This window comes from Rosa chinensis, chromosome 2, assembly GCF_002994745.2.
Source record: "Rosa chinensis cultivar Old Blush chromosome 2, RchiOBHm-V2, whole genome shotgun sequence".
Lineage (NCBI taxonomy): Eukaryota > Viridiplantae > Streptophyta > Magnoliopsida > Rosales > Rosaceae > Rosa > Rosa chinensis.
Window position 1 is genome coordinate 21,923,517 of NC_037089.1, and position 72,089 is coordinate 21,995,605.

At 39.4% G+C, this 72,089-nt stretch overlaps 2 protein-coding genes and 1 pseudogene across 5 annotated transcripts; all 3 read left to right on the plus strand.

The window, feature by feature from the left end:
- Positions 1 to 14,895: 14,895 nt before the first annotated feature.
- On the plus strand, positions 14,896 to 22,031 carry LOC112183905 (probable rhamnogalacturonate lyase B). Of its 4 annotated transcripts, none has more exons than XM_040515234.1 (18): positions 14,896 to 15,066; positions 15,170 to 15,344; positions 15,499 to 15,685; positions 15,908 to 16,029; positions 16,420 to 16,473; positions 16,555 to 16,680; positions 16,767 to 16,886; positions 16,973 to 17,108; positions 17,272 to 17,442; positions 17,556 to 17,714; positions 19,689 to 19,795; positions 19,903 to 19,993; positions 20,124 to 20,265; positions 20,419 to 20,578; positions 20,689 to 20,808; positions 21,270 to 21,396; positions 21,517 to 21,767; positions 21,819 to 22,030. In XM_040515234.1, coding segments are annotated over exons 2-18 (2,214 nt in total). In that variant the 5' UTR covers positions 14,896 to 15,066; positions 15,170 to 15,204; the 3' UTR covers positions 21,820 to 22,030. The 4 variants fall into 4 exon arrangements, with proteins under 4 accessions (XP_040371168.1, XP_024177990.2, XP_040371169.1 ...); XM_024322222.2 differs by having other exon boundaries at positions 20,692 to 20,808; XM_040515235.1 differs by having other exon boundaries at positions 21,517 to 22,031.
- Positions 22,032 to 26,671: 4,640 nt separating this feature from the next.
- On the plus strand, positions 26,672 to 31,740 carry LOC112187219 (annotated as a pseudogene).
- Positions 31,741 to 44,559: 12,819 nt separating this feature from the next.
- On the plus strand, positions 44,560 to 47,135 carry LOC112187218 (probable mannitol dehydrogenase). The gene is made up of 5 exons (XM_024325915.1): positions 44,560 to 44,720; positions 44,824 to 44,937; positions 45,815 to 46,328; positions 46,418 to 46,571; positions 46,721 to 47,135. The coding sequence occupies exons 1-5, from the start codon at positions 44,623 to 44,625 to the stop codon at positions 46,924 to 46,926; spliced, it is 1,086 nt and encodes a 361-aa protein (XP_024181683.1). The 5' UTR covers positions 44,560 to 44,622; the 3' UTR covers positions 46,927 to 47,135.
- Positions 47,136 to 72,089: the final 24,954 nt, after the last annotated feature.

Here is a 72,089-nt window from a genome sequence, read left to right on the forward strand (position 1 = left end):
TCCTGATAACTTCGTCTTCGATGAATATGGTGCAGGATACAACTGAGCGAAACATCACTACATTGAATTTGGTGTGCATGAGGGCAGAGAACGGCCATTGCCAATAGGGGTTGTCAAGTGCCAATTCTGCCCTACCTTTGCCACTAGAATGAAAATTGAATGGTTGATCTAATCATTAGATCATAGGGTTGGGAAGTAATAGTATTAGAGTGGAAGGATTTGGTGATGAGGAAGAAGCGAGAAATAAAGGAACATAAAACCCAAAATGGTCTTTTGACAAATAGCTGAAATAATTCAAGTTTAGCAAATCCACATGTCAATATTAAATTGCAACGTCAAAGCATGTCAGATTGCCATTTAGACTTACGAAACATGCCATTTAGACTTAGAAAACACTAAAAAATTTATCAGCAGCACCTAGCGCCTATAACATAATATAATAAAAAGTTATATTTGAAGGAAACCAAAATATAATTAAAAAATTTATCAGCGGCACCTAGCGCCTTTAACTTTTTCTTTACTTTTTTTTTTTTTATATTATGTCCCAAAATATAACATAATATATTTCTTTTCAATTTTAAACTTATTTTAGGGAATCAGAAATTGAGAGAAAATCACTGCTGTTCTCATTGATAATAGGGGCCTCTTTATATAGAGGATTACAATGCATAGAATCTAAATCATACAAGGAAAGTAATTGTACATTGAATAGGAATCTAGATCCTTCTAATGTAACCCTATTACCACTAGGTCAAGTAATCTAGAGTTTGGGCCAAACACAAATTAGAGATTTACTTGAACACTCCCCCTTGTGTTGCCCAAACGCGGTGCTTCTCTCGTTACCTCACTAAAAACCTTGCCGAGTAACAAAAACCCAGTGGGACAAAAAATAACCTCGGTCGAATGGGAAAAAGAGCATAACACACCCTTCACGCTTTGAGACAAACATGTAGACATCTCCCCCTGATGTCTGCGCCTCCCCCTGATGACTATGATCATGGGAGTTCAGATAATTTCTGCAAGCCAATTCTTGCCATATGTTCTGCCATATGTTTCTCGAACGTGGATTTGGGCAATGACTTAGTAAACAAATCTGCCACATTGTTCTCTAATCGAACCTGGTTTACTTTGATCTTGAGGAGCTTCTGTTGTTGCTGATTGTAAAAGAATTTAGGCAATATGTGCTTGGTTTTGTTGCCTTTAATGTAGCCTTGCTTCAATTATTCAATGCAAGCAGCATTATCCTCATAGATGCTCGTTGGCTCATCTGTGGTAGACTATTGACCACAATTGCTTCGAACATGCGTAACTATGGATCGAAGCCATATACATTCACAAACTGCTTCGTGAAGAGCAATAATCTCTGCATGATTCGAAGAGGTAGCGACTAAGGTCTGCTTTATAGACCTCCAAGATATCGCGGTCTTTCCCATGGTGAATACATAACCAGTTTGGGAGCGACCTTTATGTGGGTCAGAGAGGTACCCAACATCAGCAAAACCTGTCAAAACACTTATATTGTTTTGGGATGGGGATAGAGGACGCATGCCAGTGTTGGCGGCGTTCTTGGTGTGTGATGGGTACGAATCCATCATCTCTCTGTAGGGATAGAACAAGCCCATGTCAATCGTACCACTTAGGTATCGAAAGATATCTTTCTCACCAGTCCAATGGCGTCGTGTTGGCGTAAAGCTATATCTAGCTAACAAGTTCACAGCGAATGAGATGTCCAGTCTTGTGCATTGTGCTAAGTACAATAATGCATCTATTGTACTTAGGTAGGGCACTTTTGCCTCTAACACTTCTTCATCGTCATCTTTTGGATGAAATGGATCCTTCTTTGGATCAAAACTACGGACGACCATTGGGGTCCTTGAAGGCTTAATCTTGTCAGTGTTGAAACGCCTAAGCATCTTTTGGGTATAAGCTGATTGATGAATCAGGATACCATCTCTACGGTGCACAAGTTCTAAACAGAGGCAAAACCATGTTTTCCCTTAACTCTTTAAGGGTGCCAGTTATGTTCACGTCATAGACATAAACCGCTACTATTGCAATTCCAGAACTTGTCCTTTTTATGAACACACATGGGCATAATTCATTGTTGATATATCCCCTACCAATCAAGTAGTCACTTAGACGGTTATACCACATCCGTCCGGATTGTTTCAATCCATATAGTGAGCGTTTCAATCTTATAGCAAATGCGCTCCGTGGTTTAGAGCCACTTGATTTGGGTAACCGAAGTCCAACTAGGACCTTTATGTATATTTCTGTATCTAGATCCCCATATAGATACGCAGTAACCACATCCATAAGCTGCATATTCAGTTTTTCGGAAACTACCAAACTGACAAGGTAGCGGAATGATATGACGTCCATTACGGTATAATAGGTCTCCTCGTAGTCGATTCCAGGGCGTTGTGAGAAGCATTGCGCCACAAGGCTAGTGATTCGGTGCCTATACTAGCACCTCACGCGTAATACAACATGGTCATCAAGTTTAGGGCAAATAAATTAAGCTCCAAGTATCGTACCCAAGGGAATAGGAAACCCCCACTTAGTTACGGACAACTAAGCACAAATACAAATTATCCTAGCAACAAGTATCCGAAATTGTGATTTTTAATTGTGAAGACTTAAACTAAATTTAAGAACCGAAAATAGAAAATTGCTAAAAATGAAAAATGTGATGCTAAAGTAGTTTGCGAAGAAATTCAAGACAAGAGAGTGTTGGGTGCTAGGGAGGTTCCTTCACCCAAATCCTATGTGTCGGAAGCTATCTAATGTAGATGCAAAATTCTTGATTAGGCGGTAGTCGTATCCAAGGAAGTTCAAGGATCAAGGATCATATATTCTCAATTACGGTATTAATGTGCCGTTTCAAGGGTCACACAAACTCAATTAGAGAGAGGTAGAGCCGGTTCAAGGGTCTCTAAGTCGCTCTAATTGGCATAAAGCTCAAGAATTAGACCACTAAGCGATTCACCCTCGAAATCACTAGGCGAATGTAAATCACCATGCTTATAACCCCTCCAATACCAAATTGAGGGTTCTAGCTTAGGAATTAAAGAGGGTCAGGCCTCTAACTCCATCCTAGACATGCTCAAAATACATACCCTAGAGTTGACTAGGCTCCTAGACATGCATTTCAACCCAACAAAAATTGATATAAGCATCCAACAAATTAAATTGCATCATGACATTATAATAGGCATCCTTTACATAAAATTTAGGCTAGGGCACACAACCCTAACCCCCAACATAATTTCTACTCACTACCCATAAATATATACAATCATCAATTCCATCAATTTCACACAAACAAAAGAGGAAAAGGTATAGAAGAGGGAGAACAACCAAGACAAGTTACAAATGCTAAAAAGCAAACATAACAAGCCTTGGAATTAGAATTTCTCCCTTTTACCCAAGTGGTGATTAAACCCCTTATGCTTGAAGTGCTTCGCCTTTGAATCTTATGAAATTAATGAGAAGATAGAATTTTGGTGAGGTGGATCTTAGTGAGGAAGTGTGGATCTTGGTGAGGAGAAGAAAATGGAGAGAATGGGATTTTGGTAAAGAGAGGAAATCTTGGTGAGGAGGTGTGAATCTTGGTAAGGTGGGTTGGATTTTGGTGAGGAGAAGGGGAAAATGGAGAATTGGAATTATGGGTGGTCTAGGCGTGTTCTGCTGGGAGAAGAGAAAGAAGGGGATCTGGGCATGATAGATGAAAAAGAGAGGAAAATGGAGTTTATTATATGTGGTCTCCGTGAGAGAGGAAGAAGAGAGAGATAAGGGCTAGCTGGCCAACAATGAGAGGAAGAAAGGGAAAAGAAAAAGAAAAAGAAAAGAAAGGAAAGGCTGCACGGGTGAGGAAGAAGGGAAAAGGAAAAGGAAATGGTGTGCTGACGTCATCATGACGTTAGCATAGTGCAGATATATATATATATATATATATATATATATCTATTTTCTTTTCCTTTTCTCTTTTATTTTGTTTTGCTTTCTCTCTTCTTCTTTTTTTCTTCTTCTTCTTCTTCTCTCTTCTCAATGCACTTCTACAAATACTACCGGAGGTAATTGAATTCCGCTTCCTTGATGGCATTGACCACGGTTGACCCGCATTGACAATTTTGTCCTTTTGTCGGAAACTCCAATTTGCTCCAATTTCACACAATTTTCTCTCGTTTCCGCAACTCTGCTTATTTTCTACAAAATAAACAAAAGTAAATTAATCACATATTAATTGACATGAGGATTGGTTTATTTCTAGTGCTTTAGATATAATTACACGCATATAAATGCGTATAATCAGCGAGCTTTGTACCTTACAATCTCGTTTCTCATTACCCTTTCTAACGAATACCCATTGTGATCAACTGGTTTGGTGTTGGGCGGTATTGGTACAATTTTGCCAAATACCTTTCTTTTCGCTAGAGAATCAAATTCTGCCTGGATCGCATCTTTCCATTTTGGTCAATCAGCTCTACGTTGGCATTCATCAACGGAGCATGGTTCGATGTCATCGATCTCAATAATCTCATGTGCCACTGAATGCGCGAATACATCATTAATGATGATGGAGCTTCTTTCCCACGTCCCATGTACACTAGTGTAATTTACAGAGATCTCTACGTTCTCAGGGATAGGCTCTGACATTGAAGCGTCCCTCAATGATGTCTCTTGGACATAACCATAATCCAGAACATTCTCATGTGACGGATTTTGAGTATCGATGATTAAAGGATTTGTTTGTGCCTAATTCACTCTCTTTCTAGGGCAAGAATCTTTCTAACCGATCAGTCTACCGCGCATCCTTGCTTGACCTGCGGCCATAGATGCCACATCATTGCCATTTAGGTGCAATGGCGCCATCTCCTGGTGTCACAGCTATGGCATTATGTCTAGTATTCGGGACGTATCCTTGCAGGCACGTTTGCAGTAGGTATGTGTGATCTCATCACTTTGGCAACATCATAAAACACGATGAGACATAGTGGGGACAGACCAAGACAATTTCTGTCGTTCCTGTTGAACATTTGTGTTCTTATCTCCCCCTAACGATGGGAAGACTGTCTCATCAAAGTGAAAATCCGCAAATCTAGCGATAAAGAGATCGCCTGTCAAGGGTTTAGGATAGTAGTTAGAGATTCATAGTCAACATAGATGCTCATTCGTCATTGTGGACTCATCTTAGTATGCTGTGGCGGCGTAACAGGCACATAAATGGCACACCCAAATATGGGAAAGTGCGAGATATCAGGCTCGTACCCAGTCACTAGCTATAACGCAGAGTAAGATTTGGTTGCAGCAGGTCGTAGACGAATTAATGTCACTGCATGCAATATTGCATATCCCAAAGTAGAAACAGGGAGATTGGTGCGCATAACCAATGTCCGTGCTATCATTTGTAGTATTTGATAGCGGCTTCTGCGAGACCATTTTGGGTATGAACATGGGGAACTGGATGCTCTACATTAATTCCCAGTGACATGCAATAGTCATCGAACATTTTCGATGTAAACTCTCCCGCATTATCAAGTCGAATTGACTTAATAGGATGGTCAGGGTAGTGAGCCCATAGACGGATAATCTGGGCAAGAGTTTAGCATAAGCAGCATTTCGAGTGGACAACAGCGTGACATGTGACCAGCATGTCGACGCATAAACCAATACCATAAAATATTTAAAAGGTCCGCATGATGGTTGAATTGGTCCACAGATATCCCCTTGAATTCTCTGTAAGAACGGAATGAGTATTTTAGGATCATTTGCATAGGACGGTCTTGGTCCTAATTTCCTGGAGGAACAGGCTTTGCAAAATGAGCGAGTGGCCTTAGAAGCAACCAATGAGGATTTTGGTTGGGCCTGAGCGTCTGTAGCGCTATTAGAAGCAAAATGTGTGACTACATCACCCATCATGGTATTGGAACCATGGAAAGTAGCATCCATGGCGTCTTGGCCATGGGGAGAAACATACATGGCGTCATGGCCAGGATTGGCGCCATTGATATCGTTGTCACATGGGACTTGGGTGGCCCTATGGCGCCCCAAGACGGTTGCAGCGCCAGATGCTGCAATTGTTGCAGTCTTGCTAAGTCCAGGAATCAATTTTCTATTCTTGCTTCTTCTCACTCTGAAGAATGGATGTCCGTGTGAAGTCTTTAGTATACAGATCATTATATCACGACCAGGATGTCCTAGTTGGTCATGTCAAAGCCAGTATGTGTCGGAATCTAAGAGATCTTTTCTTTTGACATTATTGGATTCAATTGGTCGAATTGCAGTGACATAAAGTCTACTAAATTGATACATAAGCTTCTCTAAGATGCGCTTTCATCTGCAATCATTAGAGGTAAGGCAAAGGAACTCTTTTCCGTTCTCATTATGCGTTTCCGCATGGAATCCGTTGGCTCTTATATCTTTAAAGCTCAATAAGGTTCGATTTACCTTAGGAGCGTAGAGAGCTTCAGTGAATTTAATCAAGGTGCCATTTGGCAATAGGAATTGGGCCATTCCATGTCCTTGAACCAAACCTGATTGCCCAGCCATCTTAGTCACAGAGGAATGTGTTAGCAACATCTCTAAGAATAATTGCCTATGGCGTAGAATGGTGTGTGTAGTCGTACTATCCGCAAGACATTGTAGGTTGCTAGAATCCATTCCTAAAAGAAAAGCTAGTAATTAAAAAGGAGTCATAAAGAAAAGAACTCAAATTTTATTAATAAGCCAAACGGAATTACATCATTGTTTCTTTGACCAAAGAAAATCTAATCCAATAAACTAGCTAATGAAAAATAATGGTAGTTGTCTAACTCCTTTAGGTAATTCCAATGCAAATGTGACTAGGTGAGTAGAGAGATGTCGGTGGAGCAAGGCTCGCTTAAGTACCACTTATCTCAAAACCTTCCTAGACATCACACTTACATTGAGTACGCCTACTTTGAAGAAAGACTAATGCCGTTGGCATCTACTACAAAAATAATATGGCAATTACCTACATCTCTTGGAAAATAAAAAGACTTAATCAAAATCACCAGTTTCTGGGTCTTGATCCTTGTAGTCTTCCACCCTTAGATCCAGATCGCCATCTTGATCTTCTTGTTCCATGTAGTTTGCCTCCCTTGATTCACGATACCTCTTCTATGCATTTGCAACATTCTGGGATGCTTTACACGCTTTGGCCCAATGTCCAATTGATCCACATCGAAGACAAATATCATTATGGTCAGGCTCCCTTGATCGAGGAGCCTTTGGGGCGCGATTTGGATGACCATTGCTCTTGGTGGCGTTACCACCATGGTCGGAGGCTCCGCCTCTTTCTCTCTTCACACGTTGACCTCCACGGTTCCCTGCACGCCTCTCTTGGTGATTTCCTTCCTCTTTAGGGCTAGAATATGGACCAGAATGTCCGGAATTGTCCCTACTCTTAGGGTTTCGCTCCTTGAGTCCTCCCTTGGGGGCGCGACTATAGTTAGACTCCGGAATAGACTTAGTTCCCACGGGTCTAGCATTATAGTTCTTCACAAGAATATTGTTGTGCTTCTCAGCTGTGTTCATGGCGCCAATGAGCTCATGAAACCTTGTGATACGTCCTGCATTCACATAAATCCGATAATTCTTTGAAATCATCAGGGTAGAGATGGGGAAGGTAGAGATAGTCTTCTCAATCAACATCGTATCAGTTATGGTTTTTCCATAAAACTCCATCAAAGACTTGATACGAAGAGCTTCCGAGTCATAAGCAAGCACAGATTTGAAATCACAAAAGCGGAGGCTATGCCATCTCACTTCTAAATCAGGAAGCAGGGAGTCACGAACGTTGCCAAATCACTGCTTAAATTCCACCCATAGTTTTCTGGGGTCTTCCTCATTGAGGTATTCACTTTGGAGCGCGTCATTCATGTGCCTTGTCATGAGAATTATGGCTTTAGCTTGATTTGCTTCAAAAGCAGTAGCTTGCTCAATGGAGAGCACATTCTGACTAGGCTCTTGGATGGTTTCTAGAAGTCCATCAGACTTAAGATATTGGCGCACATCTCTGACCCACCTATGGTATCCTGCGCCAGTTGTCTCCACTAGAACAAAGTTCAACTTATTCAGGTTACTCATCCTGAAAAACAACACAAGATTAGGGTTAGTTTCGGAGCAAAAAGGCTACCACGAAGAACTATAAAATTTCTGAGTGTATTCGCTTCCAAGAAATTAGGGATTTTTTTAGCGTAGTCGCTTCTAAGAAAATCCGATTCCAAGAGGGGTTTTGGATTAGATCGAAACAACGATGTATGTGGTCGATCATTTTCTTCTCAACAAACTTTAAGTTTGGAGGATTCTACAAGCTCCAAGCTTGGAATGAGCACGAACCCCCACAGTTCGGCTTTAGGTCTCCCCTATGAAGAAGAAAGGGGGGTAGAAGAAGAGATGTTGCAAGTCCCCGAGAAAAGAAGAAAAAGAATGAAAAGCTTCAAAAACTGGAACTTTTAGAAAAGTTTACCTTGAAAAGTTGCAGGAATCTGGTGGCCAAAGTTGGTTGCTGGGTTGTGCAGGGAAACTGCTGGGTCACTGCAGGGGCCGCTGCGGGGATGTCGTGAGGGCCCGAGGATGCTACGGAGATGTCGCGAGGGCGCGAGGATGCTGCGGAGATGCCGCGAGGGCACGAGGATGCTGCGGGGAAGGTGGTAGTACCAGCGAGGCTAATCCGGTGAAGTATTTTTTCGGCCTTTAGGGTTTTTAAGGCTAGGGTTAGGGCTTTGTGCTGATAACGTGTTTTACGGAACAGAAATTGAGAGAAAATCGCTGCTGTTCTCAATGATAGTAGAGACATCTTTAAATAGAGAATTATAATGCATAGAATCTAAATCGTACAAGGCAAATAATCGTACATTGAATAGGAATCTAGATCCTTCTAATTTAACCCTATTACCACTAGGTCAAGTAACTTAGAGTTTGGGCCAAACACAAATTAGAGATTTACTTAAACAAAACTAACATTATCTCCACTACTCCACTTATTGCTAGTTTGCTACTTATCCATCATCAATAGGATCTCTATAGTACTGTAGCTACTTGATTTCACCAAGAAAATCAAACTGTTTGATTGAAGAAATAGAAGTCATTACGCTCTCGCACTCAACACCAGAAACTAGTAGTACTATCCTTTTCTTCTCTATTTATGTTATTCACTTTGTTTTCTCTCTCTCTGATCGAGTTGGTTTGTTGATTGCCGGAACCACCGCCATCTCAAAATATTGAATTGCTGATATTCTGAGAGAGAGACGAAGAAAAATCATGAAGCAAAATTGTTTGCTTCAGATCTTTGTCGTGTTGGCAGAGGTCAACCTTCGCTTAGTGTAGATACCTCTACTAGCAAGGTTATTTTCTACATCACCAAGCATAAGTAACACCCTCTTAGAGGGGCCCACAAGCCATGGTGGGGCCCAACCGAGACATGCATCCCGTAGCCCTATGTTCAAGCTACGCTATCGTATCCTTAAGTGGCAAATACGTCACCGGGAAGCCACCTTTCCGTCCTTGCCAAGTTGCCTTCACAAACATGCTTTCTAGACTAGAATAGTAATATTTGAGTCCCACATCAGAAACCATGTAAAGGAAGAGCATTCCTTCACCTATAAAAGGAATGCCTCCTCCCACTCAACACACTCCATTACACACTTTGTAATCTCCTTGGGCCACAAGGCCCAAACACACATAGTACAATATTCAAGTGGACGTAGTCTCCAGCAAAGGCGGAGACAAACCACTATACATCGTGTCTCTAAGGGACACGGGGACTTGTCAACAGTCTACGACGACCCTGATCAGGTACGTTGACCCCCGTCACTTAGGTACTAAGATTGGGTTCGCTACCCAACACCCTCTGCTCCGCGCAGCTTGCCCTCAACAAACAATTTGCCGACCATCCGGAGGTCCGTCTTGGCTAGGGAGTGGGGGACTCCCTGGCGGGCCTAGTAGGGGCCCACCCGAAAGGGTATAAAGCATTTGCTTAGTAAATCTGTGGTTGACAACGCACTGACACTAATTATGCTCTTGCAAGTCTAGGCAGAGATAACGCTTCACACCGCCGATCAACTCCCCAACCAAGATTGCCCTCCTTGACTTGGGGGACTTGTACCTACATGTACGTTTGCAAGCATAATTAGCTATAATGAGCCACGCTCATTGTACCGCCAGAGGTACCGACTCTCACCAAGGGGGTGACCTGCGGATACACAGCCAGGCGGGCTACTGCCTGAGCCCGGGATCACCCCCAGATCACAGCTGACGCGCCGCCACGCGCCGCGCCAAGACAGCATCAGAAGCTCCAGAAGCTGGGGACTGAAGCATATCAGTCCCACATCAAAAACATGAAGAAGATCAACTCCTTCCTCACCTATAAAAGGGTCTCTCTTCTCTCCTCATTAATTACACATTTACTACTCATTTATTGTTATGCTGCCTACATGCATTGACTGACTTAGGCATCGAAGAAGTGAAGGCCGCCCAACGTGGTCTCCCTCTGACGCCTTGTCTCTTGTGTGACAGCTAGCGGAGGCCGTCAGATCCTCAGAGTAGCGGTCCGCCCACCGGACCTGCGTTAAACGAAAGATCGGCTACCGCCGAACTTTGAGCATTAACATCAGCCAAAACGGACAACCAATTAAGTACATGCATAGACACAATCTCATATACAAAAGTTGTTTCTAATATTCTCAATTAAATACTGGCAAAGATCGTAACTCGATTGTAAGCTCTAAGCGTCCAACTAAATACTCAAGTTTCAAACATAAAACTATATCAAAAACTTAAATTCTGTCTATCTCCTTACTCAATATGATCCAAAACTTCAAAAGGATCAATTATAAGTCAATGTATCTAAAATCAATTTCTTCCAATCCGAACAAAACGAAAACCAGATATCATGGTTAGGTCAAAGGCCCAAGATAACCAGTCATGATTTCCAAGTATTCTTCAACAACTATCAATGATATCACAAATGTCACATACATGACATATCACATTATGTAACACAACTCCTGAAACTTGGTTCAACAGCAGAACCACTAATATTACTAGTTCCATTTCCATCAACAATTCTGATTCCAAAGCAATTTATAGCAGACTGAGACAACCCAAATCTATGCCCACTCAACTCTAACAATCAAACACAAAATCGAACTCCAGTCTTGCACCTTAAACCTTACCCCAACAACTTGTTGGCATCGAGGGAGAGATAACCACCACATTCCCTCAGATCGCATTTGGTAGCATAACTCAACCCTGTAAGGCAATCTAACATCACCATCACTAGGAAAAGGGGCAAGACACTTAAACAATCTGATATGCAGAGAAATCCCTGTGAGGTCGGCGTATAAGAGGCATAGCACCTGAAGGAAAATCAACTAACCATGTACCTTACACACTTGATGAATACTTTAGCACCGAAGAGTAAACGATGGGGAACCGCTGCAGTCGGGCCATCACTCGGGAGGTATTGAGTAACATCAAGCATATAAGGTAACTAGATCGAAACAAGTCTACAGAATCTTACAACCTAGTGCTCTGATACCAACTGACAGGACCCGCCCCGGATTTCACCTTGAAATCCAAAGTGGCCCTGCGGGGCCCACTTCAGAAGAAATTCTACCAAAAATTTGGCGGAACTCCCTCTAAAAGTGGACTACCCTAAAACCTATAGAAAGACACTCATACTTCTAAAATAATCCACCCTTAATCTTCTGGAGCCACCCTGCTCCCCGTAACACAACATCTCCTATTTCACAAAAAAAATCTGAACTTAAGAATATTAATATCCTGGGTTATCAGAGCAATCTAGTGTACAAGCGTACAAAAGAATAGAATACAAGATAAAGGACCAATACTCTTATAATGCGGAAGCTATGACAGTTATGCCTCAACCCTATGTACGCTCGACCTCAAGTTAAACTAGCCTGCAAACTGGGCATTTAAAACCGAAGGGCCCAGGGGAAAACATTTAAAAATTGTTTGAGTGAGTGGACGAAAAATAAGTAATTTCGAATGAATAAGTAAAACTTAATGCTTTCCTAAGTTATTCTCTAAAACCTCACATGTAGTAACAATCTTGGAAATACTTTTAATCATCATATTTACTGCAATCTCTTAAAATCTCATCCTCAATCCTTTTTAAAACATCATTTTCAAGAGGCTTGCTTGATGACTAGAAAGGACTGCTGTCTAGTCATCTCATGTCATCTGGGAGGACTGCCACCCAGATGACGCATCGGAAGGGACTGCCAACCGGAACAGGAGGCGGTGGATAGAAGGGACTGTCAACTAACCACAGGTAGTAGACGGGACTGCCGACTAACTACCTCATGTCATCTGGAAGGGACTGCCAACCAGGTGACTCATCGGAAGGGACTACCAACCGGGCTGTAGTCTGGAAGGGACTGCCAACCAGACTATTACCTAGAAGGGACTGCCAACTAGGTAATGCATGCATGCACTGACTGATAGCCTCCTCAATAACTGGAAACAACCACTTTCAATTACTTGCCTTCGAAAAGAAACTCGATATTACTTCAATAAATCATTAACAATTCACCGAAAGCATAACTCAGGATTATCTCGCTATCTCGCTAACTCAAATCTCAATAAATCCTCGAAAGCATAAAAACAAATACTCTATAAATCAATAAATGCTTTCGAAAAGAAATCTCAATCTAACTCAAGGCTGATAAGTGCGGAGCTCAAAACTCAATAAATCTCGATAATTCAATCATGCTCAAATATTTGCTAAATCCTTCGTACTCGTATATCATCATAAAAACTGATATTCGAAATCAATAATTCTCATAATATTTTCTGAATCAGTCACTTCCCGAAAATCATTTCCCAACTCAATAACTCATAAATAATTAGCTTGAAAATCTATTGAAAGCCCTCGGGAAGGAAATCCACTAAAAATCCCGTAACTCTTAGAGCATAATAAATCTCAAGAAATCAATCTCATAAAATCATAATACTCAACAATTCAAATAATAAATTAAACCTCAATCGGAAAATAATAATATACTGCATGCACATTTAATTTAAAATAAATGTCCACTCACAGTATTATTTAGGCGATCACGTATACGAATTCCTTCATCGAGCAATATCTTGGTATATCGCCCTGTACACAATTATAATTCGTGAATAATGATTCGGCAATTAAATACGATTCTAATATCTTATTCTCCTAAATCAAACTTCCAATTTATTTTCCAATTTAATCCAAACTTCACCATTAACACCAAAACTTTATCATTTGCACCAATTCTTTAATTGAAGGTTTCTAGGGCAAAACTGAGAGAAATCCAATAGTGGAATTCTCATAAATCAATAACCAAACTATTGAACTTCGGAAATTCCGATTAATATCCAAACCTCCTCCAATTTCCACCAAACCATCTATCCATAAATTCGTAACAATATAAACTACTCAATAGACCAAAACAACTCACCAGGAACGGCCGGACGCCCCCTCACGTGCCGCCACAGACGACTGCACGTGGGCCCCACGCGCGGCCGGTCAACCACCATATCTGCCTACCAAATTTTACCAACATCATCAACTCAACATTCTAAGCGTCTTTTACAACTACTACAAATCCAGAAAACGACTAGAAGTACCTCAACAATTAAGGAGAAGCTTGAACTCGAACCGTGAATAGTGATCATAATCTTCCAGCCGTCAGTTCTTCCTCCATGCTTCAAATCGCTGCACAAGATTCAGGGGGTAGCATCTACATCCCAAGGCGCTTCCAAAGAACCGAACTTTATCGTCTGTGGTGGCCGGAATAGGAAGAAAACGGCGTTGACTTAAACTGCTACAGTAAACTTCCAACGCTCGATGCGTCGTTTTCCGGCCAAACCGCCATGAGTTACCACTGCCAACGTCAAGAGGAGGAGGAGATGAGTCTACTGATATCAACCTTGCACCACTAGGTGGCCGGAAAACGAGGAAGTGCCGGAGCTGCAGATCGCCGAAGGGAGAGAGAAAAACGCGGGGGAGGAGAGAGAGAGAGAGAGAGAGAGAGAGAGAGAGAGAGAGAGAGAGAGAGAGAGAGAGAGAGAGAGAGAGAGAGAGAGAAGTTACCGGCCAACAGTAGAAATTCAAATATATACTACTTACCGTGAACAGTAACTTTCACATTTTCGCGTATAACTTTGGCATAAGAGCTTCGATTTTTACGTACCACATATGCACGCGCTTGGTTTAACGTCCACTAGAACTTTCATGAAGGAAATTTTCTCAAATTTTGACCCGAACAAAAAGTCAACTTTTAGGGTCCCCTAAAATGTCGAAACGGAGCCAAAAAGTAAATGTAAATGTCGTTTATCCATCGAAAGACTTGTAAACTGGTAAATTTAGGTTCGGGACGTTACATAGACCATTTTTTAGGGTCTATTTGTGCAATATTTGAGGTAAAAAAAATTTATTTTACAATAGTTCAGGTATCATTTGGAGTTTTTATCGAAAAAGAGTATGCCACGTAGACGACTTTAACGGAAAAGTTGATGGGAGATACTATATTTGGTAATGACACAATACTTTAGGTACCATTTGGGGTTTAAAAAAAAATATATGTAGGTATCAAAAAATACTTTTTGCAATTACCATTTGGAGTTTTTACCCTCTCTATAATATAAGTTCTTGTTGCTTGTCAAAAAAGAAAAGAAAAAAACAACTACTATTGAGGTCTTTCTTTTTTTAAATATCACCAATTTAGACAAAACCTCCTCTCTGTAGGTTGTAAATACAGTTCAGATACGGCCATTTATATATCATTCAGGGTTTGTTTCTTTTAAATAGAAAAAAGCTTACTTTAAGGGTTCCTAGTTATATAAATTAGGTCTGCACTTTTTAAAGCCTTTCTTATAGATATCCAGTGCACCTTCTAACAGGAGTAACCACCTCTCCCTTGTTGGACGTACGTAGTAGCTTTGTTCTCTATTTTCCCGCCGTCGATCAAATAAAATACCATCTGCTCTGTGGTGGCGTCCATTCCAAGCTTTCTTTATCACCACCCTTTCTAATCTCCGGTAGTAAAGATATTATAGCCCTCTCGATTGGATTTTAGTTAGCGTTTTGCTTTAACCTACAAATACATGCTTTTATTTGCGTAATGTTGTACGCTCTCCTCAGGTGTTATCATTTTACGTATCTTGAGGTGGTTGGAAATGGAGAAGGCGGATCGTCGGAGCTTGACGCATTGGGGTTTGCTTGTTGGGACATTAGCAGCAATGCTTGTTCTGGTTGTTTGCCTGGTTGGTGAAAAAAAATACGAGACGACCACCCCGAAGACCACCCTACAATTAAGGTTCGTCATCTGCTCTCTTTCTTCCCTTGCAAACAGGCCAAAACATTTTTTTAAATTGGCTTTCTGACTAATAAATTAATAATTGTGAATATATACCTGACTAGTAGACATACCTAAACTAATTAACAAAATATTTATGAAACGTGAAATTCAGAAAATTACTTCGGAGAGATCCTAGAACACTATGCCAGGGCATGAACATTCTGAAAATCCCTAGTAGCCGGAGGAACATTGCTAGACCACCAAATCCAGGGTTCAACATGGTAACAAAGAATAGTGGGCGGAGGATTGTTGCAAGAACACAACATCGGATAGTCACCATGCTAAAGACTCCTAGGCAGGTAAAATGCATCCCTTCTTTTTCCTTTAATGTATGAATTAATATCTGCCGACAGTTGGGTCTTAACACCATTACAATTTACAAAGATACGTATCTTAATATCTGAAACTGAGAATATGTGCATTATTCTGCTAATAGAGATGTGACCATGCATGGATTTAATTGGACCATTACTCTACAAGCATCAATATTTTAATCCATTAATTGTATGGGTGCCTTTCAGATTACGCTGGATAATGGCCTCATCCAACTAATAGTCTCTCGTCCCAGCGGAGATGTCGTTGGAATAAAATACAAACGAAGCGACAACTTGCTTGAACCCAATAATCTACGAAATAATAGAGGGTAAGCACACTTCCTCCAATCGCCGCATATGCATGGTGCCGATCTGCTGAAGAAGACATCCTAAGGAAGCAAAATTTTGGAAAAAGGAGACACATCCTCCTAAAATTTCTCAACTAAAAATAGATTATTGTCGAATATAAAAGAAAAGATATACTGAAGAGACATTTTTCCTATATAGTTTTCCAGTGGTGTTCACCTAGTCAGTTGCTGACCAAATAATTTATGCTCAACAACCCTTAGATTTACATCCAAAGGTGGAAAACAAAACAACTCAACTTAATAATAATTCTCTCTGCCCTTGGATTTACATCAAAGGCTGGTTGAGCATTATTTTCTTGAACATTTTCGTATAGTTTCCACATTGATTGAGGTGTATTAGCCATCATGCAGGTACTGGGATGTGGTCTGGAACAAACCGGGAGATAATATATATTATGTTGATAAGTAAATTCCTTCTCTATATTCGTATAATTGGAAAACAAATCTATTTGATTCTTATTATTTACGAATCATGTACATGTGCAGACTACAAGCAACGAGATCTAGAGTTATTATGGCAACGGAAGACCAAATTGAAATTTCTTTTGTCAAAACATATAATGTTTCCCAGCAGCGTGGTGCCCCTGAAGTTCCTTTGAATGTAGATAAAAGGTGTTTTCTTAACCCTCCATAATTGGACAACTTAAACTTTGATGAATTCTCTCAATAACTATACCTCAAACTTGATCATTTTGTAGGTACATAATGCGACGCGGTCGTTCAGGGTTCTATGCGTATGCCATATTCGAGTGCCTTGAAGGGTGGCCGGAAGTGAAGATTGATCAAGTTAGAATGGTTTACAAGCTTCAAAAAGACAAGTAGAAAAAATGCAAACATTATCGTGTATTTAAAACTTGCTTCTAGAAAATGAGAACTCAATTGCATTATTTCTTGTCATTGCCAGATTTCAGTATATGGCTTTATCAGACACTAGGCAAACATTCATGCCAAGAGCCAACGACCGTAAACATGGTCAGCAACTTGCCTATCCTGAAGCCGTCCGTTTGACCAAACCAAGTAATCAGGCCTTTAAAGGACAGGTTAGCCCTCTATAAATTTCCCTAGACTAGTAGAAAACTCTTGCATCGTTATAATGCTACAATAAACTATTTTATACACCTGCGTGGTTCACTACCATTAGATTCGAACTTTTTGCGAGAGCTTCAGTTTTTCTAAGTTTGGCGACATATAATTGGGTTGCAGGTCGATGACAAGTACCAGTACTCAATGGAGGACAAAGATAACAAGGTCCATGGATGGATTTCTACAGACCATTCGGTGGGATTCTGGATGATCACACCCAGTGATGAATTTCGTTCCGCTGGACCCATGAAGCAGGGCCTAACATCCCATGTTGGTCCAACTACCCTCTCGGTAAGTACTAAGTACCATAAGGCTTTGTTTCTCTCATCAATATGTGACCGACTAACAGGCACATTCTGATGGGCGACTACGTTTAATCTTTGTTAAATTCATATGACATACAGATGTTTGTTAGTACTCATTATGCTGGGAAGCGTGCGGGGATAGAATTGAAAAAAGGTGAGGCATGGAAAAAGGTTTTTGGGCCTGTCTTTGTGTATCTTAATTCCGCTCTAAGATCAAAAAATACCACCGGTACACTCTGGAATGATGCGAAGGAGCAGGTAATAATATATATTAAAACTTTACATTTTATTTTATTTCAGATTAATTACAAAAATACATTTCGAACTATAAATTTATTTTCATTTTCATACCCAATTATTAAATTTTTGCATTTGCATACCTTAAATTTCATTCCATTAGTATTTTGACACTATTAGTATAGGCTTGATGTATGTTGATATTCCTAATACAAAATCTAGAATAATAGGTCTAAGCTAGAGTTGTGTCTTAATTCAAATGAAGCTTTTGTTAGTTGAAATGAGAATTCAATGCACTCAATTACTTCAGCTGACTCCCCGAGGTACTTCACATGTAATTGCGTATGCATTTCATACATTTTGTGTCTCTATGCATACTGGGATTGTTGCATGTGTTGCAATCTTACTTAAGTCAGAATATATGAGTTGGTCTGTGTTCGTCTTTTTAATTCGAGGGTCTTTGTGCATTTATTGCTGTCATTCATTAAGTCGTAAAAGGATATTTCTTCTATTTGATTTGTTTAGTTAAGTCTATCTTTTTTATTAGGGTTAAAATTATGTTTACTTGTTTAATATCTTTTTAGGAAAGATCCCTCCATATAAGGTGTCAATTAGGTTTTCGTGTCTTTATTGTCCAAAGTTTAGGGAGACTCTGTGCACTATATACCATAAGAAAATGCATTTATTTGAAGAGACCTTTGAGCGAATAATAATTTATGCATTCATTGAGTTAAAAGTTTTTCATTCGTCTGTGAAAAACTTTATGCTTCACTATGAGTCCATGGACTACTTGTTCCATGCTTAAGTAGATCATTGAGTCAAACACTTTCATCATTCATTACATCGTTTCATATCAAAGTACTCTCGAGGTCAGTTGGAGTCGTTGATGTGCAAGCAAGGTTGAAGTCGAGGTCAATACCTGTCAATCAGAGAAGACAGTTCAAAGGTGGAGAAGATCTATGAGGACGTGTTCAAATAATCTACTAGGTGTGTCTAGTAAGTTAGCCGAGGTCAGCTCTTTTCATTGTTTGTAAAGAACTCGTATCTTTTCAATTAATGAATTGGTTTTCATTAGGGCTTTAGGGAGTTAAGGCCTTATAGTTGTTTTCCTGATTTTGAGGTTTTCTACTGTGAAAACAATTTTAGTCTCTTGGTTACTGTGTGATTGTGTTTACCTTTCTTTTCTACACTCTATCTACACTGCTGTATTCTGGGATTCATATGTGTATTTCAATCCCTTAAGGTATTCTATTGGGTTTTAGAAATAAAGAAAAGTTGTGGTTTTTGTGGGAACAACCTATTCACTCCCCCCCCTCTCCCCCAATGATTTTCATCCTAGTATTTTCATATACCCCAACCACTAACACCGTTAAAATCTTCTAATATTCAAAAACATTTCTGTCAATTCATCAACTTTGTATTTAAAATTGAAATTTCTTCATTGCACTTTCTTATTAAATTTAAAAATTTTCATTAGGATTGTTTATGGAGTTGTTCAGACCCAAGAACGCTTTTTCACTGATGCACACCAAAACCAATGAGTTGTTGTGATTGAATTATTTCTTATTGGCTTCTAATTTATTTAATTATTTCAGTTTCGTTTTTTTTTTTTTGCTAAACCCTATATACATAAATTCTTCTAGTCATTTATCATCCATAATAGTATATGTTTCAAAAAATATAGTGAAGTGTAATTTTAGTCTTGATTGAATATTTTGACAAACTACTAATATTTGGTAATTTTAAAACAAAATATATATTATATTGTTAAAAGTAAATGTCAAAAAAATAAATTCATTGAAGTGACAAAAATGCCCTTGAATTTTAACGATGTTAGTGGCCAGGGTATCAAAATGTTAACAGAAGGAAACATAAGGTATGTAAGCGCAAAAATTTGATTGCTGTGTATGAGAAAGAAGACAAACTCATAGTTCAGGAGAATATTTCCCTATAAGCACACTCAATTTTATTTAATTTACAATCCTTAATTCGTAGATGATTGAAGAAGTCAAAAGATGGCCATACAATTTCACTCAATCCAAAGACCTTCCTTCTTCAGATCAACGGGGATCGATTTGTGGTCGACTAATAGTACATGATCGGTAAGTAACTCAGATTCTATAGAGCAGTAGTCTGGTTAGTCACTGATCGTTTCGTTCTTTGTCATTACTTTTACTTCAAATCACTGGATAGTACGTTATTGTCTTAGGTACATGAATGAGAGCCTTCTTTCGGAAAGTTCTGCATATGTGGGATTAGCTGCACCTGGAGAAGTGGGATCCTGGCAAACAGAAAGTAAGGTATGTAAATTCTTTCACCAAGTTTGCTCGATCCATAAAGGTTTTGTCATTCGTGTTGAACAATCAAGGCTACCTAAACAGAAAGTGTAGTGGAATTGTTGTTTTAATTTTTCTTCTACATTGTCTATAGGGATACCAATTCTGGATTCGAGCTGACAAACAAAGTTATTTTCTCATTAAAGATGTTCGACCTGGGAACTATAGTCTGTATGCTTGGGTCCCAGGCATTGTTGGAGATTACAAATATGGGGCTGATATTACCATTAAACCAGGTATTTAAGATATCTATGCATCAGACCAAAAAAAGAAGATATCTATGCAATCCGCATGACTTGACATTTCAAGGAACATAAAAGCATTGCTAGCTACCAGGACAACCATTAAGTAATTGGCTAGTTTTCTGATTATATATAAACCATGTGCAGGAAGTAAAATCAATTTGGGTAATCTTACTTATGAGCCTCCAAGAAATGGTCCTACCTTGTGGGAAATCGGTATCCCCGATCGAAGTGCCGCTGAGTTCTATGTACCGGATCCATATCCAACTCTCATGAACAAATTGTACAAAAACAATCACTCGGACAAGTTAGTTATCATATCACCAACCTCTTTGTTAGAGTAATTTATTTATATACGTAGACACTAATCTATTTGTTTATATGCTTAAACTTTTGCATTTGCTTAATTTTCCGTAGCAGGTTTAGACAATACGGGCTGTGGAAACGTTATGAAGAGCTGTACCCCCACCATGATCTTATCTACACCATTGGCATTAATGATTATCGTTATGATTGGTTCTATGCTCATGTGACCAGGTACTTGCTTTATCTACAATATACGGCCGGCCTCAAGGGGTGCTACTTGAAGCAGCTGCCCCATGCCACCGATCTCCGGCGGGTCTTGGGGTCTGATTTATATATAAATTGCCTAAACATAAAAAAATTAAAAACTTGTACTTACAAAAACTAAAATTCCAAAGAAGAAAGGCAAAACTAGTTTGCTTCATCATGTTATTCAGTTGAAGGTAACAAACTTAATTTAAATGACAACAAAATTTTATACTTTTAGTTTATATGATTTTTTTTTTTTTTTTGTGTTTGCAATGAGTAATGAATATATATATATATATATTCATCTAAATTAAAGTTGCTAGCTATTTCATATGAGGCCACAATTTTATTGTTCGTCTTAGTCCTCCAAAGCATCAGGCTATATAGGAATATTACCTTTACGACACTATTTTTTGCATCTAATGTTCTCTAATCTCGCATTGCAGGAATATTGGAAAGCAAAAGTATGTGGGAACCACCTGGCAAATTCGATTTAAACTTAACAATGTCATGAGTCAAGGAAATTATACACTCCAATTAGCATTGGCGTCCGCTACTTCTTCAGAAATACAGGTATTGTTCTAGACTTATTAGATTATGTGTTTAGATAGTATCCCACTTGTGAGCTATGTTTTCTGTGAAGTCTAACAACTAAAATACTTTGCCACGTGTTTGATACGCGGTTCTAAATAGGTTCGATTTAACAACCGGAGTATTGCGCCACCTCATTTTTCGACGGGGCTAATAGGAGGGGACAATGCCATAGCAAGACATGGAATTCATGGTTTGTATTGGTTCTTCAGTATTAACGTACCAAGTTCTCTGCTAAATGAAGGAAACAACACAATCTATCTTACTCAGTCCAGAGGGGGAGCACCTTTTCGAGGAGTCATGTATGACTATATTAGACTAGAAGGACCTTCCATTAGACATGCAGACACATAGATCTTTCTCTGTATTTCCAACAACAAATTCTAAAAATCTTCAATGTACAGAAGTAGCTAGTCATACAAAAATCAACCAATTTTCTTAATGGTTTTTTTCCTTTCACAATAAGTATTGGGCAAGAATCGATCAATCCGTTCCTCACTATTAAAAAAATCTATAATTAAAGGGAGCCGACTAAATAGGCACATATCATTGAGTTTTGTAAATCTGTGACCAAGTATACAAGTTTTGTGTGTATGTAATTTTATGTAAATTCAGAACATAATAAACCCTAAAGGCTCTCACGGCCGCGCAAACCTAGAAACCCTAGCATCCAAATTCTGGCATCTGTGTCGGCACCTTCTGCAACCACACCCACCGATCTTCTACCCTATCTCGCTGCCTATCATGGCAAACATCGACTCCGTTACCAAGAACTTTACTACTTCGCTTGCCATTGCAAGCAATGATGTTGTTGACATCTCTAGCATGACTGAGGGAGGTGCACAGCGTACTTCCCAGTCCTATCTTTTGGCACAACCCCTCACCACGAAGCCAACAACGGCGATGGATCTCAAGCGACATTTCCGGTGTGTTTGGGTTTTGAATCAAGGCTTTAATGTTCAGCAAAGGACACCAAATGGGTTTCTGTTCTCTTTTGATCTCAGGAGTGACTGGAGGAAGGTATTGATGGGTGGACCATGGAATTTTAACCGGACTCTCGTGGTTGTGCAGCCCTATGATGGTATCGCACTGTTGAGATCGGTGCCTATGCTTGATCTATTCTTCTGGGTTCGTATAACTGATATGCCTCCAACGTTTGAACAGCGGAAAACCATTGCAGTGTGGCTACAGTACCGGGAAAGTATCTGAACATCGATGGGAAGCTATTTGATGCCATAGGGGAGATTAGAGTTCGGGTATCCCACTCAATCTTGAAACCGTTCTATCTGAAAAAAAAAAAAAAAAAAAAAAAAAAAAAAAAAAAAAAAAAAAAAAACCTCTAAAGTTTGCTAAGGGTGTTGAGCAGGAGGTGCACTTTCTGTATGAAAATATGGTGGGTATGTGTGATATCTGTGCTTGTGTCTTTCATGAGAAAAGCCCATGCAACCCTAACATGGTGCCAGCTACTGTGAAAACAACAGAACAACCGGTTGCTTGTAAACTGGACCTCACTCACCAGTTTCTTGGAGTACACGGCCATCAGTTCAAGGAGGGAACTTTTAGGTTTTAGGGTATCACCACGCCCATTCTGCCACCGGTGGGTAGATCGTTGTTTGGGGATCCTGAGTCCAGCAAGCCAAGGAGGCCGGTGATCATCAAAAATGCTAATGTGAGAGAACCTAGTGATGAGGACTCCCTTGCTCTTGTTCCAATTGAGGCAAACGGTCAAGCTAAGAGGGGCCATTCTTTTCGCTCCCTAAAAAAATTGCATTTCTTGATGTCTGACTTGCTTGAGGGCAGATCAAGTCCAGTTGCCTCTGCTAAAAAGGTTAAGGTGCCTGAATTCTCTTCTAAATTTAGCGCTAAGTCTTTGGGCCTTGTAGAAACTCCAGGAGGTATGTTAGTTCCGGCTGAAGTTATGTTGCCAAAACCATCACTTGAGTTGCCAAGTACAAAGAGGGGAAGGCCTTTGGGATCCAAAAATAAAACTACTAAGTCAATGATTACACGCATTTATATGCGTGTAATTATATCTAAAGCACTTGAAATAAGCCAATCTTTATGTCAATTAATATGTGATTAGTTTATTTTTATTTATTTTGTAGAAAATTAGCGGAGTTGTGAAAACGTGAGAAAATGGTGCTAAATTGGAGCAAATTAGAGTTGTCGACAAAAGGACGAAATTGTCAATGCGGGTTAACCATAGTCAACGCCATCAAGGGAGCGGAATTCAATTATCTCTAGTAGTATTTGCGGAAGTACATTGAGAAGAAGAAGAAGAAAAGAAGAGAGAAAGCAAAACAAAATAAAAGGGAAAAGGAAAAGAATAAATATATATATATATATATATATCTGCACCATGCTGACGTCATTACACAATTTCCATTTCCCTTTCCCTTCTTCCTCACGTGCACCATTTCCTTTATTTTCTTTTTCTTTTTCCTCTCTTCCTCTCAATTTTGGACACATGTCCTTATCTCTCTACTTCTTTTCTACCCCAATCAGCCACACATAATGGATATAAATCCCATTCCAATTGCAACCTGGGGAGAGACGAACAGAGCCGACCACCAAAACGGAGGTAGCCCTTTGGGCTGCTCTTTTTCCCTTCCTTCTCAATCTGCCTACCAAGATCCACACCACCTCATCAAAATTCATTTTCCTCACTAAAATTCACACCTCCTCACCAAAATTTCTCATTCTCATCTTTTCCTCTCCTCACCAAGATCTACCTCACTAAAATTTCTTCTTCTCATCTTTTCTCCTCCTCACCAAGATTCCATCTTCTCATCAATTTCACAAGATTCAAAGGGGAAACACTTTAAGCATAAGAGATTTAATCACCACTTGGGTAAAAGGGAGAAATTATAATTCCAAGGCTTGTTATGTTTGCTATTTAGTATTTGTAACTTGTCTTGATTGTTCTCCCTCTTTTATACATTTTCCTCTTTTATTTGTATGAAATTGATGGAATTGATGATGTATATATTTATGGGTAGTGAGTAGAAATTTTGTTGGGTGTTAGGGTTGTGTGCCCTAACCCAAATTTGATGTAATAGATGCTTAATTTAATTTATATGTGGAATTTGTTAATCATTGGATGCTTGTATTTTGTGATAATTGGTTTAAATGCATGTTTAAGAATTTTCAACTCTTGGGTATGTGTTTTAATATTTCTAGATTAAAATTTAGGGGATGACATCCTTAGATTTTAGAGCTAGAACCCCTATTTAATAATCGTGGGAAATACAAGCATGATTCACTACATGATTAGCTTGATCGAGGTTATGGTGAGCTTAGTTGCATCATTCCTCGATCTCTAGGTCTCTTGATGTGAATTAGTGACCCTTGAACCGGCTCTAATTCATGCCAAGTGAGTTCCTACGACCCTTGAACCGGAGTAGGAATACCATGAAAGGGAATTTCAGCCCTTGAGCCTTGAAAAGCCTTGGGTACGGCTTTTACGGCTTTTACCATCTTTAATAAATTGCACGTAAATCAAATTAGCATCGAGAACATTGAATTAGGGTTAGGAATCATCCCTAACTACCAATCCCCAATTTATATTCATTTCTTACTTTGCATTACTTTATTTAATTTAGTTGTTATTTGAGTTTTCATTTAAATTATTGCAATCTAGTTTCTAGAAATGAAAATTACATTTTCAATGACAATTTCTACTTCATTGTAAATAGTCATCACTAGGCTCATAGCTTTGATTAGGCTTTGGTGCAAACCAAAGCCGAGCATTGCTAAGGCTTGGTGCCTTAGAGTAGCATTTTTATTTGTTTTTTTTTATTCTTCTTTGTGTGCTAAGTGTCCTTATTTCCGATTACCTAAGGATTGTGGGTTAGCCACTAATCCCCGTGGTACGATAACTTTGGGCATAATACTTCCCTATCTTGACAACGATACGTACGGTTGCGTAAATGTGTATCAAGTCAGTCAACAAAGGTCTCTACTGAAGAAGTCCTAACTGTTTTGTACTCGGGTAAGCCTCCAAGCCCTAGCTTGAAGGGCAAGGAAAAAATCTAATTCATTGTGGTAGGAGCTTATTTACTATGTCTTTGCTATTGTCCATAGTTTATAGGCTCACTTTTAAATAAGTGAGCAATTAGTTCGAATATAGATGGTCTGTCTCTATGTACCGCAGTAGTTCTCTTGCTACAACTTCTTAATCTGTCTAGTTAAAGGCAATAGAATGATATTTAATGGTCATCGTGGCATGCGTTTAATGAAATCCACTTTTTTTTTAATAAAAAAAAAATTATGTAAATTCAAAAAATTCTGCTAATGCATTTATCAAGTATCTACCAGGTAAATTTTTCTTTTAGTGAATGTAAAATATATTTCCCAATAGAAAGATTGAGATATTGTCTATAAATTTATAAGAATTTAGATTTTTTCACATCATTGCCAATTAATTTTAGTTATGAAGTTCAGATTATTTATTAGCAACTCTTGCATCTACCATTGTTTCATTTTTATGTGTCCCCTTTTTCCATTCCCGGAGCATTAATTTTCTAATTTGACAAATTTACACCGAAGAGGCCAATTTGCCCTCAAGTGAGATTTCATATATGGGCCTTGAGCCGTAGCCCATTTCAACTATATGAAAAGCTAGAATAGATTGAGGTCCAGAACGAGTCCAAATCCTTTGCCCCTTGCAATGTGTTTGAATGACTCTTAGCCTAGGCCGCAGTATCTCGGCCGCTCTTTTGGAATTGCCAACGTTATCAACTCCCATAGCCTAGGCCGCAGTGATAAGATATGTAATACATGAAAAACCAGTCGCATCTGTATCTTTTCCAGAGAGCAAACTAAAACACAGTATCTGTCCATATTCGTGTATATGTTTCAACAATCGCAGAAGACTCACAAGCTCGATCTAGTACAGAAGAAAGTCCATAAATATTAGCTCATCGATCACGTCAAGTCCATAAAAATTAGCTCATCGATCACGTCAGCAATGCAAATAATCATGCCCAGACATAACACACTCCATAATTTCATATGTGTCTGCCTCCCCCATTCTATTTATACCAACCACTGTAAGTGGCCTAGTGGTTCTTGCTTAGTTAGGTGTGCTCCCCAACCTAGGTTCGAACTCCGAAGCTGTCAAAGTGGTCAGGCACTGTGCTGCAATGCATAGTTGGAGCATTTCACATGCGCCGAAGGAGTTTATCTTGGGCCTAAGAAGCCTTTGCTTGACAAAGTCAAAAAAAAAAAAAAAAAAAATTCTAATCATACCAAAACTTTTGCTCGAGTTTCATAAGCATTCCTTCACGGGGCTTCACCATCTTCATTGCCTCCACCTTTTTGAAGCGTTATCAGTGAACACTTCATCGCCAATTACCCTGATGGTGATCATGACACCGGAAACAGAGCACCCTGTGAAGGCCTTTGGCTGGGCTGCTAGAGACTCATCTGGGCATCTGTCTCCCTTTAACTTCTCCAGAAGGTAACCAAGTTATTCAACTACTTCAGTCATTTTCAGATTCTTTACATATTTTCTTTTTCTTAGCTGGTTTGATAATATTAATTGTGGTAAAATTGATGCTTCATCACAGAGAAACAGGTGATGAAGACGTGAGGTTTAAGGTGCTGTACTGTGGGATATGCCACTGACCTTAGCAACCTCAAGAATGAATGGGGATTATCAAAGTACCCTATAGTTCAGGGTATGGCTCTCAAGCTTTGATAATATTTTTTATCTCCAACAATCAACATTTAAATTATAGCCCTTTAAATATTTTGTTATTTAAATTATGTTAATTAATATTAATTATACTTCTATTCCTATTCTAAGTACAATTAATTTTGGGATGAAAACAATTTTTCAACAAAGTGTTATCGTTTTTGTTGTAAAATTATAAGATAAAAATATAAAGAGAAGTGAAATTCGCACTTCTCATTTTACAATGCAAACTTCATTTTTCCTTTTTTGGTAACTTAAATTTTATCTCTAGTGACTTGAATTTTGTCTCCTTATCAAAATTTCAAATAAAAAAGGAAAAAAAAAGTGTAGAATATAAAATAGGGAGTGTGAATTTCACTCTCCAAATATAAACATAATTTTTTTAGGTAACACTTTCTGAAAAAAGAAAAAAAAAATTACAACAATTAAGAACAATACTAGGCATAATTACTGAACCTTAATTATCTCTATAATTATTCACTTGTGCAATTAGCATAAATTCATGGCCTTCAACTTGTACAACACATCAGGGCCGGCCCTGAGGGCTGTCACCTGAGGCAGCCGTCTCAAGCCACGGGTCTCCGGCGGGCCTCCAAAATTATATATATATATATATATACAGATCCTATCCAGAGTGAGGCATCGCTTTGAAATTTTAGAGCGAGGTTAGGGTTTAGGGTCACTTTTCGGTCGCATATCCACATCTCAACCGTTCAGTTTCTAGGTACTAATTAGGGCTGTCAATTCCGACACGACCCGATAATACGACTCGAAACCCGCACGAAATAAAGCGGGTTGAACCCGCACGATTAAAAAGCGGGTCGACGGTGGGTCAACCCGCCATGACCCATTTAATAAATGGGTCGGCCACGGGTCAACCCGCCAACACGAAGTGAACCCGTATAACCCAATTGTGCTATGTTTCTTCTTGAAATTTTGGACGTTCAGAGTATTTTATCATAGGATTAGACAATTTGAAATATTTTGCTTTTTAATTATTGGATTTAATTATTTATGAATTATATATAATTATTTATATTCTTCGTCTTGTAGAGTTTTTAGTGAATTTAATCAATTTATGCATTTTTTTAGTTAAATGGGTCCCATTGTTAACGCTTAAATGAGTCATTTTGTCTAACAAGACACGACCTATTTATTAAATGGGTTAAGCGGGTTGGAAATGGGTAACCCGTTTAATAAATGGGTTGGGTTTGAGTTTAAATTTTTGACACGATTATTAAATAGGTTGGGTTTGGGTTTATATTTCGCGACACGACAAATACCTTAACCCAACACGAACCCAACCCGACACGACCCATTGACAGTCCTAGTACTAATGTATAGATCATCTCTACAAAATTTCAGCCAAATTGATGGTCGTTAAGGCATTGATAATTGCCTTAAAGCTAGTACGGTTCAGGTTGGACAGATTCAGTTCGTCCATTGGTTTAAGCGAGTTAGATACCTTAAAGACCATCAATTTCGTTGAAATTTTGCAGAGATGATCTATACATTAGTACCTAAAAACTAAACGGTTGAGATGTGGATATGCGACCGAAAAGTGACCCTAAACCCTAACCTCGCTCTGAAATTTCAAAGCGATGCCTCGCTCTGGATAAGATCTGTATATATATATATATATTTGTAGTCCAACTAATTATAATATTCTTTGCCATTTTTACTATGTGATGTTGCTTTAGCTTAGTGGTAAGTTTGTTGTGTGGCCTTTCGACCAAGCAGGTTTGAGACAAAAAGGGTTTGTTTTATATTCTTATTTTCTTTTTCTGATTTCTTCTCGTATTAATTAAACAACTTTCTTTTTTTCTTTTTGTTTTTTCATTGCTACTAATGTCATTTCTAATTTAACTATTTAAGAATACAATATAGATTTTTTTTTTTAATTTCTACTAGTGTTTTTGAATTTAATTTAGTATGAATATTTTCCTCAAGCCTCTAAAAAGTCAGGACCGCCCTGCAACACATGCATGTGGCATTCTACGCCTTCTCTCCACTCTGTGGTGTCATTATCATTGGAGACCAGGGCTATCCATAGGGCTGAACTTGGCACTCCCCATGGCTCTTGTGGACCTTTAATGGAGATGAAATTAAGATTAAATAATAGGAATTAGTGGAATTTTTTTGTTTTTAAAAAAAGAAGATATTTTGGGATCTCACCAGCAACTAATAATTGTGTCCGGTGAGTCAACAACCAGTAACACAACCATTAAAGCAAAGCCTTCTCATTCTCCCCCTCCCCTTTTAATTGAACTAGAGGGTACTCTGGCTAGTGCAATATTAATTGAGTACAACTAACTCGGCTTATGGGCTATGGCAGGCACGAGATAGTGGGAGAAGTAACAGAAGTAGGAAGCAAGGTGAAGAAAGTAAAAGTGGGAGATAAAGTGGGTGTGGGTGGTGTTGTTGGTGCATGCCATGACTGCCGCAAATGTGACAATGACCTTGAAATTTACTGCCCCAAATCGATTTTTACCTACGGTGACATATACCACGATGGAACAGTAACATACGGAGGTTACTCTGATTCAATGGTTGCCAGCAAGCGCTACATCATCCATTTTCCGGATAACATGCCGCTAGCCGCCGGAGCACCTCTACTATGTGCTGGGATCACAGTGTATAGTCCCTTGAAGTACTTCGGGTTAGCGGAGCCTGGTATGCATATTGGCATTGTTGGCTTTGGTGGGCTAGGTCATATGGGTGTGAAATTTGCCAAGGCTTTTGGGGCGAAAGTGACTGATTAGTACATCCCCTAGCAAGAAAGATGAAGCATTGAAACAATTTGGTGCTGATTCGTTCTTGATCAGCCGCAACGACGACGAGATGCAGGTTCGCACCACTTCCACAACATTATCATCTTTTTTATTTGGTCAAAATTATCATTGATTCGTAAAATTTAGCTATTTTCAACCTAATTTTGTTGAATACACTGCAGTCAGAAAATACAATCTATCGATAATTTATTCTTCTAAAATATACATATTGGATTGCAATTGCAGGCTGCTAAGGGCACATTTGATGGCATCCTTGATACAGTCTCTGCTGTGCATGCCATTTCGCCCTTGATTGACCTTTTGAAGTCCGATGGGAAGCTTATTATGCTGGGAGCACCAGACAAGCCACTAGAACTAGACGTCTATCCTCTACTCTTGGGTAAGTAATTGCGTATAGACCCAATATTAGAGGTGGCAAACGGGCCACTAAGCACGAGCACGGCACGGGCCCGGCACGGCCCAAGCCCTTTAGTGGCCCGGCACGACCCGAGCACGTTAGAATAACGGGTCGGGCTGGGCCTAAAAATATTGGCCCATTGGCCCGGCTCAGCCCGAGCCCGTAATGGGCCCGGCACGGCCCGAGCACTACATATTGTGGGCCGGCCTGTTACAAACACAAAATTTCATTTAAAAAAATATATATATTAAAAAACTACAATGATAAGATTTGAATATGAGATATTTTTATTTAAAATCTCATGACAATTCCACCAATGCTTTCTTTTATATTGTCAAAATAATGAAACAAAACATTATATCCTTGTTTTGATTTAAGTATTTTTTCTAAATGTTAAATATATGTTTATTAATAAAGACTAATCTCATAATAATACAACTATAGAATGAAGGAAAGAATAATAGATACTAAATCTTCATTATATTAATAAAGATTAATCTCACAATAATATACTAAAAACAATATATTTTGAGTTTTTTTTTCTTTCTTTCTTATAGTGAAATATAAAAAATTATTAGAAATCTAATCTTAAAAAGCTAAAATTAAGAAAAACGTTGTAGAACTTAATTTATTTTAATTTTCTAAATAGTTAAATAAAATTAATTTTTATTTGTTCAAATTAAGATTTTAAAATCGTGCTTTATAGTGGGTAGGCACGAGCACGGCCCGTTATTGACCCGGCACGAGCACGGCCCGCCACGATATGGGCTCTGGCCATGGGCCAGGCCGGGCTTAATGTTTAAGTAAATGGGCCGGCACGAGCCCGGCACGATAATAAATGGGCCGGCCCAAGCCCGACACGAAGCACGACTAGACCAGCTTAAAATGGGTCGGGCCGGGCCAGGCCGGCCCGTTTGCCACCTCTACCCAATATCCCACATTTATTTAAGGAAATTAGCACCCCTCTTTTGCAAGCTACACCCACTCATTTTTGTTATGCACATATTTGTTGTGTGGAACACTCGTGGAAAAATAAAGAGAGTAGTGTCAATTTTACTTCTGTAATTTGATTTAAATTAATTTGCTCAATATATACTTAGTTATTTACCGAGTTGCTGATTACCACACGATGACACAAACACATAAACACATACATCTATGATCGTTATTATCAAATTTCTCTTAAAGCCGAACATGCACCTTATAAAGAATTGTTGTGTATTAATTCAGGAAGGAAGTTGGTGGCTGGTAGTGCAATCGGTGGCATGAAGGAGACTCAAGAGATGATTGATTTCGCCAGAGAGCAAAACATAATTGCGGATATTGAGGTTATTCTGGTGGACTATTTGAACACGGCAATGGAGCGTCTTGCTAAGAACGATGTTAGATACCGCTTTGTGGTCGACGTCGGAAACACTCTGGCTGCTACCGAGCCCTAAAGGGTTCTTGCACTTCCATGTCAGAGTCGCATTGTGTACTAATTTGATAAATTAAATAAATGAATTATGTTTTGATATTGCTAAGAGCAAGTTCACCCATTGGGTCACCGGGTCACCTACTATTCACTGCTTTTTAGTGTATATTTTCATTCTCTAGGTCACGAAATACACTGTGCCTGTGACCCAAGGCACGAAATACACTGTGCAGGTCACCATGGTGACCCAGAACACTGTACAGGGTGACCCAGGGTACGAAATACACTGTGCTCATGACTCAGAGGGTGAAATTAACACTAAAAAACAATGAATAGTGGGTGACCTGGTGACCCAACGGGTGAACTTGCTCTAAAAGAATCATAAGCATATTCTCAAAAAAAAAAAAAAAAAAAAGGAATCATAAGCACATATAATAAGACTACTTTTACCACATTAACGTACTTATCTTTAAACATTACTTAAAAGACTAGTTTTACCACATTAACCTACTTATCTTTAAACATTACTTAAGGGTGTGTTTGGATGAAGAATTTTCAATTTCCACAGATATTCTTAAATGACAAGAATTATGATTCTAGGAATTAAATTCTAGTAATTGAGAATTCCGTTGTTTGGATATCATCATATAGAATTTTAAAAATGACAAGAATTCAAAGTATGGCAATTGTTACTTATGGCTCAATAAAATGAGAGCAGAGCGAAGCATTCATCAAAAGAGCGAAGAAAACAAGAAAAACAATTAGCACAATGACATGTATAACCAATTCACAATGGCATCAACAGTAAGCATAAATCATTCAGAACCTATAATACCATATTAGCAAATTTCAGGCTTTGTTCATGCAAATAGTAAACTAGTGAAGCAATTTAGACATAATCTATTTACAAATTTTGCTTCCATGCCTCTTTGCAGCAACCAAATCATCATCATCATCACTCATGAACCAAAGCAACAGCTACAACCACAACAAGAAAAGATACAGAGTAAATAAGAAGATGTCATTTTTTTTATTTTTTTAACACCAAATTCAGATTCAACAAAACCCCATTATTTTTTTTAGCTGCCTCAGAAGTACAGTTGAAGCCATAGTAATTCAAGAATCTTGTTCATTTAGAGAACTAAAATTAGAATACATAGAACCATTTTTTATTAAATATAACGACAATCCATTTCCCCAATACAAGTCACCCAATCCAGTTTTCCTTCACCAAATTATAATCAAGCTGTCCAGTGAAGGTGAAACAAGGATGACACCATCTCCTCTAACAATCAGATTTGGAAGGAGCGACAAGAGAGGGTAGAATGATGAAGGCGAGGCAACAGTGAAGGATTGGACGAGCGGCGAGACAGGCAGAGGAGGTTGAGACAAGGGAAGCGGTGGTGGAGATGGAGAGGCAAAGGGTGTGTCGTGGTGGAGAGTAGGCTCAAGAACCTGTTGCTGGCACCACCCATTTTATTAGGATTTGGGTTTTGGTTATGGTTGCAGAGTCGATAAACAATGATTTGGTAGAAAAAAAAGGTACATACAGTGAATTAGCTTGGAAGGAATTGACAAATAACGTCTAATTTTGAGGGAATTGAAACCGGAAATCTCAACCTCTAATTTTCTTCTGCATCATTTACAGATTCTGTGGAATAGGATACCAAACGGGGAAATCGGAGCGATGGAATTGTGAAATCCTGAATTTTAATTAAATTCCAGCGTATTTTCCCGCATCCAAACACACTTTAAAAGACTGCTTTTACCTCAATAACGTACTTATCTTTAACATTACTTACCGAGGAGAAATTTTTAGATAAACAAAGAAATAAAGAAAAATTATGAATAACTTTCCTTACAAAAAAAACCCATCTCAAGCGGTTTTCTCTCCTTCACCTTGAGAGTCAGTGGTGTTTATCCCTGCCCACCATGGGCGATATTGCCCAGAGCTCATCTCCGATTTGAGGCTATGTGTCTCTGTTTTCCCTTTCTATTTTGTCTTACCTTTTTTGTTTGATCTGTTCTTCTTCCCTTTCTATGGTTTAAATTTGTTCCTCTTCACCCCGAACTCTTTTATCTCAAATTAATCCATCATTCTTCTTCATCTCAAACCATTTGCTGGTCTTGGGCGTCGCCGACTCCGGCGACTCTCCTTTTCTTGTACCGTTGATTGTATATATGCTTCTTGGATGTTCAAAGCAGGATTTGCCCACTAGAGCACATAAATTTGTTTATGGTGGTGTAACAAGGGATTAAACACCCTTTGGATGCCTGTCCCTTTGGGTGCACTGTGCTCTTCACGGCAGTGCAGAAGATGCTTCTGCGTTCTTCTAGCTATGTTTGGGTGGTGGGCTCGCCTAGTTTGAGCCTACTCAGTTTGCCTTCCTTTGCTTTGTTGTCCTTGTTTTTTTTTTTTTTAAAGGGGTTTGGAATCCAGCCTAGCTGGGAGGCTCAGCCCCACGCCCGACCCGGTTCCATTTATTATATTAATAGTAGTACTATGCGTCGGGGGAGGGGGGGGGGGAACATAAAACCTGAGTCTTCCTTCCGTGTACTTCTTGTTTTCTATTAATACTAGTCTTTATTAACACATGCATTGCATGTTAAACAGTTTTATTCTTATTTTTACTTTTTGGAAGAAAAAAAAGTAAGAAGTTACAACTGTAAGATAGAAGTTATATCTGTACTTCTTGTTTTCTGTTAATACTAGTCTTTATTGACACATACAATGCATGGGGGGGGGAACATAAAACTTGAGTCTTCCTTCCGTGTACTTCTTATTTTCTATTAATACTAGTCTTTATTAACACATGCATTGCATGTTAAACAGTTTTATTCTTATTTTTACTTTTTGGAAGAAAAAGAAAGTAAGAAGTTACAACTGTAAGATGTAGGAAGTTATATCTGTACTTCTTGTTTTCTATTAATACTAGTCTTTATTGACACATACAATGCATGTGTTAAACAGTTTTATTCTTATTTTTACTTTCTGGAAGAAAAAAAAGTAGGAAGTTACAACTGTAAAATGTGGGAAGTTATATCTGTAGAAAGTGGGATGAATTTCCTTTTTTTTTCTGAATTTTTATTTATATTTATATTTTGGTATTTACCATAACACCTCTCATATATTAAAAAGTATTTTAAATTAATCTATAGTCTAAGGATATTTACATAAATTCACACCCACTCTGACTAACAAAGTGGGTTCTCTTAATAATAGTATAGATAAGTTTGTGTTTTTTGTCCCAAAAAAAAAAAAGACGAGGCCTAGCTATGTGGATTTTGTAATACTTTTGAGCACGTCACAGTGTTGTGTGTCTTTCAAACATAAACCAAAGGTTTGATTTGCATTCTAGAAACCCGCAAGGCATTACATTTTTTGTAAAACACACAACAGAAACTTGAAAATACTTTTGAAATGATTTTTTGTTAAATCATTAAGTTCACTTGGTTCGTCTAGAACTTATCACTTTTAAATAATCGAGAGACAATGGGCTTAGCAATAATAAGTCACTTTCGTTAAGTTCTGGAATAATAACTTCAAGAAACAAAGGTCAAAATTTAAAAATCAGAGCCTGGTTGTCATTACAACGAGTTATCGAATTTCGCACACCTTGCTTTGCCCGAAACTGTCCCGTACCAGTGCACAGTACCTACAACCACATTGTTATAGGGGTGAGTGTTCGTCCTCGTTTCTCAGTAGGGGCTTCACCCCGGCTAGGTTTGAAAACTTTATATATAACTTCAATGGCATGCCAGTATGAAAACAAATTTTTAAACCTTTTCTTTAAGAATGACAAACTTTAATTATTTTCCAACTTCAAAACTTATGCATGAAATTCAAACGAATACGGGCCCTAAGAAATACCAAATGACTGGTCCCGTAGACCTACTACACGACCTTACCTCAAACTAATTCATAACCAGGTAAGCATAGCGAGAGCATCCACTACCTAGTTATACACACGAATCAAACCTGTCGTTATGATTGAAATACTTGGACGATCTGAGTAACTAAGCCACCAGAGGTTTTGGGGATCGAACCCAAGGAAGTGAGTGCTACCTTTCACTCTCAAGCCATCAACAATATCTCTCACGGAATGGTTATTATGCAGCGCATTTTAACATAACCAAACCGTATAACCTAACATGCATCATTTTACATGAAATATGAAAACAACTAACCAAGTAAGGCCAGGAATCCCCTACCTGAATTCTGAAGTCATTTACTTCACTTTGTTTGAGATTCACGAACCTTTTGTTCCTCAAGTAACTGGAGTCCTAGTTTCTGACATAATTAACGTTAATGACCTTCTATAAGGAAACAAAGATGAGAATATTGTCGATTCAATCCGTCTGACCAAACTTTCTTAATTTGACCAGGATTTGACCAATCACGACTAATTATGACTTTACCAACATTATTTCCTTTCATAATAGGTGTGCCAAAACTGTCAAGAACACCCATCAAATTCCGGACTCTTACCAAAGCTAATACAAATAACACTTTAATCAGTTTCCATTCAAATCCAGAATTGACCATCTCCTTAACAATACCGATTCTCTTATTCTTCTCCTGCAGCCTTTCCTCGACCAATTTCTTTCCATATCTAGTAACCAAACAAAAAGGAAATCACCACTTACAATTATTATCACATTTTCGATTACAGTTCAATAAGACCAGTGGCTAAGATATATCTATTCGAATATCCATAAACATGAGGCAATTGAACAGAACTCAACTCATAACCAATTTAGTTCTCACCCAGCTCACCTCTTAAACCAATAGAGTCAATAGAGGAATTCCTGCAAACCAACATACTGTAACCAACAAACAGAGGAGGCCCAACAAGTTTTGAATTAGCCAATTCCACCCACTCGATGAATTGAGCACAACCAGGTCTCGAGTCATGCACCAAGATCAGGCCCGGACTTCAGATTTTGAGGCTTGAGGAGAAAAATAAAAACGGACCTACATTTTTTATAGAGAAGAAAAAAATAGCCAAAAAATATTTACAAAAAAAAAAAAAAATGAAAAGAAAAGTAAATACACAACAGAAAGGGGATTCAAACCTAGGCTAGGAGTAACATAAAAAAAAGGAATGCAACTTGCCAACTAAACCAATCTCACTTTTAGTACGATGTGGTGTTAGCTCAGTGGTTAGACCACCCACTACCTGTGTACGAAGTCATGGGTTCGAGTCATCATGGGGGTAGGAGTGAAATCCTTTGGTCCTCTTTATTTAAAGATAAGAAAAGAAAAAAAAATCCCACTTTTTAGTAAAAGATTTAGATTTTATTTACTTAATAATTATTTTAAATACCCCCAAGAAAAAAAAAAATTAGGTCCCAATGAGACATTGGGCCTGAGACGACTAACTCATGGGCCTCATGTCAGGTCCGGCTCTATCCAGGATGTCGGAGCTAAACTCATAAAATTGGAAAAGTCGTTGGCGTCAGTAGCTCCATCACACTCAAAAGCACCCAAAAACCAGTTTGATCAAAACTTAAGCAAAGTCAAAACTAAATACACCCAGTTGTAAAGCTTAACGAGAGGATGGATTTCCTCACCACATGCACTATCGAATTCGGCCGGAGTTGCCAAAAAATGCTTCGAAACTGATGAAAGTGTCGTGAGCTTTCCGACTTCGATTCTCCCTCTTCGCTCGAAGCATGGATGATCCATAACCGCATGCACGCCGATGCTGGAAAAGTGGAAAGAGGATTCAAACCCGATAGGTAGGCCACCGTATCGTGGTCGGACGGCGAAGAACCAATCGAGTCGCCAAAACGGGTCTCGAGCTCTAAAGATTTCTCGAACGATCTAGCGTGTCCATATGATCTCCACCCTATATAATCTTCCTTAAAAATTTTGTACAACTTAGATGAAGCGATAGGAATATTGGACTACTCAGATTGCACCATAAATTTTATTTTTATTTAAAATGAATTTTCATAATTCTCAAAGTTCAAAAATTCATAATAAATAGTTTCGATGTCTGAAAAATTTCCCACAAATACCCATTGACACATGACGTCGCGTACTTTATTATCAGATTCTTAAACTAAAGATTTCACCTCGTGAAAAATTTCAAAAAATAATTCCAAGCACTATTTTAGTTATCAAGATCTTGAAATAATTCATGAACGATCTCATATTAACTCGACAAAATTTTCGAAACTCACATGACTAGTTCTTCTAATTGAGGGTATTTTGTCTATAAAAGAGATTTTTAGAAGTCTATTAAAGAGATGGGTATCATTATCAGTTAACTTGATATTAGTAGCTAGCATCACTCACGGAACTACGCTATCAAATATAATTGGATGAAATTGTTTTTTGTTTATGTTGATTTTTGCATAAATGATATTTGAAATCTCAAATCAAGAGAAAATAGTTTCAGATAAAAAAAATAAAATAAAAAGAGAGAAAATAGTTCAGATGATGAAGCTGCACTATTTATAATGCAAATAATATAAAATTTGTACACACATATCTGATTAATATTTTCATTCGTCAAGTGTTTTTTTGGGTCTTTTTCGCATGGTGTAAACGAAAGAAAAACTTAAACGATTACACGCACCGTTAGAGACCAAAGTGACCACACCCTTGGGTCGATGGAAGAATCTTCGTGTCATTATATAATAGAGCCGACAATGGCGATGTACAAGAAATAAGACGCCATTCATCTGGTTGTTGTAGCACTCAGTTTTTCAACAACAAAAGTTTCTTTCTTTTCTTTTCATTTTTTTTTTTTTAACGAAGCATGCTCATTAGCTATGTAAAGGAAAAGAGAACCGGCAACATGTGGCCAATTATATGCCACAAGAGACTCAAATAATCAAGCCTAAACCCTGCATCAGCATAATCCCATAAAAGTGCAAACGGCGTTAGTAATTCAGAGTCTTGTCATTTTTATTGTCGACCTCTCGACTCTTCGCATCAAATCATCGATGTACCGCACAGTAGACTTACATCAATGCGTTGTTGAGAGAGCTGCAAAAAATCTATCGTGTTGTTATTTATACGTTATAACTAATAACCTCATGCTAAGTATACCGATATTCTTTTTTGGGAGGGTTGGGCAACCAGCTAACCCTACAAGAACCAAAAATTATGCATGCTATATCTCCTTACACGTATTTAGCCAACTGAGTGAACCCACCCAAAAGATAAATTTAAAATAAAATTAAAAGGATTAGTACGGCCGTCTTAAAATTTTGATTAACGAATCCATTGCTGAATATAAAAATGACAAAATTTAATATAAGTCCAAAAATTGAACTTTATATTTGTTGTAGTCTGGAACTCTGGATCATTTTTTTTTTGTTAATTGTCGTCTAATGACTCAATTGTTACATTGAATTTATTTCCTCTTCTACTTTGCCAAATTAATTTTATTTTTATCATTTTTTGAAAAATATCATGTCGATATATTAATAAAACTTAGGCCAAAAAGGGCCATTACATATCCTCTCTTTACAATCTTTGGGCAGATAAAGAGTTTGTGGTGAAACCACAGCGATACATAGATTAAGTTCAATCATTTGACGGTACTCATGCTCACTTATTCAAAGAAAGCCTATAAACTATGTTACCAATGACAAGTAAATAGGCAAAGTTCAAACGAAAATAAAACTAAATTTTCTCCTTGCCCTTAACACTAGGGCTAGGAGGTTTTCCAGGGCAAAGCATACTAAGCGCCTCTTCAGCTGCAATCTTCTTATGCTTTGAAGAGTTCTTGGTTTTTGACCCCAGAGGCCGTCCTCGTTTCTTCTTCTGTTCCACTTTGACCAGCTGCATAGATTTCTAGGAAGGATTTTAAGAGTCCGTTTCAAAAAGAAAGGGTGGGAGATAGCATGAGCTACATGAACCCTAACCTGGCCCTTATGGTCAAACAGGCTTTGATCTCAGTCCAGAACCTTACCTGCAACAGAAGCTACATTCATGATAGTTTTTTTGTCTTCTAGGGCTGGCGGGATACCTGTGATTTTGACCCAGAAAAAAAGCAGATTCATAGGGGTGACTAGTGGATCTTCCAGGTCATCATATTGCTGTAGCAGAACCGGGGCTTTGTTAAAATACCACGCCCCTCCCCTTAAAACTTTATTCCGATCCCGTTTCAGATCAAAGGAGAAGACAAAGCGACCTTGGGTACTGTCTTGGACTTTAAAGGCTCCATCGATGACTCAGATGCGTCGGAAATGGCGCTGCAGATCTTGAGTGCCAAATTATTTTTTTGTCATCGGTTTGGCCAGGAGATAAGCCTGAGAGATTGATTGCCTCTCTGAGCCGTTCAAGTGCGAGATGTCAACGACATCAGAGCCCGCTAGGGGGAGAGATGCAGCAAAGTTCGCTGTAACGTTGTCAATGGGCTTCATTTTGCAGCAAGCAGGGGTCGTAGGGTCTGCCGCCGTTAGGCAGAAGAAATAGAGTTTAGGAGCGGCTTCAGAGTCGCATTAGGGTTTTTTTAATTTTATTTTGTACATTCTTAATATGCCCTTATAATATATGTTTTGCATATAAAATGCCAAGCATTATTAATACATAAAAGAGAAAAATTCACCAATAGTAATTGGGTTATAACTCATTTGATATTTAGCTCACTATGTTTTCGAAAATGTTACTTAACTCACTTACTTTCAATGTGTCTTTCACATAACTCACTGTCGTTAAGTCTCTCGATAACTCAAAATATATTGCTTGTAGTATATTATTGTGAGATTAATCTTTATTAATATAATGAAGATTTAGTATTATATTATTCTTTCCTTCATTCTATAGTTGTATTATTATGAGATTAGAAAAAATAATTTATGTCAAAACAAGGATATAATGTTTTATTTCACTATTTTGACAATACAAAGAAATAGCATTGGTGGAATTGTCATGAGATTTTAAATAAAGAGGTCTAATATTTAAATCTCATCATTGTAGTTTTTAAATATTTTTAAAAAAAAATGAAATTTTGTGTTTGTAACGGGCCGTCCCACAATATATCGTTCTTGGGCCGGGCCAGGCTAGGGTCGGACCGGGCCAATGGGCCAATATTCCTAGGCCCAACCCGGCCCGTTATTCTAACTTGCTCGGATCGTACCGGGTCACTAACGGGCTTGGGCCGTGCCGAGCCTCTTTTAAGCATGTCAGGCCAGTGTCGTGCTCGTGCTTAGCGGCCCATTTGCCATCTCTAATTGGATCATTATCAGCTCCCTTCTCCATCATTTACACTGATCCTGTAACTGGGAGGCCAAAGAAGTAATTTGCATTCAGAAATCCTAAGAATTCTATGTCAACTGAGAATGCAAGCAAGCCTATTTGGAGACCTTAAAGGTGTTGTTTTTTTTTTTTTTTTTTCTAGAATCTTCAGGTTCTTTGATCAAAATAGGGCATTTTGTGATAACGCTTTGAACTAGTAGGATTGAATATTTTCTGAAAATTTGACAAGTCATTTTGGAACAGTAATGTTTTATGTTAGTATGGAATGCTTATGTAATTTGTAGTTGGGATATGTAGTTTTGAACTATGTTAGCTTTACCGTTATTCTAAGCATTTACATGACTACTTTTCATGCATTCATCATCAATAATCAAAGCATACAACAAAGAAAAATGATTGAGTGAGAGAATGATTCAAAAAGTGAGGGAATACAAAAGGAAGAAAAAGGTTGATTCAGTAGATTGAGGAATTATAAAAAGAGGGAAAAGTTGGCAAAATTGATTGAAGTTTTATGTTTAGGCGGGAAAAATTAGATTAAGTTATCAAAATAGTGGGCAAAACTTTTCATCTCCAAAATACCCTTGGAGTTAATAGAGACAATCAAGAAAACAGACGGAATGACCAAAGTGATATACAGTGATATAGTTCGATGACTAAAGTGAAGTTTTTAAAAGTTGGATGACCAAAATGTCAAGCGAAACATAGTTGGATGACCAAAATAATATTTTTACCTTTCAAAAAATAAAAAAGGGGAAGAATGCTTCTAAGAGATCTCCACTGATTAGCTCTCTCTTTCTTATTTATTTATTTATTTATTATTTTTTTAAGCTTTCTCATTAACTTTGTAAAGGACAAAAGTACTAGCAACCTGTGTGGCACATAAATGGCCGAACAATTAATAAAGCCTAAGCTTTGCATCTGCATATGTAATTCCATAAAAATGCAAACTATGTTTGGTTGTGATTTTCACCGTACTGTACCTAACCTCTCGATTCTTCACATCAAAGGATCAAATCATCAATGTATGGTCGAATCATCAATGATCAATGCATTTGCATAATTCCATAAAATTGCAAACTATGTTTGGTTGTCATTTTCACCGTCAAGCCTATACCTAATCTCTCTATTCTTCACATCAAACGATCAAATCATCAACGTACCGCACGAAAGAGTACATCAATGCGTGATTGAGAGAGCTAACGTGTTGTTACTCTATACTCAATTTTTTTTTTGCTAATTCCTTTTTTAAGGATCGGGCAACCATCCAACTCTATAACTATCTCCATTTTAGGGATAGTGAGGAAAGAGAAAACAAAATTTCTTAAATTTACAGTAATCTCTAAAATTTTAAGAAAGAATTATGAAGATTTTAGAAATTACTGTAAAATAGGAAATCTGTTAGAATTTGAGAAGAAAAAGTATGGAAAATTTTGACTCATGCTTCTCTATAATGCAAAAATTATAAAGAAGCTATTGGAGTTGCTCTAAATCCCATAATACTTGATATCTATACAGTGGGCTCACCAAAATAAGGGTGTGAGCATGACGTATTTGGCCAACTAATTCTTTAAAAAATTAACTAAAAAAGGGTAGCGCGAGCATGCAACTACCTTAAAATTTTGATTAACAAAAAAATGTTGATTAATACACAAAATTAATTCTAATTTTGTCCATCAAGATACTTTAAAAAAAGAAGAAAAAAAATACTCTCTCTGAAACGTCATTGTAAACATGAAAATCCTACAACGAATGAAAGAAGAACACATGTACAAAATAATATATTTTTTTTATTAATGAATTTGAGGGTTACAATCTCTTAGATGCTCTTTCACAAGAATCTCCTCTAATTCGATCTCCGACGTTGATTTGATCCAAGGGTGGCGAGCACTTGATCTTGAATCGAACGGTTGTAGTGTAAACTTCTTGTTATGTTGACGATTTGAGGAAGACAATTGACCAAGGGCTATAGAGGCTTGATCTTGATCGGATTTAGGCCACGAGTGGTGTCACGTGGTGAGCATTCTTCGGCTTTGGTAGGGGATGAACCAGCACATGTGTTTGGTGCTTATTGATTCTCCACGAGCTTGATGAAGAACACTTTGTTGACGACTTGTAGGAGGCGGTTGATCAAGGGATGTAGAGGCTTGCTTTGATCGGATTTGAACCATGAGCGATGTCACGTGATGAGTGTTCTTTAGTTTTGATGGTGGATGAATCGGACACGTGTGCTTAATGCTTGTTGATTCTCCACGAGTTTGATGAAGAACTTGGCAGAAGCTTTGCTTTGTTGACAATTTGAAAATGATGGATGATCAAAGGCTGAAGAGGTTTGATCTTGATCAGATTTGAACCACGAGTGGTGTCACGTGGCGAGTATGGCTTTGATGGCAGATGAATCGGCACATGTAGTTGCTTGGTGCTTGTTGATTCTCCACGAGTTTGACGACTTCTGAGCTTGTAGGTGATTTTCCTTGTTTGTCTGAAGTCAGTGAGGTGAAGAGACTGACTATTTGGCAGCTTGATGATTCTTCACGACCTTGGGAGACTTCTGAGCTTTTGAGAGGTTTCTTCCGTCTGTCTGTCGTTTGTTGTCGTCCTCTCTTCTCTTGATTTGAGAAGGGGTATTTATAATGTCGACGTCTCCCTAAATTTGGAATGCATTGATGACATAACATTAATCATATTTCGTAAATATGTAATTAAATCAATCAGTTTTAATTCGTTGATTTAATTACCTTTTATTTAAGAAATATGCTAATCAAATATGATTTGATTTAATACTTGATTTCTATCAGAATTAAACAATTTAATTTGATTGATATTTGATTTTGATACTTGATTTCAATCAGAATTACACAATTTAATCTGATTGATATTTGTATTTGATGCTTGATTTTTATCGAGATCAATTAGTTTAATACGATTAATCCGTTTTAAATGTTTAACTCGAGCAACAATCAATCAGCGATAAATTGATACTTCCACAATTAATGCTTCCGGGTTATTCAATCGATGGATCACTTGTGTTTTGACATGTGTCATCCTCAAAGCTCACATAATTTTGGTGACATACGAGTCACGTATACCTTTTGTAGGACCCATGTGCTAACTAAGCTTGTTTAGTTAGAATTTCAAATATTAACCGATTTATTTAATAAATTTTATTTTTATTAAATTTCTTGTGTCAACAAATGCCCCCACTTCAAGGTGCGCCGTAAATATATGGTTGTCACGTGCTGGAGGTGTGACTTGAAGTCGCTTTTTATGATACATTTCACGTGCTTTGTAATCACTTTTTAGACAATTTTTTTTTTTTAGTAATAAAATACTTAATGTTATCCAACTGTCTATTTCTGTTAATGCAAGTACATGTGAGTACATTAAATACTATCTCTTAAATCCCCACTTGTCAACTTCAGATTCAATCAAAAGAAATAATGCCAGCAACGAATAATTTCTCTAGAATAATCCCCAAGTTTGTGGGCAAAGCAAAGACGTCACTCCGCAATTTTCTTTGAGGTTTTGACTTACCCATTTGCTCACCCTATACGTCAGCCCAGCCAAGCCCGGCCCACAACAGTAAACCCCTTCTCCACTCTTCTGGAGTATATATAGACCTCTCTGCCTTGCTAACCTCAACCATCTCTCTCACACTAACAAAGTACGGTACCTCTTCACTCTACGAAAATGGTGGCATCTCCAGACCAAGAACACCCCAAGAAGGCCTTTGGATGGGCTGCCAGGGACACATCTGGTGTTCTTTCCCCATTCAATTTCTCAAGAAGGTTTTACGCTTTTCTAATATTTTTTTTCTCTTTACGATCTCTGATTTTTCAACCAATTTTTGTGCTCTAACAATTGAACCTTTTTTTTTTTCATTTGTTGCAGGGAAACTGGTGAGAAAGATGTGGCCTTTAAAGTGTTGTACTGTGGGATATGCCATTCTGACCTTCACATGGCCAAGAATGAATGGGGTTCTACTACCTACCCTGTGGTTCCTGGGTATGTACGTTCATATCAATATCTATATGCTTAAATCTTGTAACTCTTAAGAAATTCCATGAATTAGGGTTTAATACGAGGTTTTTCTGTGGATTAAAAAATTGTTATTTTGATAGAAATGTCCAAAACTCTAGATTTTGGGTTGCTAGTGGTGGTTGTTATCAAACAGGGGAATACCAAATAATTGATAATTATTGTGTGCCCTTTCTTTCATTCTCAATAAATTAAATTTCATGGGTCCTGAACAATGTTTGGTGTCCGGGAGTTTTATTTTATTTTAAGTGTTTGAAAGTCTGCTGCTGCTGCTTGGGTCTCTTACAGCATATAATATTTAATTCTATTAGAAAAGTAAAAGTGTTATCTTCATTCCTTCAGGCACGTACAAAAGTTATTACATATATCAGGGCCATAAAGATTCTAGCCATAATAATCAGATACCCTTATTAGGAAAACCTATGTTAGCAACCACTTGAATTTGGGTTCATAGTAGAAAACCGCCCCCTGCAGGGTCATAGCTTTTTTTTATGAGCATCTTCGAGAGCTAATATTTGATTGCAGACTGCAAATTAGTGATCCACAAGAAATTTCATTTAGAAACATTTGGTTCTGTGAGTTCAAGGTTATGCTTTACTTCAATGGAGTTGCATCATTGGATTTAAAAGGTTTATAGTTACTGATGTCTGATGTAAAATGCAAGGATATGAAATTTCGATTCAAGCATCTTGTACGACTGTATAGCATTCTAATTGGGTAAAATCTTCATATGCTTGTAATAATCTCGATGGCACTACCACCATATTATGTAATTTAGCTCCACCTCTTGGTGTCTATAACTTTTTTAAACTGAACTGGTATAAATCTGGGATTACAAATGCAGGCATGAGATTGTTGGTGTAGTGACTGAGGTAGGGAGTAAAGTGCAGAACATCAAGGTTGGAGACAGGGTAGGTGTTGGATGCATGGTGGGATCTTGCCGATCTTGTGATAGTTGTGCCGACCACCTTGAAAACTACTGCCCCAAGATGATACTCACGTATGGTTCCAAGTACTTTGATGGAACCATGACGTACGGAGGTTACGCTGACATCATGGTGGCTGACGAGCAATTCATTGTTCGCATTCCCGAGAACCTCCCTCTTGATGGTGCTGCTCCTCTCCTATGTGCTGGCATTACAACTTACAGCCCCTTGAGACATTTTGGACTTGACAAACCTGGTATGCATGTGGGCGTGGTTGGTCTAGGTGGTCTAGGCCATGTGGCTGTGAAGTTTGCTAAGGCTCTAGGGGTTAAGGTTACAGTGATTAGTACCTCCCCTAAGAAGAAGGCAGAAGCTGTTGAACGACTCCATGCTGATTCATTTTTGGTCAGCAGTGACCAAAATGAGATGCAGGTGATTATTTGAGCTAGTTGCTTTCATGACTTTGAGTGGATTCTCATGCTTGTAGGGTGACCTAATGTTGTTTTTTGCTGTTTTTGTAGGCCGCCATGGGCACAATGGATGGGATCATTGACACGGTTTCTGCATTCCACCCTCTCGTGCCTTTGATTGGTTTGTTGAAGGCTCATGGAAAACTTGTGATGGTTGGTGCACCAGAGAAGCCTCTTGAGCTTCCAGTTTTTCCTCTGATCATGGGTAAGCAAATGAATCCCATTCTTGTGAAATTAATGGCTTTAAAAAAGTTGGCTTAATCTGTTGTCGTATCACATTCTTCTCATTCTTGCAATGGATTTGAATTGAATAATTTTGTAATACAAACCATTTTAATTTTTTGGTAATTACAGGAAGGAAGATTATAGGGGGTAGTTGTATTGGGGGTATGAAGGAGACACAGGAGATGATTGATTTTGCAGCCAAGCACAACATAACAGCTGACATTGAGGTTATCCCAATTGATTATCTGAACACTGCCATGGAGCGCCTTCTCAAAGCAGATGTCAGATACCGGTTTGTCATTGACATTGGAAACACATTGAAGGCCAGCTCCTGAACTTTACATTACAAACTGAGTCAGTGGTGGGATGAGAGTGGAAATTAAGGTTAATTTGCTGTCTCAATATTGTTGTCTACCATGTGTGTAGTGAAAATTATGCATATTTGCATATGCAATAGGCTGGACCTGGATTTTGAATAAATGGAACAATATGTTTCTCATTTTTGATAAGGAATAAAATATCTATCTGTTTATTTGAGAATGAATCCTTGATTTTTATTGTTTGCAACTCTTCTGCACACGGACCGAGTCAGGAGAAGATTTAGTTATATACTAGAAACTGCCAACACACTATTTGCATGGTGTGTGAGTTATAGATTAAGGCCGAAATTATGTGCATATATTTGTAGTGGGTTGTGGATCTTGAAGGAGCGGCAAAACAGTAAAATAACACAAATATTACAGTATACTATTAAAGGTTGAATTTGGACTTAATAAAATAGTGAATGAGATAAACTTCATAAAAGTCGAAATATTAATATGAAGAAATATGTATGCCTAAATACCTTATTCTTTGGGATCTGATGCTACACCACTGCTCAATACCTTAGGGGATCAACTTTATTACATAAGTTGATTCCTAACTTTTCCCTCATATCTTGACATAAGTAAGCAGTTCTTATTGTATCGGACCAAAACCTCGCGAATTGATCTTTATGGCGCTTCCTCTATCAATTAGATCATTTATCCATAGAATAAAGTATTTAGGCATACCTATTTCTTCATATTAATATTTCGAGTTTTATGAAGTTTATTTCCTCATGCACGGTTTTGAATGGGAGAAAGAAGTGAAGAATCCTCTTTTTGACTCTGACTCTCCCACTCCAGTTGTTGCTTTTCTTTCTGTTACTTCGAAAGTAGCTACTTCATATCTCTGTTCGTTCCGTTTGAAGAAAAGAAGGATCCCAAAGAATCGATCTTTCTTTTAGTTGTTGAATCTCTCTTTGATTGATCAATGTGTGAACTGAAGAATGACACACGAGTGACCAGTTCGATCGATTTCTTTATCTCCCAGTGAATCGTATGTTTGGAACAAGAGGGACATAATTTTCTCAATTTCAATCAACTAGGCATATTATGTCGATTCTTTTGAGTAATATATCTGGAAATGCCTGTTGATTCCTTATTAACACGATTTCGAACACAACTGGTACATTCCAAAATCATCGTTACTCAGACATCTTTACCCTTGGCCGTGAGCCTCCTTTGGGGGTGCCTTCGGGAACGTGGACACTGGTGGTGCATGTCTGTCGTCAGCTCGTGCCGTAAGGTGTTGGGTTAAGTCCCGCAACGAGCGCAACCCTCGTGTTTAGTTGCCACCGTTGAGTTTGGAACCCTGAGCAGACTGTCGGTGATAAGCCGGAGGAAGGTGAGGATGATCATAGTCATAATAAAACAACAAAGGGTAAAACAGTAAACTAATATGGACGTTACTGTTCATAAGGAGTTAGAGCTTTAGTATAGGTAATATTCAAATGTTCCCACCAAACGTTTATTTTGTGTTTTGTGGCTGATCCCGAAGTTACAAAACCAAACTGAGGCATCATCTAGAGCTTTATTAATTATCGTCTAATGACTCAATTGTTCCATTGAATTTATTTCCTCTTCTGCTTTGGCAAATTAATTTTATTTTTTACATTCTTAATATGCCCTTATAATATATGTTTTGCATAGGGGTGGGCAAAAAAACGATTTGGACTAAAAAACCGGCCGAACCGGACAGGAATTCCAGTTCGGTAACCGAACCGCTTGCAAAAAACACTGAAAACTGCATTTACAGAACCGAACCGAATCTTTTCGGTTCGGACCCGGTTTTGTCATTTAAACTGACCAGAGAAAACCGAACCGCCTGGATTAAAAATATATGTATATTCTTTTAATGTGGTGTCAAATTTTTAGTGGGTAAGGCTTATTTCGGGTGCACCTTACCACACACGATCTTAACACCTACTATAAAAGCTAACAACCCTAGAAGCTTTTCTCATTTCCTCACCTCATCCCTCTCTCTAGAGGTCTTAGCCGCTTCTCTCTCACGTCTTAGACTCTCAGCCCTCTCTCACCCTTTTCTCTCGCACCCTCTTCTATCTCATGCTGTCAACATGAGGTCCACTGCGTCCACTATGTCATCCACCGCAGCCTCTCGTATCCAAAGGCATAAGTTTCATGTTCATAGATCTGCTATTTCTCTTTCAATTTTGATACTTTAGATTCGTTCAGTATGTAATGGTGAGATATGGGTTTGTAAGCATCTGCCTCCCTTTAGATTGCATGGGTTCAGAACAAACAATTTAGATCCGAGAGGTTTTTGTTTCTGTTAGAGAAATTAGTTGCTTGCATATTTGGCTGGATTGGAATTATTATAACTGATTATTTACGTAGTGTTTCTGATGTTTGCAGAGAATTAATAACACCTTTGCCAAGAAATATATAGGCGATGGCGATGTTAACCTACAGATTCCAAATGGGAGCACTTGGCCAGATCAAATGATTTATTGTTTATTATAGTCTGCAAATTTGGGCTAATAAGCTCAGAAAATAATAATCGGCAAATATGAGCTATTAAGCTGAGAAAATACCAATTCATGAATCTCACGAGTTAGTTCATGAATTTCACTTTGGAACAAAAAAGAAAATACCAATGTTAGAAAACTGGTATAGTATTTGTTTGTTCTTTTAATACTTTTGCTAAATACAAAATTGGGCTTGAAAATGGCTTGAAATTGGGCCAAAAAAAGCTGGTAAAACCGTAAAACGTAAAGACGTAAAACTTGGGCCTTCAAATTGGTCCAAAAAAAGGCAACTTAAAAGGAAAAATAGGCCAAAACTGAAAGTTCAGCCCAACCCGAAACCGAACCGGGCCGACTCGAAAATTCGGCCCACTCATTTTTTATTCGGTTGTCGGTTTGAAATTGGGCCCAACAGACTACTTCGGGTCGGAAACGGTTTGGGCTTCAAACCGAACCGGCCTGACATATGCCCAGCCCTAGTTTTGCATATAAAATGCCAAGCAGTATTAATACATAAAAGAGAAAAATTCACCAATAGTAATTGGGTTATAATTCATTCGATATTTAACTCACTATGTGTATATACATAGCAATTATCGGCCATAATCTGCACTCATACTTAACCATGTCACCTTGGCGAAGTAACTTCAATGGAGTAATCTCCGGAAACATAGCAAGACAACCTTCACCGGCAAGCCCGGTCCAGGCCGAAATATGCCTTGACGCGCCGACACGCGCCACCCAAAGTTGTCTCAGCAGAAAAAACCAAAACTCAGCAAACTGAAGGATATCAGTCCCACATCGAAAACAAGAGTGAGGTAACTCACTATTTCACCTATAAAAGGTCCACTTCGCTCTCTTCATTGATTACGCATTCAATAGCTATTTACCGCTACATTTGTCAATACAAGTACATCGTTTAACTTTAACATCGGAGGAGCGAAGACCGCCAACCACGGTCTCCCCTCTTGACACCATTGTATTTCTCTTGAAAGACTAGCGGGACTTCGTGAATTGCACATATATCGGAAGATTGGATTCTTGTCCACGTTATCGGAAGCCGACATCATATGACGGTATTCTGAGCATTAACATTGGCGCCGTCTGTGGGAAACTCTGAACTAAGAGTCATTTCCCATTCAACCTACCATGGCTAGCGGAAGCGGTGAAGGCGTTGGAGACCAAGCAGATCAAGCCACCAACCCTCAGCCCAACCCTACCAATCCATCAACCGTCAACCGTGAATTGTTCACCACACCAATCAACGTGGACGGCCAAAATCTCAACTCCCCCGAGATACTCCCAACACAATCTGTCGTGGAAAATCAGACCGTCACAAGTCGTCAAGCGCAAGGCCAGGATCTTGCTGCTATGTTAGAAATAGTCTTGACAGACTTGCACAACGCAAACAGAGATCGAGAAAAGGAACGAAAGGAGAAGGCGGAAGCTCAAAATCAAGTAGCGACGTTATTGTCAAAATTTGACGAGCTGAGGAAAGCGCTGGGAGCAAATGCACGACCAAGCCAAAGTGAACACTCCCAAAGCGCAAGGCTCAGTCTAAGCACAGGGATAAGAGCAGCACCGATACTGGTAATCCCAATGGGTGTCGCCCTAAACCCAACTGAATTAGCGGGATTAGGACCGACACCACCACCACAGGAAGCACAAGAGCAGGTGGCGGACTCACAGCCGCAATATGATAATTCATTCAGCGCCGGTCAACAAAGAGGAACTGGAAACATGCTTGCACCACGACAACAGATTGTGGCACCAACCCAACACATGCCTAGACCAACTGTTGACGCCACCACCTTGATACTGGAAAAAATGTGGGAGCTAGAGGAAAGGTTACTCAGAGCTGAGACTGGCACCCCACCACTAGCGCAGAATCCACTCTTTGCGGCACGACATGGTCCATTTACCGCCAGAATTTTGCAAACCGTCAGACCCACATATGCCAAAACACCCAAGATAGCCCAATTTGGCTGATCAACAGATCCATTCGTGCACATGAACACTTTCAAGAAGGTGACAAGTAACAAGGGATTTGAGGACGCAACGCTTTGTCACCTATTTAGCGAAACGTTGGATGGCGAGGCAATGAGTTGATTTTTCGAATGCCCTCCAGGTTCCATGGACTCATTCTCAGCTCTGTCAAATGCATTTCTGTCAAGATTCATCCTCATGACGGACGGCTACCACAACTCTAGCCAACTATTTAGCATCAGCCAAGGTATTGACGAGTCGTTAAAATCATTTGTAACAAGGTGGAGGACCGCCACGTCAAGATGTCGGGATCTTGACAAAACAATGGCGCTGGCAGCCTTCAAGCAAGGACTCCACAAGGTAAGTTTTCTATACCACCTCAATTGTAATTGTCCAAATGCCACATATGACTACATCATGAATGAGGCAGTCCTGCATGCCCAGGACGAGTACAACACTTATGGTGCCACACCACCACCGTAAACTCCACTTAAAAACCCCCAACCCGCCACGTTCCAACAAGGAAACACCACCACCACTCCAAACATAACCACACCACCCAATGACAAAAAAAGGGAATGGCAACAGGGTAATTATCAAGACAAGCGGCAAAAGGATCCACATTATCATAACAACGACAACAGATCTTTTCACAATGATCGCCGCGACAATCGCCACAATAAGCCTGCCACAAGTGCTCAAAAATTTGAGGTCTTTACAGTCTTGACGGTGTCGTATGAAGAAATATATGATCAGTGCAAGGATCAAATACCGCCACCACCCCCAAGAAAATACCCCAGAGTAGGAAAACCTAGAAACACCATGAAGACATCGGTCACAACACCAACGACTGCAACGCCCTCAAGACTGCAATTGAGTCATTATACCGTGATGGAAAGCTGGATCAGTACAGGATCCGACAACTGCCTCCGGTTGTCGCCAACATTGAACCAATGCGGTTGATCAACACCATTGATGGTGGTGCTTTCATAGGCAGCCTATCATACAGAGCAAGAAAGCGCTATGAGCGCGCTAACCACCCAAAAGAGGTATTCAATATCTGCTATAACCGGTCAGCCAAAATGGCCAAAACAGGTTGGGAGCCCATCACTTTCTTTGAGGAGGAGGAGCGAGGTATTCACTCACCTCATGATGACCCATTCTTGATAGATGCTGTCCTCGACAAGTTGTTTGTAGGAAGGGTACTAGTGGATAGCGGGTCAGCTGTAAACATCATATTCAATGGCTGTTACAAGCAACTGCAACACAAAAACAAACTTTTATAAGACCACGAGCCGCTACTCAGTTTCTCCGGCGACGTGACCCAACCTTTAGGGTCAGATTATATGCGCTTATCGGTCGGGACAATCCCTTGCACGACGGAAATACATACTGAATTCATAGTGGTAGACTGCTTCAGCTCATACAACGCCATTATTGGTCGCCTAGCCCTCAACAAGCTGAAATGCATCATCGCCGGGTACATGTTACTCATGAAGTTTCCGACACCCAACGGCACCGGGTCTGTCAGGGGAAGTCAGTCAATTGCACGAGAGTACTACTGAATGACGGTGTCAAGGTCAAGAGGCAACCACGAAATTTTAACGGTAGCTAATACACCACAGTTGACGGATAAAATCGATGACCCCAAAGATGACGAAGAAAAATACTACAAAAAAGAGCCCGTAAACCCAGAGACGTCGCTCCGTGTCGTATGCATCTCCGACGAACACCCAGAGAGAACTGTTCGTATTAGAGCCCAACTCTCCCCAGAGATAACGGCTGAACTCACCCAGTTTCTCAAGGAGAACGCCGCAGTCTTTGCATGGTCGTACGGCGACATGCCAGGAATCTCTCCTGACATAATTCAACACAAACTCAGCATCAAACCATCCTTTTATCCTGTCAAGCAGAAGCGACAGGCATTTGATGAGGAGAGATATCGGGCCATCAGGGAAGAGGTAACCAAGTTGCGCGACATAGACTTCATTCGCTAGGTTCATTACCCATAGTGGATCTCCAACGTGGTGATGGTAAAGAAACCCAACAGAAAGTGGCGGATGTGTGTCGACTTCAAAGGTTTGAACAAGGCATGTCCCAAGGATAGTTTCCCGCTACCGCACATTGACCAATTGGTCGACGCAACGGCAGGACATGAGTTACTTAGTATGATGGATGCCTTTTCTGGATACAACCAGATAAAAATGCACCCCGGCGACTAGGAGCACACAACATTCACCACCGACAAGGGTTTATATTGCTACAATGTCATGCCCTTTGGCCTCAAAAATGCCGGAGCCACATACCAACAGTTGATGAACACAATGTTTGCAAAACACTTGGGTAAGATCATTGAGGTATATGTCGACGACATGCTTGTCAAACGCGTAAAAGCCAGTGGTCATGTGGCCAACCTCCGCATCATCTTTGCCATTTTGTTAGCATATGGGATGCGCCTGAATCCGGAAAAATGTTTCTTTGGCTTAACCGCCAGCAAGTTCCTCGGATATATAGTCAGTGAGCGGGGAATAGAGGCTAATCCAGACAAAGTACAGGCAGTCATAAACATGAAATCTCCAGAGAAAAAAGTTGAGGTACAGAGCCTACAGGGAAAGTTAACGGCTCTTTCCCGTTTCATCTCTAGGCTAACCGACAAATGCCTACCCTTCTTCAAGGCAATGAAGCGGTCCCATTGCAAAGTGGTAGATTGGACGCCTGATTGTGAGGAGGCGTTTCAAAATCTCAAGGAGTATTTGGCCTCTGTTCCGCTACTCTCGACTCCGGCACCAGGCGAAACGCTATACATTTACCTAGCAGTGTCCAAGACCACCATTAGCTGTGCAATTGTCCTCAGAGAGGCAACAGAAGAATTGCCGGTATTCTATGCTGGTAGAGGCATGAATGGAGCGGAAACAAGATACCCGCCACTTGAGCAACTGGCGTTAACACTCATAATGGCCGCCAGGAGGTTGCGTAAATATTTCCAAGCACATACAATCCATGTTCTCACAAATCAACCGCTAAAGCAAGTTCTCCAAAGTCCGGAACACTCGGGACGCCTTAGCAAATGGGCAATAGAACTCAGCGAGTTCGACATCGATTACAGGCCAAGAACCGCCATCAGGGGGCAAGCTGTTGCAGACTTCATAGCAGAATTAACGGAACCACAGCTTGAACATACCACCAATGTAGTGTTGGAGGGCGGCATTCAGCAACCTAAAGCCGCACAGGCGAAGACACAATCACAATGGGATCTCTATGTAGATGGTTCCGCGTGCTCCAAGGCTTGTGGTGCCGGTATAATCCTCACAGGGCCAGGAGGACTTAACGCAGATTACGCCCTAAAGTTCAACTTCAAGGCCTCAAACAATATGGCGGAATACGAAGCACTTATCGTAGGGTTATTATTAGCCATCGATTGTGGAGCAGAAAATGTCAACATCTTCAGTGATTCACAGCTTGTGGTCAATCAAGTCAACGACATTTTTCAAGTCAAGGACAGACAACTGGCGGCATACCTAGGGTACGCCAAGACACTACTCGGCAAGTTCAGTTTCTTCAACATTACACAAATACCCCATGAAAAGAATGCTAAAGCCGACTCCCTGGCATGCCTGGCAATAGCTCAACCACATCAAAGTCCCGCCGACACTAGGGTGGAGACCCTTGAAAAGCCTAGCATCACAAAAACTCTGGCGGAAATCTACACCATCGAGGTAAGCCCAAATTGGATGGATGAGATACTCAATTACAAACGTAACGGCACATTGCCATCCGACAAAGTCGAAGCAAGATGACTGGTACGAAGGGCAACACGAGATAACATTCAAAGCGGCAAACTCTACCGCCAAGGGTTCACCCATCCCAACTTAAAGTGTTTAACGCCAGAAGAGGGAAAACAAGTCCTAGCAAAAATACACGCGGGAGAGTGCGGCAACCACTCAGGAGCTAGATCATTAGCCAACCGCACCATGCGCCAAGGATATTTTTGGCCGACATTGGGAGATGACGCCAAAGAAACATCAAGATCATGTCACAAATGTCAACAATATGCAGACCTGCCGCATGCACCAGCAGAACCGTTGTCTATCATCATTGCACCTTGGATTCACTCCATGTGGGGGCTAGACATTTTTGGAAAACTCCCAACCGCCAAAGGTCAGTTCAAATACATAATTGTAGCCATCGATTACGACAACAAGTGGATTGAAGCTGAACCTTTAACGGCCATCACAACCGCTAAAGTCCAGCATTTCTTATGGAAAAATATCTATTGTCGTTATGGAGTGCCCGATACAATCATTACCGATAACGGAACGCAATTCAACAACGAAGAACTCATAAGCTTCACCGCCAAACTAGGCACCAAGATGCGTTTCACTTCAATGGCCAGGTAGAATCCGCCAACAAAATCATCAAGAAGCTGCTAAAAAAGAAATTGGAAGACAAAAAAGGCTTATGGGCTGAGAAGCTCTCGGAAGTTCTTTGGGCCATCCGAACAACGCCAACGACGAAACTCCATTCTGCATGATGTTTGGCACAGAAGCAGTCCTCCCCATTGAGGTAACCCAACCAACAGCTAGGATTGAGAGCCATGACACCACAACAAACATTGCCGGCATCAACCTTGACAAAGATCTATTGGAGGAAAAACGAGACAAAGCCCACCTGCACAACTTGCAAAACAAACGGCGGGTGTCGCATTTTTACAACAATCGCGTGAAGACCAGGAACCTACAACTTGGCGACTGGGTCATGAAAGAAGTCATACCACCGCCAAAAGCACTTCGCCCAACTTGGGAGGGACCTTATCAAATCATAGAAGTGGTGAGCCTCGGCACATTTTACTTAAAAAGCAAGGAAGGCGTCACGTCCACTCACCCGTGGAACACTTAACACCTCTGCTACTACTATAAGTAGTGTCGCAACATGCCTACGAGCATCTTTACTTAGCTAATTTTTGCAAAATTTAGCTAAGAAAAGCTACCTTACGGGTACATATTTTTGTAAGAAGCTGGGTCCGCCCAGTCGTCAATGAAACGAGGAATTATTTAAACCATTATCCCACACATGCAAAAAAACAAAAAAAGAAGCAAAAATATCAAGTCTGGCCAGGCCAACACGTTTGCTCCTTAGGACAAGGGCGATATACATTCATTTAACGAGCCAATCTTAATCCCTTTCATGTTTCATTGACATTCAAAAATATTTCCGCCACAACCCCAAGGGATTTAGCGGACATACATCCATCACAACAAAAATACTAGTCTGCTTACAAAAATGTGGCAAAAACGCCACAATACTAAGAAAAGCAATTACATTAAAAATGCCATATCAACAATCCTAATTTTGACCAGGGGACCCCGAAACACGATCACCAGGGCGGCGTTTCTCCTCAGGCGGACAAGAGCCCATTTTTCTCTTCTTAGCTTTACTTGTCGGCGTCGGAGTCTCAGGATTACCATCAGACCGCGTACCATCTTCTCCAGAAGAACCACTCTCTTTGCTACCATCAGAAGAGCCACTTTCTGAGGAACCACCATCTTCAGATCCCGCAACATCCTCAACGGCGACATCCTAGCCAGGCGTCAACTTTGGAGGGGCTCGATCAGCCAGTATCTTGTCAAAGTTCAAGTAGCCGCTATCTTTGAGCTTTTTAAAGTTGGCGGCCGCACCTTGTTTACCAACATCGGTCAGAAGTGCCTTGAACTCTGTTGATTTTTTAAAGGCATCAACTGCCTCCAAGCGCACCATCTCCCTCTCGTCCTCCGCCAGTTTGGCCATCTCTTCCTGCCTAGCCTACTAGAAGTCCGCCAACTCTTTCTCTTTGGTGGTAAGTGGCTCTTGCAACTGAGCGATAGTATCTTCTCTCTCAATTTTCTCCTTCTTCAGTACTGGCAGCTCGGCATTAAGGTTGGTAATAGTGGCGGTATCAGCGATGGTCTTATCCACAACGCGCTTGAACTTCTCTTTGACATCTAGAAGAGCACAGTCAAGCTTGGCAATGTCCCCAGCAGTGGACTTATTCTTCTCCCTCTCGGCCGACAAGTCACGCTATGCCTGCAGAAGTTCTTCTTTCAGTTTGCATTCCTCCGCCGAACCTTGATGAAGGTAGAGCTCATGAGCACCCTTCAAAATCAGATCCAGGGATTTTTCCAGCTTTGACGATGCCACTGGCCGAGGAACTCTCGCCTCACAACCGAAACCAAGGCGCTCATAGACCTTGTGCAGAAAGGCCTGTTGATTGGCGGGTGCACTTTGCACTAATCCTACGACAGGGTTGTCGGAGACAAATTTTCCTCCGACATCTCTATGGCCAGCCGTAACATGCTTTTCCGCCACATGCTTCTCTCCAACCTTCATCTTCTTCAAGGGCTCTGAAGGAACTGTCACTAGGCCAATAACCTCAATATACAACACTTTTTACACAACGAAAAAAAAAAAGTGTTGTGTGATGATGGAAAGTCAATCACACAACATGACTAAGAACCATACGTTGTATAAGGCCGTAAAAATTTTGATGTTTTCATTGAGAAGGTGATTGCACAACACTGGCAGGAATATTTTGTTGTGTGAATGATTAAAAAAAGAGTGGCAGATTTCCCGCCTAGGTTGACACAAATTTGGGTCCAAATATGTACTACATTGCACAACATCATGGTTATACCTGTTGTGTGATACTAGGTTGCAATTTATCATACAATAGTTTTAGACTTGTGTTGTATGATAAAATTATATATTATTGACAATTCTGGATGTGCCCCCAAATGCTACTCCTTCTACCCCAAAACGTACAATTTTGGAGAACTTATAGGTCATGATTTGAGGATCCTACAACGTAAAAACCTTATTTCTGTTGTCTGAATGAAACTTGTTTATCGTACCACCAAAATCATTGTACATAGCGCGGCTGGGCGGGAACTTTCCCTCCTTGGAACCTAAGCTGAAATTTAAGTTGTAGACAATCAGACAACATAATGGGATGTGTTTGTTGTGTGATGCATTAATAAAAATAAAAAGAGTGTTGGGTTTTGACTTAGACAAATTAATAACACACCAATTTTCTGACATAGAAATAACTTCTACCAAAACGGAAACCTCACAATCTCTACCGCAAAACCAAAAACTCATAATCTCTCAGTAGCCCCGCAACCTCTCACAGTAAACTGTCACCAATTTCAACTCACCACCATAATCTCTCATCAAAACACCATCACCGAATCGTCCAACCTCTCCTCAATTTGCGTATGGATAGTTCGATTCTATCCATCGATGTCGGTTCGATTGTACTCATAGGTTTGGGTTCGATTATCGTTAGTTTGATTAGAGTTCAACTCAGTTTGTATTGGGAAGAAGGTGGAGGAGAAAGGGGTTTGGATTAGGCTAGGGTTCTTCATTTTGGGGATTTCTGAGCAACTCGATTTAGGGCTTTCTCGAAGCAATCGATTTGGTATGTTGGTTTTCACCTTCTTCAGTTATTTGTAGTTTATATCTTGGGATACCTTTCAGTTATTAGGTTTGATAATAGATTTCGTCAGTTGTTCAGAAGGTGAGAAGAAGAACTGAAACCGTTTGTGATTTCATCAGTCCATAAATGATATAGTAATTAAGTTGGTTTTTGTGTTTTTGTTTTTGATGAAACTAGGTTACATTGTTATAAGAAATTGACCCTCTTTGTGATTTTTGTAGTGTTCTATTAATGCTCTTTGGTGCTTGGACGAGCTGAGCTTTTGCAAAGGAGGTGAAGAATTTCTTTCTCTATTTTGGTTTTGCTTCTGATTTGGGTTCATAAACAATGCATATGTAATAGAACCGAAACCCTTCTATGTTCATTGTTGGTGATGCTACATATGCTATTCTTTGATTAAAGTTGCTTTCAACTAAATTCATAATTCGCTGAATATATGTGCCATGAAATCTGATGCATTTATAAAATATGATTTTGGGTTTAAGTTGATGTACTGTTGTACTTTTGTAATGGTAATCTATTTCCTTGGGAACTCATGATGATTGTACTAGAACTTTGGGGAGAGTGTTCACACTTTTGTTGGGTGGGCAGTTATTGGGTGTTTAAGTAAAAGAGTTAAATGCAAGAGCATTGGAGTTTGGATTCTATGTTTGATCACATTGCTTTTATAGATTGTCAATTGTGTTAATTATATATTCTGTCTTGTTGCATGTGTAATGTTTCTGTTTCCTAGCAGGTTGTTGAGGAAATCATAATGCAGAATAAGAAAAAGACCAACTGGAAGCCCAAGCAAGGGTAGCTGAGCAAAAAATCTAAGGATTGAAATTAAAAGCAGATGATGTAAGAACTCATTTGTTCTTTCTTCTAAGGCCTACATTTCTATTCTGTTTTAGTGTCTTATTGTATTCTATAAATGTACTTTGCTTTTCAGTTTCTCTGTTAAGACTTTCATCTATGTTTTGCAACCATAATTTGTGAAATGCAGAAAACATAGCTTTACTTGTGAAGGATTCTTTTGTATGGATGCAGCTTTATAAGCTAAATATGCTTTTGACTTTGGTTTCTGTTTTGTTTGATGATAGACTTTGGTTTATTTTACCGATTTATATGTTTTTCAATGCTACATGTACCATCATGTTGTCACATGGAATGTTGGAGAAGAGCTCTTATTAGGGATAATAGGTTTTCTAGCCATTATAAGTTTGATAGTAACTTGGAATTGATAAGAGAAACTTCTGCTCAGTATTACAGATCTCTGCCTTTACTAGGCAAGTTTTTCCACCAAAATTATAGAACCTTAATTCTTAAGCTTTTAGCGGTTTCATTCACCAATTAATAAACTCAAATCTGGAATAATATAAATTTAGGTTATAGCTTTGGTGCTTTTCATGCAGTGGGAAACAAGTATGGCAGGTCTGGGACACATCTATATATATATATATCTCCCAAAGCTATAAAAATTAGTCCCAAGCACCTCGCTTGTTCCCAAAATTAATTACTGGTCGGTTTGGTATTTGTTTTTCTTTTGTGGATTGAACGAATCTGGTGATGGTCCTGATGGATATGTACATATAGGTAAATTTTCCTATATTAAATTCTAATTACCTTTATGGGCTTGTGTTTAGGAGTACATATTAAAGGAGCTGACTATTGTTAGAAAGAGTTTTCTTGTTGGAGAGCTGTTATTGTTGGTTGTGCTACTATTGCTGGAGTTGTAAGGAGGTAGCTTGACTGGTGAGTGTCGCTTGACTGCTACTCTTTGCCTTTGTTTTGTTGAATGCATTTGTTGAAGCTGGAATGCATTTGCTGGTATTATGAGTTGCTATATATGTTGAAGCTGGAAGGCATTAATGTTCTGTGCTGTGATGGTTTTATGCATCAAGTAGTTGGTTTGATTTTCAATATTATCGTGGTCTGGATTAAAAATAATCTACATCAAATGCATTGGCATATATGTGCCAATATTTGCAATTACAATACATAAATTATTCTCTGTTCTCTGTTCAATTACTATATATATATATATATATATATATATATATATATATATATATATATATATATAGGGTTGAGTTGAGTTAAGCTTGCATGGGATAATCGATTAGTTGGGGGAGTGGGGATATACTATTACTGATTAATTAAGGATAACATGATTGTGATATATTGTGATATAAAGTGTTTCTCTTTGACTCTAATATAAGTATGTTTTGATTGGTTTCTGTTTTATTATTATTAATCTTTTTTTTTTTTGAAAAGGGGTTCTGATTAAAGTATGTTTTGATTGATTTCAGTTTTTCAAATTGAGCAGCTTTTTTTGTTTTTGTTAGGATTATGGAACTTAATGATTGCATGTAGGATATGTTATTGGGGTTTTGTTGATAGATGACTTAGTTTTGGTCTATGTTTTATTTTAATGTAGATGAATAGGTCATGGATGCATGCTGATAGGAGGTCTTATAAATATAAGTTAGGGGTGGCAGAGTTTTGTGAGTTTGCTTTGGGAAATGCTAGAGACCCTAATCGTATTTGTTGTCCTTGCACAAAGTGTGGAAATGTGAAAGATTTTTCTGCTCAAGTGATAAGGGATCATTTGTTTGTAAATGGGATTGACACGGGATATGAGAAATGGACAGAACATGGGGAGGTTGTAGTGGAGTCAGGATCAGATACAGATAGTGAAAGCATTGATGAAACAGAGTCTAGTGAGTCTGACACTGTTCAGGGCAACATGGGGGCAGATTATGAAGTACAATTGGATAGTGATGTGGACTTGGAAGGCGATGAGGATGAGCAGCTTTCAAGTGAGTGCAATGAGTTCAGGAAGTTTGTTGATGATGCCAACAAACCCTTGTTCCCTGGTTGCACTAGGCACACCAAGATGAATGTGCTTGTGAGGCTCTACAACTTGAAAGCAAAGCATGGTATGAGTGACGCGGCTTACTCGGACTGGCTGATTGCCTTTTCTGAATATCTTCCCGTAGGAAATGAGATACCTGCTTCTGTCTATGAAGCAAAGAAGACTTTGAGTGCATTAGGAATGGATTACACCAAAATACATGCCTGCCCTAATGACTGTATTCTCTATAGAAAACAGTTTTCCGATGACATTATCTGTCCTACTTGTGGTCTTTCTAGGTGGAAAGTTTGCAAAAACGGTCAAGAAAAAGAGGGAGTGCCTGCAAAAGTGTTGTGGTACTTTCCTCCTATTCCCAGATTCAAAGAATGTTTCAATCAATTGAAACATCAAAGAATTTAATTTGGCATGCTGCAGAGAGAAACAAGGATGGCTTAATTCGTCATCCTGCAGATTCAGCTTCTTGGAAGTTAGTGGATGAAAAATGGCCAGCCTTTGGTAAAGAACCACGAAACCTACGACTTGCATTGTCGTCAGATGGATTCAATCCCCACAGTTCATTGAGCAGCAAGTACAGTTGTTGGCCCGTAATTTTGGTAACCTACAATCTGCCTCCATGGCTGGTAATGAAAAGAAAACACATGATGCTTACCTTATTGATATCAGGGCCTAAACAACCGGGAAACGACATTGACGTTTACCTTGAACCGTTAATAGATGATCTGAAGTTGTTGTGGGAAGGAGTGAGTGGAGTTTATGATGCTATTAGGAATGAAACTTTTACTCTTAAGGCTTTACTATTATGGACAATCAATGACTTTCCAGCATATGGTAACCTTTCAGGGAGTATAGTTAAAGGCTACAATGCATGTCCGATTTGTCTTGATAAAACAGAACCTACAAGGTTGGTTCACGGAGGAAAGATGGCCTACACCATTCATCGACGATTTTTAGGGAGACACCATCCTTATAGAAAACAAAAGGCTGCTTTCAATAACCGTCCAGAACATTCACCAGCTCCAGTTCCGTTGACTGGAGAGGAACTGTTGAGAAGGTTGGAAGAAGAAGTTCCACAATGGCCTTACGGGAAGAAATATCCTCCTCCTACTTACAAAGGTGCTGAGGATCAAACGAGGCCTTGTTGGAAGAAGAAGTCGATATTTTTTCAGCTTGAATATTGGAAATATCTCCCTGTTAGGCACTGCCTTGATGTCATGCACATTGAAAAAAATGTGTGTGATAGTCTAATAGGGACGTTGTTGAACATTCCCGGACAAACAAAGGATGGACTGAAGACTCGGTTAGATTTGTTGGAATTGGGTATAAGATTAGGATTGCAGCCCAATCTAGATGGTCCGAAAAAGAAGCGGTTGCCATTGGCAAGCTGGAACCTAACGGTAGATGAGAAAAAATGTATGTGTGGCTGTTTTAATGGCATGAAGGTTCCTGAAGATTATTCATCAAACATTTCCAGCCTTGTTTCGATGGAGGATTTAAGGCTGACCGGACTTAAATCCCATGATTGTCATGCCTTAATGCAACAATTACTCCCTGTTGCAATCCGAGGTGTGCTGGAAAAACCTGTTAGAGTTGCTGTAATCCGACTTTGCATGTTTTTCAATGAAATTTGTAGTAAAACCATAGATGCTTTAAGGCTGCCAAAAATCCAAAGTGATCTTGTAGAAACTTTATGTGAGCTTGAGAAGTATTTTCCCCCTTCGTTCTTTGACATAATGATACATTTAACGGTCCATTTGGTTAGAGAAGTTGAATTATGTGGACCGGTTTGTTTTCGCTGGATGTATCCTTTCGAAAGATATATGAAGGTGTGCAAAGGATATGTGAGAAATAGACGTCTTCCGGAAGGGTGCATTGCTGAATGTTATATTGCTGAAGAAGCGGTTGAGTTTCTAGCCGAACTTTTCTTCGACGACAAGACTGTTGGCATTCCAGAGGCTCCCATCACAGATGACAAACCCACCTCAGGTGCTACTGTTGTGTCTGTTTTTGGCAAGGACTATGACCAAGCTCATTTGTGTGTGCTTCAAAACACCGATGAATTCAGAAGCTATTTTCTGTAAGTCACTACCCCTTTATTTACAGTTTTATGTATTTTCTGCTTCTATTGGTTTTCCTATATTAATAATCACTGATTTTGTGTGTAGGGAACACAAGGAGTATTTGAAGAGGGAGTTTCCAAAGTACAAAAAAAATGAAAAGTGGTTGGTCGATAAACAAAACCAGACTTTTGCTGATTGGGTGAAGGAAAGGGTAAGTAGTTTTAGTTTAATTAAAGTTTACATATATAGTAGAGAATTGTGGGTTTAGTGATTGTGAATAGCTTGTTTTAAACATTTTCTTTATTTTGCAGGTTGCTTTTCAACTTAATGAACCTGGTGCTGATATTCCTGAGATTGTGAGGTGGCTAGCAGATAAACCAGGGAATGAAGTACCAAAGTTTAGCGGTTATAGAATAGGGGGAGTGCAATATAACACAAAGATGCGCGATGATCTTCGTACTACACAAAGTAGTGGGGTCTACTTGGTTGCTAAGACACCTCAAGTAGCTAGTGCTAAGGATAAAAATGTGGTTACTGAAGACATGAGCTTCTACGGGGTTATTGCTGAAATATGGGAGCTTGACTATGATCATTTTAGGGTTCCGATTTTCAAGTGTGATTGGGTAGAGAATCAGAAGGGTGTTAGAGTAGATGATCTTGGGTTCACTTTGGTGAATTTGAATAGGGAAGGTCATGTAAAAGACGCTTTTGTCTTGGGAAAATGTGTGGAGCAGGTCTTTTATGTTCAAGACCCTATAGATCATAGGTGGTCAGTCGTATTAAGTCCCCCAAAGAAAGATTACATCGATTCTGTTCAGGTTGATGAGCTTGGGGACACCGTTATTTCCCTCCCTCCAATCGCAAGTACAATGCCATCTATCCATTCACTAGATGACTTGATCGATGAGGAACCAGTGGGTTACATGCGTGTAGGAGACGAGGATATATTAGTTGATGGGGAATAGAGCAGTTTGATTTATTTGTATTTGCTTTGGTTTTTATTTAATTTTTCTTTCTTGGTGATGGTACTTTGGAATTCTGAGTTATTGTGTCCTCTTAATATATTCAAGCAAACTAAATTTGTATTTATCCCACTATTTATTGATGGCTTGTACTGCGTACTTGTCCTGCAATTCCATAGTTTTATTATTTGTTTTGATATACTACTTCTGAAAGTATTTAAGTCTAATGTGCCTTGTGTGTGTGTAGATAATGGCCTCATCAAAATCTGCAAGTGTAGCGAAGAAGTCAAAGTCCAAGGAAAAGCGACACAAGCATAAGAAGACAAAGTCTGCCAAGTCTTCCACATCACCAACATGTTCTGATGCATCTTATTTGAAGAAGGGGAGTTCTAAAAATGCAGAAAATGAATCAACCGGAGGTCTCAAGCTGCTGAAACGGAATGCGGTTACCATGTCACGCATTACAAGCCGCAAGAGTCGTAGACAAAAGAAGATGGTTCTGTTTAACAGAAAAGGTACTCCCTGTGGGAAGGTGGCTAAGGAGTTGCAGTCCTATATAGGCGTATTGGCACGAAGGAAGGTGCCAATAATAAGAGAAACATGGAAACAAGTAACAGACGATGAGAAGGGCAAGATCTGGTCACGTGTTCAGGTACAAACTTGTTGAGTTTATATAACTATTCAATTTTTTAGTAAATGAAGTTTATTACTGATGCTTAGCCTTGAAATAATGTTCACAGATTCCATTTGTGCTTGGTCCTGAAAATAAGAAGATGGTAATGGACTCTGCTGCAAGCAAGTGGAGGGAATTCAAGTCTCGACTAACTTCAAACTACATTATTCCTTATCTGAATGACCCTGAGGCGTTGAAGTATCCTCCAGATGATTATCCTTTCATAAATGTAGATCACTGGACAGCTTTTGTCAAATCACGCACAACACCTGCATTCTTGGTATGAAAGCAACAGATCACTGTTGTTTAATTTAGTTGTATTCCTATCTTGCATTTGTAAATATGAAATAGTTATTAAATGAGTGCTGGTTTTTGCAGGAAAAGCGTGCTGCGCAACAAGAAAGACGGAAAAAAAATAAATACCCTCATAGACTGTCCCGTAAGGGATATGCAGGGTTAGAGGAAGAGCTGGTTAGTAAAAACTTGTTTTTTAAACTACTTGTGTGTAGTTTTTACAATAAGAAAGTTGGCTGATTAAGTAGTTTTTGTTGTAGGTTGAGGAGATGGGTGATGAGGAAGTTGATAGGGCCACACTCTGGATCAAAGGACGGCAGTCCAAGGATGGCAGTTTCAAAGATGAAAGGACTAAAAAAACTGCTGACAAAATAGTAAGTATAAATAACCAATGTATGTGTATGCAGTTTGCGTAGGTAGAACATTAATGCTTGTACTATAAATATGTCAGGAATCATTGAAGAAAAGAGTTGCTGATGGAGACCTATCTGTCGAGGGAAGTGACGATGTCTTGACATTAGCGTTGGAGACTCCTGAACATGGGGGAAGAGTGCGTGGAGTGGGAGGTCGTATCACTCCCTCTTCCTACTTCCATATGCCCAAACGGAGAAAGGAGAGTTTAGAAGCAACAGTTAGAGTTAGTGTGCAAAAAATAATGTTAGAAGAGAAACAAAAGATAGTAGAGGAGGCAAGGGAAAAGATTATCGAGGATGCAAAGGAAAGGATTATTGCCGAGGAGCGGGCATTTTGGGCAGCAAAGTTTGCAGAACTAGAATCAAAGGTAGGTGCAAAAGAAGATGGGAATTGTGTTACACCTAATAATACATATGTTTCTGGTCAAGGAAGTTGTTCACGCACAATAGATGAGGCTGCTCAAGAACAAGTACCAAAACCCGTGGAAGAACATTATGTGGACCCTGTTGGTTTCAAGGCAGTGATAGGAGCTTTTGATCTTATTGAACAAAAGACCATGCATCGTACAAGGAAGGGATCAAAGGTCGTGAAGGAAGGCCTTTTGGATGTATCGCCATGCTCCAAGGACCCTACTGAGTTGACAAACATGGTTGACAAAGTAGTTGTCCAGCCTGCATTGGATAAGCATGTGAGAGAGACTGTTAAAGAGACTTTGGAAGACAATGCTGTACCTAAGGAGCTAGAGCTTCAGGATGGAGCAGAATTTGTGGATTTGACATTGCTTTCCGCTTCAAAAAAGGTAAGTTAGTTCCACTTTACACCTATAATGGTAGGATTGATATGGTTGTTTCATAACGTTAGGATCTGTTATAAATTCAAAGATATAGGCACAAAGTCTAATATTATTTTTTCTTCTTTTCAGTCACCTAGTGCTGAGATTAAATGCCAGTTGGCATTAGGTTCTGTTGACCATATTGTGGCCTATGCCACTGTTATGGAGTGTCATGATAGCTCCCAAGTTATTCATGGAGCTCCACTCGGCGATGGCAATATGCGTGTTTCCATCTATGAGGCGGTTGAGGAAAAAGCAAAGGTCCCATTCCCTGTTAAAGATGAAATTGAAACTGTTAAGCAAGCTATGGGGAGTTGGGTAGCATGGCCCAAAGACCTAATCATAAGGTCACTTGTGAAGGTAAGAAGTTAGTATAATTTGAGCTACTAAGATTACATTCACTTGTTAAAATAAATTTGCTTAATTTTATATCAGATGTATAACATATACCTTGCATTTATATTTGTTCTAGAAACCTGTCTTGGATAATGCTGAGAAGAAGAGGAAAAAGAAGGAGATAGAGGAACAAGACTCAGAGGTTCAATTTAGCATGGCATCAATGGCATCTAAATTACCAGAATCATTGAAGATGTTATGCCAATGGGGTGAGGACAAATTCAGAGATGGACGTACCATCAGCTTCCACATAGAACCTGAAGTCTTTGGATTCTCTCGCAAAACCTTTATAATGGGATCAGATGTTCGACGACTTGCAAGCATGAGGGAAGTTTCTGGAACTTGTATTGTTGTGTACCAAAGGTATAAAACATTCAAATTGTTCATTACAAATGGTTGCTGAATTCTATTGCTGAAAGTAATTTGTTTGGTGTAAATGGTTGACGCTTAGGTACCTCTATGAGCAGATGGTTGCTTATAAAATGGTGGACATGGTTGCATTTGTTGATCCTTCACTAATTGGTGCAAAAGGGTCTGGAACTGGAACTGTTAGGGCCAAACACATTAGAGATAGGCTTGTAACTGCAAAACCTGGACAGATGTTCATGTTGCCATTCAACTCGGGGTAAGTCCATGAAGGTTTTTTTTTCGTTTATTCTTTGCAATTAATTTTAGCTCTGTTGAACATATATACTTTATGTATGTAGTGATCACTGGATGTTGACAATTATCGATCCGGACCAAAGCACTGCCTATTTTATGGATCCTCTTAAAAGACGCTTGCCCACCGGAGATTGAATGAAGATTGTGGAATCGTAAGTCACTTGTATTGATCATACATATTGAGATCATTAAATCTATTTAAAAATAATTGTTGCCTTCTTTAGTTTTTCTGAAGTCTTAATTTTCTTGTTTTGGTATAGTGCAATAGCTATGTTCAATGCTGAAAGGCAGAAGAAAGGTCGGAGTTCAGTCTTGTGGAAAAATTTGGCCGTAAGTTTCATGCACCTAAGTATATTTTTGTCTTGAAAATACTGGATTTGGTTCATTTTTCGACTTGTTTACACATCATTTGTTTTTAGGGTATTCCTCCCCAACCCACTAATAAGGAGTGCGGGTACTTTGTTATGCGTTACATGAGAGACATCATTGAGGATAAAGACCTGACATTGTTTCCAAGAAAGGTACAAGTGTAGTTTATAAATGTAGTCACTTTAACTTGGTTTATATTGACTCTTTTATGTCCATGCCTCACTTTCATATAATAAATTGATTCAGTGGGAGAGGAGAGGCAACAATCAATATACCCAAGCAGACATAGATATGATGCGAAATGAATGGGCAAAGTATGTCGTGAAGGCATATGTGTAGGAGCTAAAGGAAAGCACAAGAGGAAGTAGGTTGTTGTTGAAGGAAAGCATCATTTTTGTGCTTCTCTGCTGGTACAATATTCATGCACTGTGTGGCATGTTTTGTAACAAATACTTTGTATTTGTATCAGCTTTTGATGTCCCAAGTAGATGGGCATGCATTTGAATGCTTTACTTCTTTCAATGTTGGCTTGGATGATTGGGAAATCCTCCCTTTTAAAGTTTGAATGTTTTTCTTCAAATAGTATGAGTTGGATTACTGATCATTTCATGGATTCCAGTGTCTTTTCTTTAGAATTAGTCACTGTTCATTAGGTAAAATCGAGCATTATTATCAATGTACACAATCGAGGAAAGACGATTATCACACAACATAATTTCTAATGTTAATAATGTTGTCTGAAGTAACAATTTGGATGTTCACACAATGAATCCTTATATAACATGCAACGGTTCTAACAAACATACGTTGTCTGATTTACAATCACACAACTGTAATAACTAGAATACGTTATCTAAAACTAACACACAATGAATTCTTATATAACATGCAACGGTTCTAACAAATATACGTTGTCTGATTTACAATCATACAACTGTAATAACTAGAATACGTTATCTAAAACTAACACACAACAATAAAATTTCCAAAAGTGAAGTGTGAGGATAATTCATACAACAGATAAAATAAAATGCAGTTGTCTGATTTCCTTTCATACAACGGCTCGGAAACAACTTTCGTTGTGTGAATGATGCCAATAACATGTGCAGCATGACTGCGCGGAAACTGTGGTTGCCATCTGCCGAGAGAAGGCACAACGGTTTTAACAAAATAAGTGTTGACTGTTTGTGATTCACACAACGGGTTTCCACCGTTGTGTGATTTTTAATCACACAACGCTCCGATACACAACGGAAATCGTCCAAATCACACAACGAATTTGGTCCGTTGTCTGTTCACTTTTTTGGCCTAGTGTGTAGAGGTGACAATCTTCCTCTTCTATGGTACGCCAACATTCCCCTAGTACCGTCAACAACCTTTGAACCGACATGTTTTGACCCTCCAATGTCGGCCCCAGCTTTTGATCTTCTCTCCCTCTCACCGTCGCCCACCGTCATATCTGCCTCCCCGACAATAGTTGTCACTTTCTCCTGTGACTTGTCAGCGGGTACCTCCAGGTTAAACCCCGTATCTCTCTCGTTCTCTTGTTCACTCTCCTCCGCCACATTCTTCCCTTTGCTTCCTGTCTCTTTCTTCTTCAGATTAGCGCTATTCGAGTGTAGCGGAGCCGCCAAAATCTTCGCCTCCCCCGCCGTCGTTATCTCCCTTGTCTGCGGATCAACAGTCTATTTTTGCACCTTGGCCGCCTCGTCAATCATAAAATTGACGTAGTCCTTAATCTCGCCAATGTCAGCCATCGCTTTTTTAAGAACTTCGGTGGTTCTTTTGTTTGTACAAATCGTAACTACAAAAGAAAGCACGTATACCATCACTTTTGGGAAAAATAATAGCATATCACAATTCTAATGATTTCACTTACCAGGCTCCCAAGTCAAGCGCAAGCGAAGAAGTAGCGACCAATGTGAGAGGACGCGAAGATCAAGGCAGCTTTTGTGCTCCCAACAATAATGCACCCGACACACCCACTGTCGTTCAATGTCCGTCAACTTCGGTCTCCAACCCTCTGCAGGCAGAGACAAGATATCACATAACAAAACACGGCGACATAAACAATAAGCAGGGTAGCAAATATCACACTCAATACAAAAACAAAGCCTCAAGCACATGGACAACAACCTTTTATGGCTTGGAACTTCGTGGGAACTCGAAATCGCAGAACCTTCGCCCCATCTGGCCTCGTATCATACTCCCAACCATCAGTAGCAATACACACAGCGGCCCGCCATGTTGTGGAAGAATCAGGCGTATGTTCCAGAAGTTTCAGAGCTCCAGGTCGACGAGTTAGTTTAACAGTCCCGCCACATTTTTTCCTCTCGTTATATGTCGACTCGTAGAAGAATAATACTTCAGCCACTATCGGAAATTCACACCCTGACAAATCCCACAAGGCGGTCAAAGCCAATAACATCTTCCACATGTTTATGGACACTTGACCCACCGCCATATTCAACTCGTGCAGCAAATATTGCAGGCTCGGAAGTAGCGGCAGCTTCACTCCATGATTCAGAATGGTCTCATGAATAGCGGCATAACCCTCCGACAAATAAGTAGCCTTCTTGCCCTTCTCTAACAGCCGCAACTTCACGATTTGAGGCAGGCGAAACCTATCTCTCATCTGCTGTATTTTTCGCCACGACATAATAGAGGAAGGTTCATCTACTCCTACACCATCGCTCATAACCCACAAAAAATTGTTAGGTCCGAAACTCTGACCCTCATCCCCAACCTCAATCCCTTCGTCACTTTGTCCAGAGACGCCAACACTTTCTTCGCTACTATCGGACACTTCCTCCTCCCTGGTGCAACGAACTTCGTGTTCCTCACTCTGACGTGCTGCCATAGATGATGGATAAATAGTCTGGAGAGGGATAAGATCTAGTGGTTCTTCAGGGCTACCTCCTGTAGAAGTAGGACGACGCAACGAATCAATAAAACCCCTCTCTGACGAATTAAGCAACGACATGTCCGATTCTTCACTACTTGAGATATCAACAAACGCCGGCATGCCACACAAACACTCTAAACCTAGAAGTTAGCAGTCAAGTCAGATCTAAACCTACCCCATGCTATCAACTACAACAATTCATTCAAGAACAGTCACTCCAGAAACCCTCAAACCCTCAGACATAGAATAACACAAAACCCGAACAAACAGAGCCAAATACATTCACACAAACCAGACCAAAACAAGAACAAAAAAAAAAACCCAGAAAAAGAGCATACCTCAAATTCGAGGAGACAAACGCCGACGAGTGACGAAGCAGATCAACCATAGGATGAGCTCGGTCACCTCTTCTCTCCTTCAAATTCTTTTCCTTTTTCTTTCCTCCACTTGTTCAACACAGTTTGCAGATCCTTTTCTCTCTGGTTCTCTCGCTCGGAAAAGAATGCAAGGAAACAGAGTAGGGCAAAGTGACTGAACTCGGTTTGGTTTCCCCCTTAAATACAAACTCTGGCGACAAATCTTAGCCGTCACCGAAAAGTAACCACCTGCCATGATCGCGCCACGTACCACCACTAACCAAGACGACGCCTCGGTAAAAACAACGTGATCATAAATGCAACATTTATGATGAAGCGACAACGGCTGCACAACGACGTTTTCGCGCACGCCATTCCTATCAACAGCCCCCACGTGTCACCTACAATGTCAGAAGATCAC

Coding starts and splice junctions, on each gene's coding strand:
- LOC112183905 (XM_040515235.1), top strand. CDS start 15,205: ATGGAGAAGGCGGATCGTCGGAGCTTGACGCATTGGGGTTTGCTTGTT. Junction 16,474..16,554: donor AATATATATTATGTTGATAA/GTAAATTCCTTC, acceptor GTACATGTGCAG/ACTACAAGCAACGAGATCTA. Junction 21,397..21,516: donor CTACTTCTTCAGAAATACAG/GTATTGTTCTAG, acceptor GGTTCTAAATAG/GTTCGATTTAACAACCGGAG.
- LOC112187218 (XM_024325915.1), top strand. CDS start 44,623: ATGGTGGCATCTCCAGACCAAGAACACCCCAAGAAGGCCTTTGGATGG. Junction 44,938..45,814: donor ACCTACCCTGTGGTTCCTGG/GTATGTACGTTC, acceptor TTACAAATGCAG/GCATGAGATTGTTGGTGTAG. Junction 46,572..46,720: donor AGTTTTTCCTCTGATCATGG/GTAAGCAAATGA, acceptor TGGTAATTACAG/GAAGGAAGATTATAGGGGGT.